General features: G+C 38.4%; 3 protein-coding genes across 5 annotated transcripts; 2 read left to right on the top strand and 1 right to left on the bottom strand.

The window, feature by feature from the left end:
- Nucleotides 1-14,606: 14,606 nt before the first annotated feature.
- LOC143737587 (uncharacterized) lies at nucleotides 14,607-19,741 on the bottom strand. Its single transcript, XM_077229269.1, has 2 exons — nucleotides 19,548-19,741; nucleotides 14,607-17,233 (listed from the first exon to the last, which is right to left on the bottom strand). The coding sequence occupies exon 2, from the start codon at nucleotides 17,225-17,227 to the stop codon at nucleotides 15,368-15,370; it is 1,860 nt and encodes a 619-aa protein (XP_077085384.1). The 5' UTR covers nucleotides 17,228-17,233; nucleotides 19,548-19,741; the 3' UTR covers nucleotides 14,607-15,367.
- Nucleotides 19,742-23,789: 4,048 nt separating this feature from the next.
- On the top strand, nucleotides 23,790-46,270 carry dync1li2 (dynein, cytoplasmic 1, light intermediate chain 2). Of its 2 annotated transcripts, none has more exons than XM_077229285.1 (13): nucleotides 23,790-23,940; nucleotides 24,576-24,649; nucleotides 25,204-25,320; nucleotides 25,590-25,820; nucleotides 33,394-33,560; nucleotides 35,810-35,903; nucleotides 39,116-39,251; nucleotides 39,381-39,492; nucleotides 39,587-39,646; nucleotides 41,215-41,256; nucleotides 41,509-41,626; nucleotides 42,186-42,314; nucleotides 45,100-46,270. In XM_077229285.1, the coding sequence occupies exons 1-13, from the start codon at nucleotides 23,846-23,848 to the stop codon at nucleotides 45,114-45,116; spliced, it is 1,392 nt and encodes a 463-aa protein (XP_077085400.1). In that variant the 5' UTR covers nucleotides 23,790-23,845; the 3' UTR covers nucleotides 45,117-46,270. The 2 variants fall into 2 exon arrangements, with proteins under 2 accessions (XP_077085400.1, XP_077085399.1); XM_077229284.1 differs by having other exon boundaries at nucleotides 45,095-46,270.
- Nucleotides 46,271-50,263: 3,993 nt separating this feature from the next.
- On the top strand, nucleotides 50,264-71,728 carry cmtm4 (CKLF-like MARVEL transmembrane domain containing 4). 2 transcript variants are annotated; one of them, XM_077229292.1, is made up of 4 exons: nucleotides 50,370-51,104; nucleotides 59,119-59,295; nucleotides 67,769-67,867; nucleotides 69,594-71,728. In XM_077229292.1, the coding sequence occupies exons 1-4, from the start codon at nucleotides 50,919-50,921 to the stop codon at nucleotides 69,756-69,758; spliced, it is 627 nt and encodes a 208-aa protein (XP_077085407.1). In that variant the 5' UTR covers nucleotides 50,370-50,918; the 3' UTR covers nucleotides 69,759-71,728. The 2 variants fall into 2 exon arrangements, with proteins under 2 accessions (XP_077085408.1, XP_077085407.1); XM_077229293.1 differs by lacking the exon at nucleotides 67,769-67,867 and having other exon boundaries at nucleotides 50,264-51,104.
- Nucleotides 71,729-72,089: the final 361 nt, after the last annotated feature.

Here is a 72,089-nt window from a genome sequence, read left to right as displayed (position 1 = left end):
TACAGTTGACTCTTCTCAGTCTCTCAGGTGCAGAAGGCTTGCGGCTGTGGGGGAGGCGCCGACTGGACAGCAGGTAAGTACTCCAAGTACGGCTGACTCTCTTCCCCGTATATCAGGTGCAGAAGGAATTACGGTTGCGAAGAGGGGGTCGACTGGACAGCAAGTGAGTACTCCAAGTACAGTTGGTTCTTCCCAATACGTCAGATGCAGAAGGCTTACGGCTGTGAAGGGGGACGTCGACTGAACAGCAAGTGAGTACTCCAAGTACAGTTGGTTCTTCCCAGTATAGCAGGTGCAGAAAGCTTACAGCTGTGAAGGGGGACGTCGACTGGACAGCAAGTGAGTACTCCAAGTACAGTTGGTCCTTCCCAATACATCAGGTGCAGAAGACTTACGGTGGTGAGGGAGGCGTCGACTGGACAACAGGTGGGTACTCCAGGTACAGTTGGTTCTTCCCAGTATAGCAGGTGCAGAAAGCTTAGAGGGATAGCAAGAACGTTGACCAGTTGGCAGATGGAAAAATCCAAACAGTCGACCAGCTCCTAATCTCAGCAGGCTTAAATCAACGGTCACTTAATCTCTCCCTCAGAAAGGTCCAAACTGTAACACAAGGCGAGACCGATGGGCACGTGACAGAATTCTGTACAGTAAGCAAGCAGTAACTTCACTTCAACCACACCCGGTGGAACACAGCATTAACACACGTCAATCTCATCCACTCTGTGCAATTTAAAGGAGAACTCCGGGCAATTTTTAAGTTAATCTTGATCGTTATACCTTTGTGAGTACTGTCTATAGAAAAAAAAAAACGAACCGGATGGGTGCTTGCAACACGGAGCTGCGACCGCAAATGCCCAGAGCTCCCCCTCAGCTAAAGCGGCAGTTATGAGGGGAAAATACATAGTGTCTTTGTGCCTCTTAACAGACACAACATGCAATTAAAATGTCTGTCCAACATGAACAGGGCCCTTACATGTGAACAAGATGTGTTTAGTAACAACCATTGTTTAAATTCACCTAAATAGTGTTTTAGACGGCTAGCTGTAGTCTCGTGCTGAAGTCCCGTGGGAACTCAGTTGTAGCCAAAGGTAAATAGTAGTGATGGGAAGTCCGGTTCTTTTCCGCGAACCGGTTCTTTCGGACAGTTTGTTTCAATGAACCGGTTCAAGAAATGGTTCGCATTTGTGCCGTTCCGAATTATGGCAACAGAATGCGAAAATAAAATAACTTATTTTCATCGTCTTCCTTTCCATGACCTCGAGATTCTGCAGTTGTGTCTAGTTGTACTTCAACTTGATGCACAAACTCCCATACAAGTACTACGCGCTAAAGATTACCGTATTTGCAGCGAACACTTTGACAAGGATGACTACACAGACACAACACAGCGGGGCCGGTTGAAGAAAAAAGTGATTCCATTGTAGGGTATGGACCAATCAGACACATACTAATTATTCATTATATACATGTTTATGAAGCTCCTCACACAGCCCAAATGAACAAACACAAGGGCAGAAACAGTGTCATGTTACAGGGCATGATAAGGAGATTTTACGACCTCCGAGGAATGTGGCCACATACTCAAGAGAGAGACTATGAAACAGGAACCCTCTTTAAAACAGACTTTGCTGCATTAATCATAGACTAACTGATCTATAAATGAACATGCATAAAACTGTGAAAGAAACAGTGTAAATGGTTTACTGTCTCGTGTACTATTAGGTATATATTATGGTATGTATCCTGGTATACAACCAACTAACGATCAATGTAACCTCACCTGTATCATGCCTCCTACCTAATTAATCCTCATTTAATGACTCACACTTTGATGTACATCACCTTCTTCTAGAATGCAGTGTGGATGTGTTATAGCTATCTGAGCTTATGAAGGTATAATCATGCTAGGGACAAAGATCCGTAAATCAACTAAGAGCCACTTTCCCTCTCAGACATGTCACCTTTCTGATTGGTCAAGTTCAACCCTTAGGGGAGGATCTTTTCCAGGCCTTATTAGAGACAGTCCACATGTGAACTAAGAACCTCTCTTAGTTCTTTCATCCAGCCGCAACACTGTTCTGGTGATAGTGGGGAACCCCCTCCCCCTCCACGGGGGCCCCAGGGCCCAGCAGGCCTCGATTCCAACCAGATATGGGCTCAGGCAGGAGAGAGATGACTCTCTCACAAAGAACCAAGGACAATCTCAAGAGTTTTGGAACAAAGACTCCAACCAACAACGACTCCAATCACTCATCCTTCCGACTTCCTCACTTCTCCTTGGTGCTCGGCGTGGCCTCAACAGAGTCCCAGGCCTTGACCAAACCAGCCATGCGTTCCTGGAGAAAGAGAACGCTCAACCAACTTCCACTTGACACTGCCGGAACCATCAACGACTTCAATTTTCAACAACTTCAAGAATTGTTCCCATTACAAATGCAAGTATTCAATTCAATGAAATGTGAAAATGAAATTCTGATGGTTCTTCTCATAGACCCTCTTCCGGTTTCCAATTTCATCCTATCACTAACCTATTTATGTATTCATGTGTGTATGTTGTTTAGTTTATTTATATTCATATAAATATCTATATTTAGTTAATAAAACTTGTACATAATATGTATTTGGTTCTGTTTTGTTTGCAATACAAGTCCCTTTACGATCACGGTTTTTGCTACTGGCTCAAAGTACTGTACAGGCGAAGAAATAATTATTCTTCTGTGGCCATGGAAGATACCCTTTTCTTAGAATAAATTAATCAAAAGAGTTCGTTGGAAGAACTGATTAATTGATTGTAATATTAATTCAGCCACATCAAGTTAATCCAATTAACTGACCCAAATATTTATAATTAATAATAACAAGATATTATTGATTATTAATATTTCCAAAAAGCTGAGTTCCTTACACCATGGACGAAGACGTGTGCAACCACTGTGGAGGTTATGTAAACTTTATTTATCCTTCCATTTGGGCACTGTGTTGTGTCTGTGTCGTCATCCTTGAACGACACAAACGCGAACCATTTCATCTTCACCTACACACTGCTATTTACCTTTGGCTACAACTGAGTTACCATGGGACTTCAGCGCGAGACTACAGCTAGTTGTCTAAAAAACACTATTTAGGTTAATTTAAACAATGGCTAAGTTGCTAAAAGCATCTTGTTCACATGTAAGGGCCCTGTTCATGTTGGACAGACATTTTAATTACATTTTGTGTCTGTTAAGAGGCAAAAAGACACTCTTCATGTATATGCCCCCATGACTGCCGTTTTAGCGGAGTGGGAGCTCTGGGGCCTCATGTATCAATATTGCGTACGCACAAAATCTTTGCTTACGCCAGCTTTCACGCTCACGGTCGGATGTACTAACAGTGAAATTAACGTGAGAATGTGCGTTCCTCCACGCCAAATTCATGTCTGGCGTACGAACATTTCTCATCGTTTTTGTCCGTTGGCGACTCTTACATGCAATGAAGTTAAGTTGCAAACATTACACAACGAATTGTTCTACAAGTCTATCGCACTACCACCTGTGGGGAGCATTGCTATTAATTAGCAATTTATAAAATAATTTACATATATTGTCACACCAGCCTTATGGGAATATTCTATCAATTATGCAATTAAGTAAGAACATATAAAAGCATATGCAAATTGATACAACCCTTAGTCTATGGCAATGGCAGCTTTGGCCTTATTAGAGGACATTGCTATGGCAGAATCCGAAGAGAACGAGTTTTTAGGGACCATAATGATTTTCTGGCCCAGGATGATGACTTGCTTATCAGCCGTTTTCAATTTCCAAGGGCTGTCCTCTTGGAGCTCTGTGCAGAGTTGGGTCCGAATCTAGAGAGAGAGACAGCGAGGAGCCACGCAATACCCGTTCCCTTGCAGGTGCTGACAACACTTGGTTTCCTCGCAACTGGTTCTTTCCAAAGGGAACTGACAGACGGCTCAGGAATAAGCCAGTCGTGTTTGAGCCGCGCAATGCCAGCGGTATGGGTCGGGATCATCCGCATGTCTACCAGGTATATAACGTTCCCCTATGATGCAGTTGACCAGCCAAACATTAAAACGCAATTGCAGCGATAGCCGGTTTTCCTAATGTAATCGGAGCGATCGACTGCACACTCATTGCTATAAAGGCGCCATCTGAAGAATAATTTGCATATGTGAATCGGAAACATTTCCATTCAATAAATGTGCAGATAATATTGGTTACCTTCGTGGCAGTCCTGTAGTAAATCCGAGTCTCCCACAGCAGCAGATACTACTCCAGAGAGTAAGGTGTCACTCATAACTGAGGCAACTAAGGGTGTAAGTTCATCGACCCCTTTACCACTGCCTGTTCTGCCCACACTTTGTCGGTGCGCAGCAGTTCTCCATTTAACGTCCAGCTTTATATCAGACCATTTCTTTTTAAGGTCATTTACAGTGCGACTTTCAGATCCCACCGCATTGACGGCATCAGCCAAACTCTCCCACTCATATTTTTTCCTTTTGTTATTAATTCCGGAGGACAAAGTTCCAAATATTATTTTTTAGCACCTCCGATTCACTTTCTGTAAAGTTTCGTCTCTTGCCGCTTGCTTTAGCCATTTTCTTACTCCTTTCTTTTGCCAAAGTGGACTCATTACCATATTTAAATGTATTTAATTAAGGGAGGATACTGGGTGGGGCGTTATGCTCGTGCATGTGCGCTCATTTTTACGTTAATTGGGATGTACAAAGAGAATATGCGTGGGATCCTTCGTACGCAGAGATTCATACATCTGTTTTTTTTGTGCGTACGGACAAAGTTGTAAATGTGCGTACGCACAAAAAAAAACAGATGTATGAATCTCTGCGTACGAAGGATCCCACGCATATGTTTTAGTATGAATTCAACGCAAGTCTTTGTACATGAGGCCCCTGGGCATTTGCGGGAACAGCTCCGTGTTGCAATCACCAATCCGGTTCATTTTTTTTTCTATAGACAGTACTCTAGGTATAACGATCAAGATTAACTTAAAAATTGACCGGAGTTCTCCTTTAAGGCCACAGCCCACCTCCTCGCTCTAGACAGCGGAGGCAGAAAGACGGAAGAATTTAGCGACTACAATCCCTAGTCACAACAGCTGTCTTCTCCTTCAGGCATCTGGCTCCTTTTTCTATGTCACTTCTCCTCATATATATACTATTTTTGTGTGTAAATCACATGTAATACAGCCAGTAGAAGGTTGGTACTCATCTTCACCCCGGTAAGTGGACTCGATAATATTTTATAGATGACTTCTTCCTCTGCCTCTCTGTTCTCCGCCACCCAGTTCTTCATAGCGGATCCCTTTCCACGGATCAATCTCACCAGCCGATTTGTCCCACAGAAATCTCTCAGCCTACCTCAGCAAGAAGAAGAATTAGGACGCCACAGCAATCCCACACCACCACCCACAGTCTCTCAAAGCTTTGCTTTTATCTGTTCCTAAAGGCGGCGTGTCCCAATCATCACACAGTCGCTTAATGCGCCGCACCTGCTGTCACTTTGCCATCAGCGGCTGCTGTTACTATGGTAGCGACGCATCCGAGGCTGGCTTGGTGTTCGGTTGAAACCGCTCCGGGTGGAAACATCCCTCCGCGGACTGTTTAGTTCCGTCTCTAGTTCGTCACCTTGTGACAAAAACATGATCCTGTTTTCTCTCTTGAGATACATGTGTTTGTCTGTTTATGTTGAGTGCTGCAAAGAGCGCTCTGAGCCTAGAAAGACTGTAATCATCTATGGACTGCGACAGAAGACATTACAACTCACTTTGAGTTTTGTAAACATAAATATAAGAATCATTTGCTGTCTGTTGTTGCCAGTGTGTTTGTACTTACCCTATAGGTAGGGTAGTCACATTCATTTAAAACTCTTCAGATTCAAATGCCTGCTGACGTTTCAAACACAGATTCGCTTTGAGGGGGTGAAAGCTTCAAATCAAGCATTATATCTCATCCATGGCTTGATATGTTGTTTCTATACACAATCAGGGGCGTCACTAATATTTCAGTTAAGAACATCTAGATTGGACAAAATAAGGAAAGACTGAAATCTCCCAAACTGATAACCAGGACATTTTCTAATCATAAAATGTAAAAAAAAAAAATTAAAAAAATGTCAATGGCATCATAAATGTATAGCTTCTTAAGCTTAAATCATGGTAAAATGAATGTTTTTGATTTTTCATGCAGTTCAAATTAATGCATGTGCAGGGGTGATAGTTGAAAAAATACCTGAGCCTGAACTTTTTTCCCTGGGACAGATGCATAAGGGCGAGTTTATCCTCCGCTATTTTCTGACACAAAGTGATGAGCGATTGTTCTTCTAGTCTTCTTATATTGTTGTCATATATTTTTTGTCATTATTTTTTGAGAATGCAAGACACACACAAACACATGCCTATCTTCATAATTCTTGACTTCTAAAGTTTTTTGAATTCGACCCAAATCCTAAATTTCACTTGCACTGCAATGTATTTTTTTCATGATTAATATTGCATTGCAAAATAATGTGTGCTTGTCAACTAGTCTAAAATTAAGAAACACCTAGAAAACAGTAAACAAACATTTGTACATTTAAGATAGTTCTACTTAATTTTTTATTCCAATATCCAAATATGATAGCCTACTTGATAAAAAGAAAAGAAAAAAGGGCTTTTATTTGTGGCGTGCTGTCTTTGCATTTGAACATTGCACATTTTAAACAGGACACGCATTAGCTGAATAAACCTTAGCCAATACAAACATACTTATAGAAAATAGTAGACAATGAATAGACAGGAGTCCTGTCACAGGACCAATAATAGCAAATAGCAAAACGAATCACTTATTCTAAAAAGAATATCAAGTAGCCTATATGTTAGAAGAATCTGACATAGGGCTGTGTTAATAGTAAAACGTCCGTCATTTAACGAATTTTAAAAACACTGGATGGATAATAAAAAATGCTTTCTGGCATTTTGACAGGAAAAAAACCCACAACCAAGAACAAAATAGTTCGTCAATTTTTATTTTGCAATTATCATCTCTCTCTGTGCGCGCGGTCTGTGTTTGTGAGAGAGAGAGAGAGAGAGCGCAGCACTGATACAATGGTTTCTTATCCACAAGTAACGCGCTAGTTTTCATACAAAATTATTATGTAACATAATTAGGTATTTTAGTTATTATAACACAATAACGTAACACATGCAGGCTACGTTTCTCAACACTGAGAATGAATAAATAAACGCCTGTTTGCAGACTCGCGCTTATCCGTAAATTAATCCACAAATCACAGCACTTTCATAATCAGTAAGCCATAGCGATTTTAATTTTATTAAGATTTATTGTTCATCAATACTTAAGCTTTTTATAATTTGCATGGCTGTATGATGTCTTCTTCATATCTGAGTGACATGAATGACGGAGTAGGCCTATTTTAAGATAACCCATGCGATTGCGATCAATCCGTGTGATAATAGAATCCAGATTAAGTTAACTCAATACAATACTTCAACTTTCCACATTCACCCCAGCCCGTTTACCTAAAGGAGTCAGAAGTACCGTGACTACTGTAGCGTACTGTCCTCGCTCATGAACTCAGTCAGAGGCGGCCGCGGGAGTGGAAGCAGGATCGAGCGGACTTCTTTATTGCTGTCGATTTTCAGTCTCTTTTTAATGATAGGCCTTACGCATCTTTTAATCACACCCGCTTGCTATTTGGGGAATGAACCCAGCGCTATGATTGGTCGAACTCCGCTTCTTTTGCTGTAGGTTTTTTTTTTTTTTTTTTGCAGACACGTCTGTACGCCGGAAATCCGGCGTGGCGCCGGAGCGCTATCAGGCCTGCATGTGTAGTTGGGGGAAACAAAAATGATCAAAAAGGCAATTGGCAGTTTTAACTTTAAAGGTTTGTGAAGTTGATTGTAATGTCAAATTGCTGGAGTGCAATGGTGTACAGGTTTTCAAGATCTGACCGACAGCTTTCTGTTTCACTCAGACTCTGTCAGTGATGGTGAAACTGATAGCGTTGTTGAGCTTTAACATCCCAACATTATCAGTGTCAGTTAGTGTCTGTGTGAGATTATGTATAGCTTGTTAGCATATTAGCTTAGGCCACATTTGTTCCGTCCTAAAGGCCTTTCTCTCCTACACACACACACACACACACACACACACACACACACACGCACGCACGCACACACACACACACAAAGAAACTCTGTACATTGTACTTGCATCAATGGCCTTTAGCATGTGTGTCCAGTGACAAGGTCATAATAAAGACTAACTGCATCACACACACCATACAAACAGACATGAACACTTATCTGGCATCACACCCAGCCACATATTTCTCTCTCTCTCTCTCTCTCTCTCTCTCTCTCTCTCTCTCTCTCTCTCTCTCTCTCTCTCTTTTACACACAATCACACAGACTGTTATTTTGCCTTGTCTCCCTCGACTCCCCTCAACTCTCTTCTCTCTGTCCCCGCTAACGGTCATCTAGTTGATAAATAATTCAGTGCGACAGGTTCTCTGGCAGCCCTATCTTAAGTAAGCAAAGCCTCTGATTTAGCAGTGTCACCCTCATGCTTCTAAAATCCAAGGTCATCTCTTGTATACGACAAGCGCTGCTGGACAGAGTCATACTGCTGTTGCTTTTTTTTATGGCTAAAGTCAAACTGCTAGTGCTTCATGTTCAACAAATGAGACTAGTGAGTTTGCTCAGAAATTACAGTAGGCTACAAACAGTCTTATTGGAAAAACATGCCTATACCAAAAAACAAAACAAACAAATACCACCGGTGTTTATCGACCCGGGATTTCATTCACTACCCTTCTCCTCGTTCATTTTTTTTAAAAGTTAGCCAACTATCTTCTTGGTATTCCTCAATCTATTCATTGTTTTCTGATACATTTTTTGGAAAAAGTCGCTGATGACCCGAGGTATGTATTAGTGTAAATATTTTTTTTTCTGTGCAAAAATAATTAAATCACAGGTTTTTTTTTTTTTCCTCAAGATGTCTGATACACAATGATGACATGTTTCACACATAATTCAAGTGCTTGGGTACGAGCTCAGAAAATTGTAGAAGAAAGCTAAAATAGCAAGTGCGTTTTTTTTAATCTCCCATATGCTTTTGTTTCCACTATCGGTTAGGTTTAGGATAGGGTTTATGGTAGGCTAAGTATGTTATTTTCAGATATTATTAAGCATTACCCTTTTAGCGTACCTTACTGGATATTTAATTTCCAAACTGCCCCGATACCTACAACAATTGTATCTTACTAAATGTAACAAAACGTTGCCAAAATCTGTTTTGGATAACACTGGGCATGCTTTTAGTGCCACTCTCTGGGCATTTCACTTTGAAAGTGTAGCAAAATGTCCAAATGTTATTTTCATTGGGCCAAAACAGTAACTTAAAGGTAGAGCTCACACACACAGCCTGAAATATACAATTAGGCATTTCTCTTTATCTCACTCTTTCTTGCTGCCTTCAGGCCATGTTGAAATGATCTCATATATAAGAAAAGCTCACAATGTCATATTTACCACTGGGAATAAGCCCAGACTTTTCAAGCTGTTACTGTGTCAGCGTATGAATCATGGCGGAAGTGAATTTGAATTGGGGAAAAAATTGTTTCAATTAAATGTAAATGTTGACTAAAGTTTTTGTGTACTTTTGATGTATAATAGTGATAAAGCCTGCCAAATAAACTTACTGAAACTAGGCTTGTGTGACATTTCAGTCTTTGTGGCAGCACAAACACTATAAAATTCACAGATATTGCAAAGTTATGCAGAACTCTTTATATACATTTGCTCTTTATTTTGTTGAACAAGTGGCGAAAAAAAAACTTGTCTTTATCAGTAATTGAAAAGGAAATAAATAAATATTTTTTATATATATGTTTATATGCGAGTATGTACTTTTCAAGATGACTTCACAAAAATATTTTTCATTTTAAATTCAGTTTGTCTGGAATAATCTAATCACTGGACCTGTTTACACCTGGTATTAAGATGCGTTTTGGTCTATCGGATCACAAGTAGACGAGGCAGATGCATACCTGTTTACACCTGGCATTTTAATCTGTCTTGTTCACTTACAATCACTTCTGTCCTGATTTCTTCGAAGGGAAGGGTCTATGGGTGGGTAAATGCATGTGATTTTTCAGATCTTTTGATCTAATGGACAAAATAAGCTTGTGCAATTTACATATGAATATGCACGAAGAAAACAGGAAAACATACTAACGCTTGTTAGAAATCAGGAATGGTCCGAGAACATTGTGCTTGGTACGTTTTTCGTCTGGCTAGCGCGGTTCCCATAATATTTACACGTTAGGTCAGTAGGCGGAGAGCAGGCAGTACTTTTGTGGCTGTTCGAACACATTTTGACCACATGAGCGTTTACACTTCGAAAGCAATCCAGTCAAATGCGTTTTCAACTACCTATAGAAATAGTCGAAAGTGGACAAGCTCAAAATGTTTTAGACCCCGTTTACACCTGTTTTTTGCGTCGTCCACCTGTGATCCAATCGACCAAAACTAACATCCTAATACCAGGTGTAAACGGCCATTGATAACCCAGTTTATTAGGACGTACATTTGACTAGCCAGCATGTGGATGTGGTTGTTTTGTTTTACTTGAAGAAGTAGTTTTGATGAGAGAGCACTGATACTTCCCTCCGATTACAAAATGACTGTACTGTAGGTTTCGAAAACATTGTAACCAGTAGACTGTTTTCTGCATGGAAGGGCAGGAATGTGAGATTTCAATGGCTCTCTGTTTATAACCTGCCTACATTACTGAGAGTTTTCTCAAGGTGACTGAGCTCAACATAGTTTTAATATTTAATCTTAAACACAAACACACACACACACGCACGCACGCACGCACGCACACACACACACACACACAAACATGCTTACACTGTTCACCTTGCTGTTTGGTCATCCAATCGTGTTCAGGGTGCTGATTTTAACTATGACATTGCAGGATACAGTTTGAGTGAGGGGTGTCACCCTGATAAATCCTCGTCTGAAAGGTATGATTACCATACCAGCCTGAGAATCATTTTCCCAGTTAAGAATGCAGCAATCATGTCACATGTGTATCTCTCTGCTGTTTATAATCAGAACTAGCCATAACAAATTTGTTAATTGGGTCTGTGCCCTAATACTGACAAAAGGCTAGAAACACTCCATGTGTGTGTTTGCATCTACACCTAAACATGTCATTTAAACATATAGCAACTGGCAAATTTTGTGATTTTACAATCTATAATGACTGGAAAGAGGAGTTTAACATCAAACACAATCAGTTTGACTGGATTGTTGTGCTGTTCAGGGGAAAATGAGCTCTGCTTAGCATGTGGCTTCTGGTTCCTCCTTCCTCTGTTTAATGGTCTAGAATGATTGAGTGTTAGGGTATAAAATTCTCTCTCCTAATGGCTGAGGGTAGAGGGAATAGAAGAAGGGGGTTGGGCGGCAAGACAAAGACACATCTTCCCCCATAAAGGCTCCATGCTGGGGCTGTCACCAGCTCACACACATACACACAAACTCCACTATCACACTGTCTTCCCTTTTCTCACCTCTCAAATGTGCATTTGGCTGGGTCTGTTACAGAAGTGTGCTGGCCAGGCCGGGGAACTGTGCAATCTATATAGGCAGGGGGAGGGAGAGAGAGCGATAGAGGGGAAAGGGTAAAGAGACAGACCCAGCCCTCTCGGTGGCCATTACGCCAACTAGACTTGGATCAATACTGGTTGTAAGTATGACTGAGCTCACGCTGAAAGTCTTCTGCAGACCGGCATATAATGACAGCTGCATTGTACAGAGCATTGCCAGCCCATGAATCACAAAGGGAGTGAGAGAATAAGAGAGGAGTAGTAAAAACAATGGGAATCCCCCTTGAAGATTTGGTAGCATTTTTTAACACTTTGGTTTTTCTTTTTCTCCTGCATCTACTGCTGCAATACTGATGTGACTGGACCACAGTCATCCATTGACTTTCATCTGTAGGGATCAAAAGGTCTTCCTGTAGTCGTGTGATATGGATTTAGAAAGAAACCACACCTTCTTTGTCTATGTCAGGGCGTTGATTTTTGTTCGCATTTCTCTCTCTCGCTTTTTTTTCTCTCCCTTTCACCACTTTATCGCCATTCAAATCAAGACAAATGACACTTCCACCAGAATAACGTTGCAAAAATCTAACAATAAAAAGTAAATATAAAAAAAAGAAATTAAAGTAAATATTTGGTATTGTAGTATATTAATTTCTCTGAAACACTCCAGCCAGAACACAAGAATATCAAATTATCACACAACATTTTTATCAACACATTTTAGCACACTGTGTGAAATGCTGAAATGCTCCCACTTTGTCTATTTGCGTGCTTTCCAATTTTAATTTTTTTTTAGAAAATGTAGGGCTGGGACTTTGGTTGTTGACTTTGGTCCATTAAATTTTGATTTGGATGGAGGCAGATCATAATTCGAGTTGCAGTTGATTGAAAGGGGCAGTGTTTAAGCAATTGGACTAAATTATTGGGAAAGTCTTGCATACATCACCAGAGAGTCTTTCATTTCACCGGAAGATTGAGTTATGACATATTGATTAAACATTACAAGATAAATAAAAAAGAAACATGCATGGCTGGATCATTAACAATAAGATCAAATAGATAAAGTGAATATCCATTTCATGGCAACTTTAAATATTTTTAAATAACACAATACTTTCAATACATGTGCCAGATTTGGCGTTAATTTATACCAATGAAGGGAATTTTATATTATGGGGAGACAGGGAAGTGAAAGATCAAATGTCCTAATGTGTCAGGAAAAGGAAAACACGTTGAGTTTTGTGCCAAGGCTCCAGTATAGAACACATAGTGCTGGTGTATCCAAGCACTGCAGCTGTGGCTGCACAACTATGCACTGTGTAGAGAGCCTTTAAATCAAGATGCAAGCAGGGCCTCTCATCTCTTGTGCATGAAAGCTAAGGAAAAGAGAGGGGGAAAAAGGGAGGAAGGGAGCGAGAGAAAGTTGAAGGAAGGCAGGAACCTTGCTCCCCAAGCACAGTAAGATGGGCTGAGGAAACAGGACACCTTGTACTGAAAATTCCTCACACTGGACCTCTCCCCTCCATTCTGCAAACCAGAGTTTCTTTTTGATGACAAACAGCAGTTTGTGTAAAAAACCTTAAGAACTTATAGTGCAAGATATTATAGAGTTTGAATAATAATAAGTAAAATATTTTGAAAAATGTGTATAACGAACTTTCTTCAAAATATCTATATATTCTTTTTTTTTTGTTCTGCAATATAAAGGAAGTTATACTGGACAGGTTTGGATTGACGAGAGTGAGTAAATTAGGACAGATTTTCATTTTTGGGTGAACTACCCCTTTAAATGGCCAATGCCGCTGTACAATATTTGTTTAAATAGCGTTTGTTCCCCACATATAATACTATCCATTCTCATTTCACAAATGGGAAAGAGAATAAGTTTTTCAATGACTCTAAAAAACAGTGAAGCCAGTGAGTTCATTCACCCATCCCATCCCCACCCACCCCCCTCAGCTTTAGAGAACATTCCTTTCATAAATCTGTACGCCTGTGTGTTTTTTTCTTTTTAAGAAACCCGAGAATTCGTGCTTGGTATGTGGAGGAGCTCATTATGGTGCCTGCACAGGGCACTTGGGAACCTTCAGATATTTTCAGCATCTTCTCTCGCAAAGCCTTTCTCATGCTTCTCACAGACACACACACACAGTGGTACAAACATACCCAGCAATCAGTTCTGTGCATTAGCACTTTTTATGTGCAAAAGGCCCTCTTTTCGTTTAGATAGTAGGTGAGAGTAGCATGTTTACAGTTCTTGTTTTTTTGAGCTCTTCGTATTCCATGTTGTTCATTTGTCCGTGTGTTTTCCTTTCTATGTAGAGGCCATTATTTGTGTGTATGTGTACGTGCACATGTAAAAATGTCTGAAGGTATTATCTTGTTTGTCATGGCCACTCTCTCCCTTTCTACACTGTGTCAGAGCTCCTCCTATCAAGAAGAGACCTTTCCCAGTCCTGTTCCCCCAACTGCAGTCTTCTGCATTGTGCGACATCACCCTCCTATTATCCTGAAACCTCTTTCCTCCTGTAAAGAATAAAAATCAGTTTCCCTGTTCTACCACAGCCTGATTGCTGAGTTAAGCCTGTGAACAGACATTTGCTTTCATTGACATGTTCCATGTTACTCAAAACAACACGTGCCTGAGGCCCAGCCCCACAGAACAAATTTACAAAGTCAATGACTCTTGGGACATTGTTGAAACGGTGACCTGCCATTTAGATCTCTACTGTCACACAAAATGGTGGAAAACAGGCCTTGAACGTAACTGTTGCAGCTGTCTACAGAACACCACTTTTGTATCAATTTTAGAGTCAACGCTGGACATGCTGAGCACATGCTACTGAAACAAAATGTGTTTGCTCAATGCAATAGATTGCATCATAAATTTAATTGAAATACTCTTTTTATATTGAAAAACAGGTTCCAGCCATTCAGCACAACATTCACTAAAGTGCAAAAAAGAAAAAACAGTTTTTTTAAGGTATAACAGAGTGTTTTATTTTCTAAGCCAAGCCATTAAGTTAAAATGAACATTACCCACTGATTCTCCCAACATGAAAATTTCAAAATGCTTCATCCTCAAATCTCCGTATTACATGGTGACAGAAATGTGGTCTAAATTAGATTATATACTTTTAAATGCTAATCCAATAAACCATTTTAATATGCATCAGGCTCAAACAAAAAAGATGATTCTGTTCATTCAAATCATTTTTACCATTGTTACTGTCGTGCATTTCTGTTCTGCCATCTTGTATTTTATTTTATTTTCTGTTCATATGTAATCCTCATCTCCCTGATTTATATATTCAGCCAGGCCTGCAAGCTCACTGTCTGCAATGACAGCAGGACACCGGCCACAAAGACTTCAAAGACCATCCGCTCTCTCTCTCTCTCTCTCTCTCTCTCTCTCTCTCTCTCTCTCTCCGTCTCTCTCTCTCTCTCTCTCTCTCTCTCTCTCTCTCTCTCTCTCTCTCTCTCTCTCTCTCTCCCTCCCATTTCCTTTTAGGCTTTCACCCTCACCGTTTCATTCTTATTTTGTTTCTCACACTTAGCTCTTGGGTGGTTGTATTTCTTTTTGGTTAACCAGAAATTCCTTTGCCTGAGAGAACACAACAGGCATTTTTCACATTTATTTTCAGAAAGCCTGTGTTGTCAGACGATTGTTTCATTTGTTTGTTTGCATCAATATGGGATTCACATTTAAGGTTTGTTTCTCAGATTAAATCGAATCACTGTGGCACCTCTACCATGTCGCCAATCATAGCTGGAACCTGAAAGTCAGCATCCAAACTCAAGTCCTTTTTCATTTCACAGTCACTCAGCACTTGAGGAGGTTCTTTGTCCTTCACACCATTTACACATGCCTCAACCGGGGACTCAAGGACATCCAACGAGCCTATGTCTGGTGCCTGCTCATGGCACTCCCCATTTACCTCAGAGGGAGCTGACACAGATTCCTCTACTGAGCCAGCGTTCTCACAGTCTCCATTATTCAGCTTCTCTTCTATGACATTTAGGGTAGTTTCCTCAAGGCAGAGTTCATTGGTCGAGGTTGATTCCAAGATGACAATTGTGGGAATAGACTCCTCTGCAATCTTTTGCTCTGTCGTAGGTTCGGGTTGTGTCGGCTCTGCGGGTGGCTCGGGATCTGCGTCTGTTAGTGTGACCTCAGGAAGTGCAGCAGTTTCAGATTCAGCCTCTGTGACTGTTAGGGTTTCTTCAGGGGAAGGCACAGACTTCTCGACCTCTGCTGCACTCAATGCCTCAGAAACAGGTCCAGGCACTGGGGTAGATTCGGCGACTGGCTCTGGAGGTACTGCCTCAGTGACTGCCTCTTGTTCTGGTGTGACCTCTGTGGTTTCATTGACATTTGTAACCTCCTCAACCACCTTCTCTACTGCCTCCTCTGTGATAGGTTCTACTGGCGAAGCTGCAAGTTGAGGAGATGATACAGGCTCCTCTTGCACAGGGGCATGATCCTCAGGTGCAGCTGCAGATTCTTCAGCTTTGGGGACAGTTGCATGTTCCTCAGGTGCAGCTGCATGTGGCTCGGCCACAGCTGTTGGTTTCTCAGATAGTGTTATCGGTTCCTCTGTCACTGGTGCATTTGGCACATTCTCAAGTTCTTCATGTGTTGTTGGAGGTTCCTCTTTCACTGGTGTCTTCACTGGTTCTTCTGTTGCAGTCACAGGTTTCTCTGTCACTGGTGCCTCTGGTGCAGCAGCCGGTTCCTGGAGTGTAGCTGCAGATTCTTCTGCTGCTGGTGCAGTTGTTGGTTCCTCAGGTGCAGCAGCAGGTTCTTTTGTCACTGGTTGCTCTGGTGCAACTCTCGGTTCCTCAGCTGCTGGTTCCTCAGTTGCAGCTGCAGGTTCTTTTGTCACTGGTTTCTCTGGAGCAGCTGTCGGTTCCTCAGCTGCTGGTTCCTCAGGTGCAGCTGCAGGTTCTTTTGTCACTGGTTGCTCTGGTGCAGCTGTCGGTTCCTCAGCTGCTGGTTCCTCAGGTGCAGCTGCAGGTTCTTTTGTCACTGGTTGCTCTGGTGCAGCTGTCGGTTCCTCAGCTGCTGGTTCCTCAGGTGCAGCTGTCGGTTCCTCAGCTGCTGGTTCCTCTGGTGCAGCTGATGGTGTCTCTACTGCAGCTGCTGGTATCTCTGCTGCTGGAGCCTTTTGTGTAGCAGCTGTTGTCTCTGCTGCTGTTGCCGCTAATGCAGAGGCTGGTACCTCTGTAGCTTGTGACTCTAACACAGCTGCTGGCTTTACAGCTGTCGGTTCCTCTGGAGCACTTGCTGGTTCCTTAGGCACAGCAGTAGATGCCTCTGTTGTAGCCACTGTTTTTTCTGGTGCTACATCATCCTTCTTCTCCTCTGCTTGTGCTGTTGAAGGAGATGCGGTTTTCTCAGCTGGTGCTTCAGACTCCAGCACTGGCGCTGCTGCACTCACTGCTGCAGCCTCCTGTGGTGCAGCCTCCGCCTCAGTCACAGGGCTCTCTGCCTTCTCAGATGGTTCAACTGCTGCTACAGCACTCTCCTCTTTCTTCTCTTTAGGGTCACTGACATCGTATCCCTTCTTCCGTTTGCTTAACTTGCCTCCCATGATGTCCTGTGGGAGCAGAAGAACATCTTATGTAAGCTATATATACACATCACTGTGTTTCAATATATGCACATATTTGGCAGATAATTTTATCCAAAGCAATATCAATTGCATTCATTCAATGAATACATTTGATCAAAAAACTCCTCGGGCAAATAACCAACCTTCTTAGAAGCTCATTATAGATACGAAATTGTAAAATGCAAAACTGCAAACATGACCCAGCCCATTTCTTCTTTTAAAAATACCTCACTCATTAATTTCAAGCAAATGTAACCTCTGCCAAGGACTTTGAATGCAGTCCAGCTCTGTGAACGAGGAGTATGTGACTTATGGACAAAGAGTGACTGAATGGGAATGTCACTTAGTTCAATAATATTATTGAATATTGAATATTATTATTGGTTACTGAATAATAATCACTTAATATTATTCAAATACGCAGTCTTTCAGTGTTACGGCAGCATGTGATTAATGTATATAATGGGGTAGAAGGATTTTAATTAATTCAACTAAGAATTTACTACACAAGAATTTATTGGAGAGCAGACGGCTTGGTATGCTTTTGAAATGCTCTCGCTGTACTTTGATATCATACACCGACCGGTCTGTGCAGCGCTGCTTCAAGTCATACACACCTACGATGAATGGGCCTTGTTTCTCCCAATTGATTCGCTCAAAACGTTGATAATTTTAGTAACGAAACACTGCTGTGTGTTGCTCAGAGAAGCAAAACTTAATATGGCTTTATAGGTAATTTTCGTTGGTAAAATTTAGCAAAAAACAGACATTATTTGCTCTAAAATATAACACAATATAAAATCAATGTCACACTTACACTCATGCTATTCGGAACAAGAACAGCACTTGTGTGATCTTGCTTTACTAGCCGAGTGCTACTGTATATCATATGAAATAAATATGAGACAAAAACTTTGATTTATAATAACATTATAATATTTTGCCCAGAGATCTTGATTTTTAGGGGCATTTTGCGCTAAACTGGCCAGCATCATGTTCATCACCAATCAACGGTATGAAATGTAAGACTTCTGGGGCGGGGCAGGTGCGTTGAATCATTTCAAAGGGTTATTTTTCCATAGCTAATTAATTAAGTTAACTTGTTAAATCGACAGCCCTAGATATGGAATTGGTTTTAAATATGTGGAATTATGACAGTGTGAGATAGATTAAAAATGTTTTTCTTGCAACTGATATGGTAGGCTACCAATTGCAACCTTTTAAAAATCTGCAGTTATTGCAACTTAGTTGACTAAATATCACTTAAGCAGCAGCATGGTGGGGTTACAATAGGAGCTGTCCGTAGTACTGTACTGGGGCAAACAAAGACCGGATACGCAGTCATGCCCCAGTCCAACCAGCAAATGAGTCCAGTTGCTGAGATGTGCTGCCTAGTGCCTAGTCAGCGCTCACTAAAGACATTTTTTATTAGAGCCTCTTACAGCGCTCTGTGCCAGTATGCTTCACAGCCTCCATTATTCCTGCAAATCTAGCTTGATGAAGTTACTCATTAATATGTAAATAAATCGGTATTAAAGTTATGCTCTTGAAGTCGTGGTGAAATAGTACACTTAAGTCAAATTAAGCCTATCCAATTGCTGCGGGTTATAGTATAACAACCAATCATCAATGTGTAATGATCAGTCGAAAAAATGAAAAACATATAACACGAAAAGGGAATATATAGTCTATATATGATATGCTATATATTTTTAAGGCACATACCGCGCACCCACACGGTAGCACCCAACCCCCCCCCCCCCCCCCTTCATATCGATTAGCTCCTCCTTACGTCTGAATAAGCATTTCTTATTAGTGTAAATTAACGCTATTTCCTTAAAACACTGATACAATAGCAAGAAGAAATACAAGGGACATCGAAATACAAGGGGTTAAACTGGGTAAGAACTACCTGTAGGCTAACCCACAGCTCAATTTAAAGATAAATAAAATAAAAGCTTACTTATATTTACTTTAACTCATATTTTGATCTCTCTGTATACATTTAGAAAACCAGCCACACATTCCCATGGTAATTTAGAAATATTGAATGTGACGTAAAGTGACATTCAGATATTTATAGGAAATAAGCATTTTTTTCTTCACGTTGGCTACTTAATAATCTAAATATGGTAGCATATTGTGCATTTTTAGTTTCCATAAGTGACACATGAGAATAACGAGAACAAAGAACGGGTCGTGCTGGCTGCATTGTTCAACTATCTCCTGCACCAATAAAACGCTTTGTTTTATAAGTGATTTTTAAAGAGACTAAAATCGCAACAAACATTTTACTAACCTGTTTCTCAGTTTCTGATGAAATCCACGTGAAAGAGCGCGTTGAATGTACTTTATTTTCTGCTGTAGTAGTGAATTTGATTCAGTCAGAGCCAGTCCTACTCTCCCTGAGGTCCAAACTGCGACTGGGCGTTTTTTCCTCTTTCACCCCTCCTGTTAAAACCACGGTTTGTGAGACATCTGTCGCTATCACAGCCTCTCCTGCCCACTGCCCACAATCCATATACCCTCCCTCTCCTCCCCCCTTCCCTTCCCCCCTCACGTTGGGTGCATATTTTAGCAAGATTAGATGGGCTTTATAATGGGTTTTGGGAATAATGCCCCCTTTTCTTTCACTTTTTGAAGTGATCACTATAGCAACCGTATTCCTTTGACTTGAAGTTGCTGCCTTTTTTCCACCTGCTTGATTGGTTTAAGCATGCATTCTCTCTCTCTCTCTCTCTCTCTCTCTCTCTCTCTCTCTCTCTCTCTCTCTCTCTCTCTCTCTCTCTCTCTCTGTGTGTGTGTGTAAAGATGGGGGTTACAGCAATTCTCCACCCCCATGGCTGAAGGAGAGGAGAATGAAGTGAATTGTAAGCAGGGCCTTTGAATTCAGACGTCCACAGACTGATCCTGTCCTAAGCAGTTATTCTGTAAAAGGAAGAACAACTTAATGTAACCATTGCTTCAAGACATAAACAGCAAGGCATTTCAGTTGTTCTTATCTTGACGACGCAGAATGAGTTAAATTCTCTGCGTGTTTGTAAACCACCAGAATTTTGTTTTCTGATTGACATGTGTGTCACAAGGCAGAGAAGTCAAGAAAAGTGTAAGAGAGCCATGAGGTCATTCCTAATTATACATTCCACTTTAAGCGGTCTAATACATGGCACTCTTGTGTAATTTGGCTGCTTGGTGTTAATAGTAAAGGGAGAGGTGCAATGAAATTCTACTAGGCCCGTTCATGTGTACCCTATGTAAATAAAACACAGAATACATAATTTTTCTTCTTCTCCTTTTATAATAAGCTTCATATTCAACAATCTATTCAAAATAATGGTTCTCTATGAGCTCTAATGTCTTATGTGCACTCCAACCATCTGTGTTTGAAAGGACCATTCAATCTGAGACAGAAATCACAGTAGTTGCAGTAATTTTTGTGATTTTTAACATTATGCTACAATAAACTTAGAATCTTAATTTTGAAGAGCAATGAATTATGAAGACCTGTATTGTAAAAATAGAAAAATACTAAATTATGAATTAGACCTGTTGTTGTGCACAGGTGTACAACAAAGGCAATGATAATTGATCCTTATGTAGACAAGCCAATTATATATATATATTTTATATACAGTTTTTTTCCCTCGTCCCTGGCTCATGATTAAATCACACTGAGGGGAGGAATGAACCAGCGCCGGCCTTTCCTCACTGTAGAAACATGGAATGCTATGAAACATGGTCGTGAGAAACCAGTTTCCCCTCTGTAGTTCTGCGTGTTTTACATTACAGCTTGCATTTTTTCTCAAGATTAGAAATTCAACAATCTAACATAGGATTTTACTGTCAGATACTAAAAATATGAGCTTGTGGTGTCAAGTGAAAAGTGTAAATGTTTTTTTCTTTTTTTTCTTGACAGTTTCAATTATCTACATTCATGTCTAAAAACTGCACAGTGTTTTGATTTCGGTCACACAGTTGGTTTGTTGGTAATTTGTTAAAATGCCCAACTATTCCAGGCAGAGAGTTCAAGGTTACAGAGTTCCCAGACTCTGTGAAACGCTGAAAGGTTTATGATCTGTGAGCTTCATGCCCTATAGAATGTTTGGCAAGCATTACATATCTGTGATTAATCATAAGCCTCATGTCAATGAAACAACAAAAATGTTTGCTTGTGATGCAGCTTTCTTTTGGGGGGGAAAAAGAAGACAGCAGCATCTAGTGTCTGAAGAATGATGGTGCATATGGCCAGATCTCAAAGCCTGACAAGAGGATGCGAATATTGATAAGAATAACATTTTAAAATAATAAGTCATTCTGTTGCACAACTTCAAGTGGAAGCCTTATGAAAGCTATAAAAAAGATGAATCTTGAAGATCTGAGTTTAAGATTCACTGCCGTTATTATCATGGTTATTAACTAGACAATAGCTAATAAAAATGACAAAAACACAAAACAAAAGGCATACAATAGTTCATTCAAATGTGATGTTTACAGTTGAGAGTTTGGTGCTTTGACTTTCACGTCAGTAAAAGGACATGTTTTCTTGACAGCAGGGTGTTAATGGCTAAAGAATAAAAGGAAGAAGATCAAATTACAGGCCTCTATGAGTCAGGGTTTTAGCATGCTAATTCTCCCAGGAGACCCCCAGTCTTACCCCTCCGCTCTTCCCAGTGAAGCACAGTTTCAGTTTGCAGGGCCATATGGAGCAGCCTGAGGGAATGGCCTCTAGATGTAGGCCTAATTGTGGCAGTGCCTCAGCTGTCATCCCTTCACCCCAACACTTCATTTTGGGCCTGAATGTTGTGGACCTTCATTATCTCAGCACCTATTAGCACACAAACATTAGTTGTGGTCTTTATTTTCTATGCTTTCCATATTTGCCTATTGTTGTTTTAGTTTACTAGTTTCTTCTTTGTATGTTTAAATACCTGTTTAACCAGCTCATAGTTTGATCATTTCTTTAATGGTGTGATGCTTGACATGTGTTCAAGTAGCTATCTGCTAATGGCACTTTTGTCTTAAAAGTGACTTAAACTTTTATTACTGCATTTCTTTGTCCATAAATTATATTTTTTTTCCATTTAGGCTACTACTTTTACATTATATTAATTATTTTCGAATGTTTTTTTTACATACCAAAGTTATTGATAAAAACGATGTAGGTGAGATTAATCTTAATTGTCTGTTGGAAAAATTATGGGTCTAAACCTTTTTATAGTCTGTGGTCTACAGTACTCTAAACGTTGTCTTGTCATGTGATCGTTCCACCGGCAGATGTCGTCACTGCACTTTATCGATAAAGAACCTTTTCTCGCAAAAAAAAAAAAAGAAACTTAACCTACACTAACGATTAAAACTCAGTTCTTGAGAAAAACGTGTTTTATTATTTTAAAAAAACGTATAGTATTTATTTATGTATTATTCAATTTGTTACGCTATTTAAGTGTTTTTAAGATAGAGTTGCCTATACTTTTCCAGAGTTGCAATTACAAAGGGTAAAAATTAATTGATAGATTAAAACAAAACAAAAGATTAAAATCTGCATAAAATAACATGTAGGCTAACGTTACATCCAAAGTGTAAAGACCACAACTTGTAGGCCTATAAATAGAGGGGGAGAACACGTGACCTCTAAAAATATCAGATTAACACTTATTAAACAGTTATTTTTTCATAAATCTTATTATAGGCTATATGATTTTATTGTTTCTGTATTACGTCTGGTAGGCTACCAATACCCAAAACGATTTGTTATTTAGAGTAACGTTAGCCTTCTACCCATTCTTTGAAGACAGGTCCAAAATAACTAGACGAGGGTTTAGAGTAAATCGTACTTTATTAGCCTACTCATAACAGGTCTATATTCTATAATAAATTGTGCATTTAATATAACGAATACATCCGATTCATACAGTCTATGATTCAGACGGGTTCGCAAACCATCGTCTCCGACTCTAGTTCTCTCCATATGAAGTGGACCAGTTTCCTCTCCTACATTTAGATCATAAGAAAAAGCAAGCCGCTCAACTGACCTCAGATCTGCGCGCTAATCACGTTTACGCGCGCGGCAAAGTCTGAAATGACATCATTCAAGCCAACGCGGACAGTGCTGCCTTTTCAATGCCTGATCATAATTAAAAACATCAGGGCAAAAAGTATTTTATGATTTCATGTTTTCTGCATAGTATTTTAAACAAGCAAAGAAAAACGTATGAGGTCTGAGGAACCATTCGGTGACATGTCCTGTTCTTCTTTCGGATTTTTAAGTTGTGTATCTGTTTTTTTTTTATATTTCTAAGAGCACTGTGCGATAATTTATGACTCTTACTACGGCGAAGTCGTTCTTCATGAATATAAAATTTGGTCACGCTGTTTTTGCTTTTGTATGCTTTTTGTACAACCCGAACCTGTCATGTGCCTAATTAATATTCATGAACCCACTTACAATCGCCTGCTTTTACTGGGAGGGCGACAAGGTACGTAGTTAATATTCATGAGCTAGTCCTTCGCCGTAGTAGGATAGGTAGTTCGCGGAGCTTCTCATGTGAGGTCCTCAGGCGCTCAGTGTGCGCCTCCCTTTGTGCCTCTACACTCAAGATGGCTCCCGTTTTAGAGAAGAAGCTACTGGGCGCAGCTGGGACAGGCGACACTATGGAAAACAGTAACGAGGATGATGAAGGACAAAACCTCTGGTACGCTCGTACCCTCAAATTGTCCAGAAGTGTAGCGGTTTATGCAAGGAGTCCGTTTATTTGACAGTGTGAAGTGCTGCTTTGTCACCAGCCGGGTGCTGCCCAGTTCAGACGCCGGTCCCGGATGAGCCCCAAACACTTCACATAAACTTACACCAAAGTCTGGATTAGGCTAGATTAGACCTTTGCAGCGGGCTGAATAATAAAGAACGTCTTTTGGGATGTTATGACGCAGATGGTCTCGGTTTATAATGTTCATGTCATACTCACTGGTGTATGTTGTGTGCTATTGGCTAGCATTTAAACTCAACGGTTTTCATATTTGTAACGTTAGTGTTCAAGTCGTTTCTCATGAAGCTTTGCTTGGCTAATTAAATTGAAATGCGGGTGATGATGATTGTCAGGAAACTTTTTGCGTTTCTGGTGGGATCTAACGGTTGATTGATATCCATCTCTTGTGAGAGAGGTTCATTCTTGTAACGGCCTTTTTGTGGATGTTTTGGTAACATTATATTACCTAGTTGCAGGTATCTGCTGACGAAACTAAACATCCAACTACTTTCTACGCTTTAAAGCCCCAGTCTGCTAATGTCACGAATGGCAAGTGATCGGCGGTCATTTGTTTTGTTTTTCAGGTCTTCAATCCTCAGTGAAGTTTCCACACGCTCAAGCTCTAAATTGCCCTCTGGGAAAAATATATTGCTTTTCGGTATGTGACAATTTGTTGTTTTTTTTTGAATATTGTTTTAAATTAAATTTCATAGTTTATTAAAAGCGCAATTATATTTTGCGTACAATATCGACGTACGCTGCTTCATTTAAATGTGCAACCTTCAGCACATTTCTTTGAATACAGTGTATGAAGCTTATAAATGGGATAGTTCACCCAAAAATGATACTTCTGTTATTTTTCTCGTCGTCACGTTGTTCCAATCCTGTATGGCTTACTGTTTTTCTGTAGAAGACAAATTAAGATATTTTAAAGAATGCTGGTACTAATCAAACTTTTTTTGGATATTGAATTCCATTTGTATGGGACACAAAACATCAAAATATAATTTAATGTGTTCTACATAAGAAAGTTATACAGGTTTGGAATGACAAGAGTGAGTGAATAATGACACTTTTTTTTGGGTGAACTATCCCTTTAACTTTGTCCCAGGCATAAAGCTGAAATAATTTTCTTTGTCTTAACAATTAGGATTTTATTATTATACACCGATGTGTCATGATTTATAAGTGATATGATTTCTGGTGTTTTAGGGGAGGATGGTTCAGGAAAGACGACACTCATGGCAAAACTTCAAGGAGCTGAGCACAGTAAGAAAGGCAGAGGGCTGGAATACTTGTACCTGAACGTCCAGGATGAAGACAGAGAGGGTAAGTGATGTAAACTGGGTCAAAGAAGGTGATCAAAGGATGTACAAAATAATATTTGAAGATTATCAAAGCTTTGGCTCGTTTAACTGCCTGTTTTGTGCTAATAGGCCGCACTATGAAATTGTATTGTTTTGCAAACAAATTACATAAAGTTTAGAATGACGTGAAAAATATAAATGTTTTATTTTATTTTGGGTACATTTACTCTGTATGTAGAAAATGCTGTTTATTCAGTTAAAAAAAAATGTATTTACAATAAACTCTTCCAGATTTAACTCGCTGCAGCGTGTGGATCCTGGATGGAGACCTGTACCACAAAGGCTTGCTGAAGTTTGCAGTGACCACTGAGTCGTTGAAGGACAGTCTAGTTGTGTTTGTGGTGGACATGTCACGGCCTTGGACCATCATGGAGTCGTTGCAGAAGTGGGCGAGTGTGCTGCGTGAACACGTGGACAAACTGAAGATCCCACCTGAGGAAATGAGAGAGATGGAGCAGAAGAGTAAGTGCTGTTTTGCTTTTTTACTACTAGGTTGTAGTAGTATTAACACCTTGCTGTTTGTTTGTAGAGGTCATTCAGATTCAAGGGATATTATTGGTGATTAAGTGTGCATATTGTCTGCCTTCAGCTGCTTATGCTAGACATCTTATTCTACTCAAGTGGTCATGAATAGCTGCAGGATATTTGTGCAGCACCGTAAATCAGGCAGGTGGGAATATGAATTGATACAGCTCAACATTTATGTCTCTGTTTTCAAATGTTACAATGTTTCTTGTCTTGTATATTTTGATCATATGTTTAGATTGTGATACTGGTTGCTACATTTACATATTGACAGTACAGTCAATGACAGATTGTGCAGAAAGTTGCGGTGCAGTAATAAATACACTAATAAATCCCTCGTAACAAAGCAGGTGCAGAGGTTGATTTTGGTTGTTTGTTTTTGATATAGTGAAGAATGTAGCTTGAACATTAAATGACTTTTTATGTTGAGAATTTGGTAGGTAATGTATACAGTTATCTGATGTGAATATAAGGTAACATATGCTTTTATTAAAATGGTTTTGTTCATGAGTCCTAATCTAGTTTCATCATGAGGGTTATGAGAGCAGGAACGCCTGCACTGTAGGATAGTTTAATGACAGTCTGGATATGAAGCAGTCTTTGTGCTTTACATTTGCATGACCCATGTTGTCAGACTCTTGCTGTTAGAATCAAAGTGGTGGTCACAAATACTGCCTCACGAGTAAGTGTTAGTTAAAATTAAATATTTGCTAAGAATCAACCTTTTTTTTAACCTTGGTAAGTTGGATGAAACACAGCAGTTCAAAAGTTTGGGGTCAGTAAGATTTTCTGTTTTTGAGTTCAGCCTCTTACCAAAGCTGCATTTATTTGATCAAAAATACAGTTAAAAATGTAATTTGTTAAATATTATTCCAATTCATTTTAAATCTGCAGTCCATAACTCTAGTGGTTAATAAACAGAACTGCACGTGTTTGTCTTTTAAATGGAAATGTTTATCAGGGCTTGAAGTGAATATTTTGGATTTTAAAAGTCTAAAATCTTTGACTGACCATGCATTTGATGGCTTAAGGTGTTTTGCTTTTTGAAAACATTAAGCCCAATAGCGTTTGAGAGGTGTGACTGTGAAGAGAGAGGCAGACATGAAGACATGAGTGCTCAGACATGAAGTGAGAGGCTATTTCTGAGGATGACTGTTTCTGCATGTGCTCTATAAAACAGGGCTGTGACAGCAGAATGGGGAAGTGGTTTGTCAATGGTATTGTTTTTTTAGCTTGCATATGAAATACAAAGCCCAGTGGTTTTACAACACATTTGAATGGCATTTTGAGTCTCTAGCTCTGTTTGTCCCAGACAGTATGACCACCTTATTGTGTGGCATTCATCCTTCTAATATTTTTTCATCATACAGAACATGCTTTTTGTGATGGCTTTAAATGTTTTACTTTTACAGTTAAAACATGTGATTTTAAATGTTTCATGGAAACATCATTCATATCATCCCCATGTTTTGCAAATACTTTCCCAATTTTAATGTATTATCTTGGCTGAAATAGGATCCAATGACGTTGCTATTTTGATTATTGGTGACCTATCCACTGTTTCTCAGGTGCTAATTTCTGCTGTCAGAAAATAATTGTATTATACGCTACCATTCAAAAATTTGCGGTCAGGTTTTTTTTTTTTTTTTGTGGACACATTTAATTTACCAGAAATGACAGTAAAGACATTTATAATGTTACAAAAGAGATCTATTTCAAGCAAATGATGTTCAATTGAACTGTCTATTCATCAACGATTTCTGAAAAAAGTACCAGGGCTACAATATTTTCAACATTTCACATGTTTTTACTGTTTTTTGATCAAATAAATGCAGCCTTGGTGAGCATAAGATACTTCTTTCAAAAATATAAAAAAAATTCTGTCTAAACTGACCCACCCAGAAAAAGGGCCGTTGTTTCCTTAAGGAAGCACAAGCAGCCTCTGCTCACTCGTCACATCTGACCGGATTCAGTGACGTCAGCACTCGAGTGGGAAGGACAGTTCAGCCTCTCTTACAAGGCGTTGCATCATGGTCTGCTCACTCAGACCTTCCTGACATTCAACTCATTGTTTTAAGCAGGGCATGAGCACCAAAGCCAAACCACTGTGCTAAAACATACCGTCTCACAGCTCTTAGTCAGCTAACACATTGACTGAACTTTTTTTTTTAATGTAGAGAGAGACATCTAGATGTACTTTGGAAATCCTTTTTTTGTGTTGTGGAAATGTGGGCTTTGTAACTTTTTTTATTTTTTACAAAAACAACGCTACTTAATTGGTATTTTTTATATTTACTTTTTTGTTTTCTGTTATCATGATATTTAGATGCACTCTAATGGCTTCATGCCTGCAAATGCGGACTGGACGTGTGTATTCTGTTGACCGTCCCCACCCTTGTTTGTGGAAGCTGGTCAAAGTCGACAGTAGAAAGTGATTGTAAACTGGTGCTTCTTTTGATTGAGACTATTACATTACATAGTCATATTGATTAAGAAAGTTGCAGATTAAAATCTTTACCACAACTTCAGTGTTGATTTTGTGGTGAAAACAGGCTGATCAAGTTATTATTAAAAAAAACCTTTCAACAGAAGGTGCCATATGGTATTGAACTCTTGCCTATTGGCTATTATCATTTATGAAGAATCACTAGATGGTTAACTTCGGCTTGCCTTCTGGGAATAATTGAAAATTTGTCCAAAAAGAACACTATATTTTATTGGTTTGCAACCAATTATCTTGATCTCTGGCTCCTACGGAAACATGTACATACACTTCTCATCGCTGGGTGTGGGTAACTGAGTGTTATATAACTAGTAAATAAAGAGATTCATGAGTGATGAATCCAGTTTATACACTACCGTTCAAAAGTTTGGCGTCGGTAAGGCTGCATTTATCTAATAAAAAATACAGTAATATTGTGTCATACTATTACTATTTAAAGTAACTGTTCTATTTGAATATATTGCAAATGATTTATTCCTGTGATGGCAAAGCAAAATTGAGCAGCCGTTACTCTTCAATGTCACATGACTTTATTATTAACCATGTTACACTTCTTTTTTTTAGGATTCTTTGAATAGAAAGTTATTTGAAATATATATTTGTGATATTATAAATGTTTTTACTGTCACTGCTGATCATTTGAATATGTTCTTGGCTTGCTGAATAAAATGATTAATTTCTTAAACAAAACAAATTGTAGTGACCCCAAACTTTTAAACGATAGTATGTTAAATCTGCTTTTGGTACTGGCGTGTCTGTTATTCCAGCAGCTTGTTGTTCCATTAACAGTACGCTAAAGGAAGTTGTGCAGCTTGCCTGGTTTCTGGGTCGTCTGGAGCTGCATTTTTAAGGTTCCTGAGGAAGTTCCTCCCCCTTTCCCTCCCTCACCACCTCCTCAATCTACCACAAATAAAAGACCATTCCAGCACCTACTTCCGCACATCACCATCTTGCCCTCCTCATATACTCCTGTGTATTTAACATTGTTTTGGGTTGCTGCCCCTGTGTTCTGTAATGTAGAGCTCAGACAGAGTCTTGAGAATGTGCTGTCAGCTCTGTTCTCATCTGGGCTGCTCTTTTACAGGCATCGGCCACTCAAATTTGTCCATAACAAGTCATGATTTTAGGCAGTTTGAGTTACACAGATAATGAACTGTTTGGGCAAAAAAACATGCTACAAAGATGTATTTATTTATATTTTTCTTTTTTTAAATGTAATATTTTTTTGGGACAGACTGTCTGTTTGGGTCTTATGTTAACCTGACCGGAATGTCCCAAATCTGTGAATGTTCTCTATATTATGGCTTTTTATTGGTTGAGGCTATTTAATACTTAAAGTGATAGTTCACCCAAAAGTTACAATTCTGTTCATTTACTGAGTCATTATACGAAAACGTGCCATTTCCCAATTTTAATGTTTGATTTTCAAAGTATTGTTTTGAAAGTCTTTAAGCCCCTTTTTGGATGAAGTTGATCCTTACCTCTCAGGAAAATGTGCCGTGCCATCTCAGGCTATATTATTATTATTATTATTATTATTATTATTATTATTATTAGTAGTATTTCATTTAACCAACGTAAATGTGTGTTTTGTCAACCCTGTTTTTGACATAGTAATTACTTTATGAAAAGGTTTTAAATACAGATATAGAACAAATCTGATATACTATGAAAGATAAACCCCTCCTTGTTACATTAAGAGTGTTTGTGAATTGAGAATCTTGAAAGTTTTTTTTTTCTGTGGATGAATACGTTCATTTGCAAATGACACTCTCCCAGCATCTTCTGTTTTAAGAAAAATGTATGGAAACAAAAATAAAACGCCTCAATTCAACTTTGAGTGGATTATTAGCCTCTCTTACTAAAAATATACAATTAGTTGATTACATTTTTATTTTTTAAATGATATTAGAATATTATACAAGTAACAGGGTTGACACATCAGTAACAGGGTTGACAACAGTTACCGTATTGGTTACACTGCTTGTTTGAGTTACAGTTATGGGTGTAATGGAGTCTTAATTGGACATTCATAAACCTTTAATTCAACATGACTAATCAGCCTATTTTGGAGACAGCTCTATTGAGATATTTTAGCATAAAAATTATGAAAAATGATGATGATTCTGCAGATGTAAATGTAAACCAATTATTTTGTTAAAACACCAAAATTACATTGCAATTAAATGATCAATTGAACATGTTTGGCCTTAACAGAATAAACAAAAGCCACTAATGATCACTTAATGTAACATTCCTGTCTGCCTACCCAACAAGTTTTGACCAGATGTCTTTCCGTATTTCTACGTGCCGTGCTGTCACATTAAGAGGAGCAGGAATCATTCTTAAAATGTCATCAAGTATGTACCAGATGCTGTCCTCACGGGCTGGCCAGAAATATCTATTCGGGCCAACACAGTGCATGCACTTCACTTGGGCATATCCTTCATCTTTTGCCACAATGATTCCTGGGTAGATCTCCTTGTCATATGTCAGGACACACCATTTTCCGATAATATGGTCGTCATTCCAGTCGATCTCCTGGGATCCCTGAAGTTCTTCTGTCAGGTGCTCCTCTGACTGGATTGGTTGAGGTCTGACTGGTGTGCTTGAGGTAGCTGACAGTGGAGGGAAGGTGAAGTGGTGAGTGTTGAAACATGTGCAGGACAGGTTATTCAGTGTAGCACACAGACAGCTGGCGTCCCTGGAGATCAAGTGTCCTTTTCTGTTGGTGACCACTTGGTGTATTCGCATTGTCCCAGGGACCGATGGGATGTTTGCTGTAATGTTACGGTATGCATCCACAATATTCTCGGTTTCCTCATAAAAGTACTAACCCTTGTGTATTTTTAAATTTCGCTTGATTTAAATTTCCGTTGAGTTCACACAATCAATTTCCAAACACAATACACAAACAAAGGTATCGAAATATTGTAAAATGTAATATAGTAAATGGCAGCTCAAACGTGCTTGCTTGATGCACAAGAACAAACCTCATTGGTTCTTGCATGTTAAAGGTACAATATGCAAGGATTTTTCGCCACCAGGGGTCGCTAACCTCTTACAATAACAAAGGCGTATATTGATGACGTATATTCCGCATTAAGTGTAATTATAGATCTTGTCGTCAAGCTGATGGATCTTTTATGGATGAGTGAATACATTGATGTTTTTAACATGACTGGTGTGAAGCAGGGTGCGATTGCTAGATGTAGGCTATACCAGCTCCACACACAACGTGAGTCCCACGGATATAAAGGAATAAGGACATTTCATTGTACCGAACTACACGCAAGTGCTGAATTAATACTCACACAGGTCAGTTTATTAGACGAATTAAACTTGAGGTAACGAAGCGCTGTTTCACTTGCTCTAACAGTTACACTATCATACTAAACTGCATTTCAGTGTGTTGAATGTTGCTAGTTAGGTTGTGTGTTGGCTGTATGAGACTAACTAAGCTAGATCAACATTTGAATAACATACAGATCATATTCTAACATTTCATCATGTTGAACTATATAACATTGATTAGTTTTATGTACATTTGCTCACCTGTCTAATAAAGTACATGCAACACTCGAGTCTCTGTCAAGTTGAAGCTAGTCGCAGACGTGGAGCTCTTGGCATCCTGAAAGATGCTGGTCCATAATGTTTGAACAGAACAACAACAGCATGAGCGTCCTGCTAGGCATAACGGGCATAACCCAGTTGTCCACGTCTGTCGCCATGGTTACTTTGGCAGTATGAGGTCAAACCTGGCGGAAACCAAGGGTAACGCGGATATGACGTCATTGACTGGCGACTCCTCACCCCTGCTCACGCTAAATTCTCATGATTTACAAATAGTTGGAAATATTTGGGATATTGTAAGTAATCAACTAAACAAAATATATAATATTGGCCTAGTGGTTTTTGGATATTTTACTGCAAAATTCTTACATATTGTACCTTTAAGCACGTTTGAGCTTCCATGTTTATAAAGTTATCTGTGACATTTTCAAACATCGGTAATTTGATTTTGAAGTACTCATACCTCTTCAAGAGCAGCAACATTAATGCATTATTGCTAGTAGGCAAACATTAGCTTGGATGCAGTCTTTTAAGCCCTTTTTACACCTGGTATTAAGTTTTGGTCGATCGGATCACAAGGAAGAAAAAGGAAGTCTCTTTTGTCCACTTTCAACCACTTCTGTCCTGATTTCTTCGAAGAGAGGGTCTGTGGGTGGGCAGGTGTATGGGCTTTTTCAGATTTTTCGATCTAATGGACAAAATAAACTTGTGCAATTTACATATGAAGGCACTCGGAGAAAACAGCAGCAGCTTTCATTTCTGTTTTAACAGCCGCAAGACCACAGTGTGTGTGTGTGTGTGTTAGAAATCAGGAATGGTGAAAGAAAATAATTTATACGTTTTTCCTTTTAAAATCATACTTGGGTCTTTAGCCCGAAAAAGTTTAAATCCAGTCTGGCTTCTGATCTTCCCATGTCTTTTGCGGTCGAAATGCGTTTCAACTACCTCTGGAAGTGGTCGAGAGTGGAGAAGCTCAATGTTTTAGAGCCCGTTTATACCTGTTTTAAGTGACGTACACTTGTGATCCGATCGACCAAAACGCATCTTAGTAAACGGCCTTATATAATAACTTTTAAAGGTCCACTAGAAATGCATTTTTGTGCCATTTAAAGAAATAGAGTCAAACTTGATGGAGGTTGATGATGGATGGATACATTATTTTCATCGTCATCAATCTAATACATTGTTTAAACCCCATTGTCGTCTTATTGCTAGAAATCTATCTCTACATAATATGTAGCCTTTGCTTATTTAAATGTTGATATGAATTTGTTGTAAAATAATGTTTTAAATTGCAAAGTGATGTAAATAGTAATGTGCAATGTGATGCTTCTGTTATTTTCGACTGATGATGTACATACTGACAGTGTTTATTTACTGTAAATAAACGTGTAAAGGTTTGACCCTGCTTGTGTGTTGCTCTCTTCTCTGCAGTGGTTAAGGCCTTCCAGGAATATGTAGAACCAGAGGAAGCCACTCCGAGCTCGCCCCAGAGACGAGGCCCAGCAGCTGCGGGAGAAGATGAGAGTGTGCTGCTGCCCCTGGGAGACAACGTCCTCACACACAACCTGGGCATTCCAGTGCTCATAGTTTGCACAAAGGTAGGTGAAAGTGATCAGATCATTTGACCCGTCACATTGGGTCCTGCATTTTATTATCTTAACATATTAGTTTAATAAATACTTCAAAATTAATCGCATTATTAAAGCACACTTTTTAATTTCGTTTTGTGTGTGTGTGAACTGTCACTTTTGATCAATGTAATTTGTTCTTGCTGAATAAAAGTCAAGACGGGTTCTTTCAAGAAAGAAAAAAGAAACGTCTTATTGACCCCAAATTTTTGAACGTGTGTATTACATCCTGTGTATAAATAGGTATTTGTAGGTATACTGTTTTGGACATTTGAGTGGGACTTTTGAGTTATTTTGCTCAGTGTTAAGGGAATTTTGCTTCTGATCTTATCCAGATGAAAAGCTCTCTTTATGGAGTCTCAGTAGCCTGCAGGTCCAGAGCTGCAGACTGACCATGCTCCCCTCACATGCTTTCTCGGATCAGAACATGCTCAATGTTCTTTACTATTGTTAGCCTCCCTCCAGCCCTGGGTGCATGCAAGACAACCTGTTTTAAATGAGGGGGTTTAGGTCTGAGAGTAAAATGTTCGCTCTTTGTTCTCTTCAACGTCAAGAGGAAAAGTGATTGTGGTAAGGTTCAGTGTGTGGGTGGAAGGAAGAAGACAGGGACCGGCGTGACTGGGACTCTCGTTTATTTATAAATGAAATAAATGAAAGATAAAGTGGCGCACAGTAGCGCATTCACTTAGCCACAGACGTGACACAGCACAAGAGAAATAAAATACACAATGCAAACAGTTTGGCAGACTTTTTAGGCAGGCAGCAGTCCTCGAGGTCCCAGACCAGCTTTCTCTCCCGCGCTCTCGTTCCCGCCGGCTTATATGCGGTCTCTCCACGCCAATTACTGCAATCAGACACAGGTGTTCATCATCTGCACTTACCCTACTTACTCACCGCGCGGCTCCCTCCTTTCTCTCCCGCTACAGACTTCGCAAAACCACGCCCCCCTCGCCACAGTGATCAAACTACCACACCCTGGAATAGAGGAGAATAGAGCCGGATTGAATTTCAGAATTGCAGTTCTTTCCAATTTACTTGAAAGCACAAAATTCATTCTAATCAATATGAATTAGCATCATCGTTCCAGATCTGCGGAAACGGCAGCATTTCACTGGCCATCTGCAACACCTCTAAGGGGATAGTTCACCCAAAAATTAAAATGAGCATTTACTCACTCCTGTGTTGTTCCAAACCTGTATGACTTTCTTTCTTCTTTGAACACAAAAGATATTTTGAAGAATGCTGAGGTCCGAACAACATTGGATGCCATTGATGTTCATTGTTTGAAGAAAACATTTTTTTAAATGATTTTTTTCAAGATGTCAGGAGTAGGTTTAGCTTCTCTATTTATGAATTGCATTGCTTCATTGTCACATGTGTAACTTTTTAAAGTATTATAGACAGGATATTTTTATTATTGAGTGAGAGAGTATGTCTTGTGGTTCAGTATATGGTCAGGGGTGTCCGACATGCAGAGATGTGTTTGCATTTCCAGTGATGCTCATGGAAGCCTCCTGGATTTTTAAGCAGCCTAGTCGGCACCTCCTTTTCCTGCCAAAACTATTATGGCTGGCAATCGGCCACAACCTGAGTCATTCACAAATATGGCTTCTGCATCGTAATGAGTCCCATTGCCCATGTGTGTGCTTGTCTACTATTTTTAGGATGGGATGTCTGTTACGCCCCGTGGCTCAAAAGGGACACCCGAGAAAGCCAAACTGTTAAAGCAAGTTATTTATTAACAAAAGAAAAAAATATACAAAAACTGTGTAATGTAGTAGTCAGGTGTCAGTAGTGTCATGCTAGATGAATGCATGGGAATGTAATGTGCTGTGGCGTCATGATGCATGTAAAAAAGAAACCACACCAAACAAATATCAAAAGCAATCAAATCAAATAGGCCGTGCACATCTGCCAGCCGTCTTCTTTTAAAGGTGAAAAGGGAAGTTGGCAGCAGGTGTCACCGATGTAATCATATGGGAGGGCGGAGTAATCAGGTCAACGTTAGGGAAAACCCCATTAAAGACACAGGTCGTCACAGTCTGTCTTTTAAATACAAGCAGTAGAGTAAACATCTTAGAGCTTCAATACATTTAAAAAAGGATGGTTCACTCAAAAATGACAATTTTCACTATGGTTGTTCAGTTCAAGTACTATGTTTTAAGACACTGCACCTAAGACACCCCCTCAAATGATTTATCTCTGTCTCTATCTTTTAGTGTGATGCAGTCAGTGTACTGGAGAAGGAGCACGACTACAAGGAGGAGCATTTTGACTTCATTCAGTCTCACATCCGGCGGTTCTGTCTACAGTGTATCCTATACAAAATCAGTCTCAATATATTTGCTTTTGTAATATTACTCTTTCCCTATACAATACACTTTAAAAAATCCATGTAAATGTTCAGCAAAAAACTGGCAGATGTGGTTCCCAGAAATTCATCGTATTATTTCAGGTATTACTGTGTGGCATATTGGTCCTGTACATTTTCCAAGTTATTTAATGTTAGTATGCCAATCTACATTAAGTACCAAAGACTATGCCTGGGTGCCGTGGGCAGTATATCAAGTTTGTACGATATATTATGTTTTTTATAAAGATTTTGAAGGAGGCAATAACGTTCATATCGATATATATATACATCCGATATTTGTCTTGAACATGAGAAGCTTTATTTTAAGGCCTTTTAAAACAGATATAGTTAAAGTGATAGTTCACCAAAAATGTTTTATTTAATCATTTCCTCCCCCTTAAAGGTATTGTAGGTAGAAATCCACAAAAATACTTTTTGTCAAAATTTGTTTAAACTGTCTTTATATATCAATGCATAATTAAAATGTAAGTACTCTGGAAAAGAAATTATAAAAATCGAGTGTCTGTAGTCCTTTTAGGACTACAATAAACACAGCTCATTATTCCATTAACTCCCACTCCCTCCCTACTCGGCTCCTTCCAAAGCCACGCCCCCAAAACAAATGAACGCGCGATCCCGGCCATTCGCTCAGCTGGAAGAGTCGGACGTGTTTACCAGCTTTACCAGATGTAGTGACATCATGTCAGAATCACAAGTAATAAAATAACTAACTTTATCAGTATGAATATAAACAATTAACATGGCTGTTAGTACTCACTATCCAGCTCGCATAACGATACTTGTAAAGTTTAAAATATTTTACTAGCTCGTAACGGAATCAAACTCAATATAAGGCAAAGCTATAAATAGCTTCATTGATACACGTTTGCCGTTACTATCAGTTACACTGTGATCTAGGTGAATTTGTAAGATTCATAACATAAGATTGTTTACAGATAAACTGAATTACATACACTCAAACACCTTCTCACAACTGCATTGCAGACCCAAGATAATATAACACACACACACACAACATATATTGTATAGCACATACAGATACAACATAAAGACATATGTAAACATATGTAGAGCATATAACAACAAACCAAACGTGAAAAAACGGAGTAGGTAGAGTTCACGGTGAAAATAGGAACACAGTTTAGGCAGAGGGTAAAGCTAGGTATAAAAATAGATCCCCTAAACTTTTTAACCTAAAGTTAGATTCGGCGAAATTAAATAAAACAGCTTTCGACTGCAGATAGGCCTATTGCTTATTTATCGTCTCAACCCTGGCTCACTAACAGTAATGTTATACTAGTCGACACCAAAGTTACACTGTCATAGCTAAGCCAGTACCGTTAGTTATGCTACGTAACGTTAGGTAGCTAATATTAGGTAGTTTGGTGTGCTAGTGATACATGCTTCATGAAAAAATAAATGCCATCAAAATGAAAACAGCAAGATTACCTGTCCAGCAGAAATAAAGCCATCATGGAGTCACTTTTCAGCCCCTTGAGATCACTCAGTAGTAGCCGACGCTGGAAAGCCACGCCGACTCTCTTATGATTTCTTTATTTATCCAAAGACTTTTTGTTCATAGCCTTTTCAAATACTGTCTTCCTTTTTTTAACTCGTTTGACTTCGCTGCCTCTATATGCAGGTAACGTTACTGAGAATTGTGACTGTTCTTTCTCTGCCATAATTGTTTGTTATTACTAGCTTCCGTTCCTTTTCAAACGGGTGCGCGCATTTGGGCTCCTCCTGTATCAGCAGAGGTGGTATCCATGGTAGCGAGGGAGAGTGACAGTCGCCCCAGCCAATCATTTCTTTCGTCCCGAATGGAATAATGAGCTGTGTTTATTATAGTCCTGAGAGAACTACAGACACTCGATTTTTATAATTTATTTTCCAGAGTACTTACATTTTAATTATGCATTGATATTTAAAGAAAGTTTGAAAAAAATTGGAAAAAAGTATTTTTGGGGATTTCTACCTACAATACCTTTAAGTTGTTCCATACCTGAATGAGTTTCTTTCATATGCTGAACACAAAAAAAGATATTTTGAAGAATATGGGTAACCAAACAGTTGACTGTAGCCACATTATCTTTTTCCATACTATGGCAATCAATGGTGCCTGTCAATTGTTTGGTTACCAGCATTCTTCAACATATCTTCTTTTGTATTCAGCATATGAAAGAAATTACATTTTGCTAAAATATTTGTTGTTGGACAATGTGCCATATTTAGAATTTTAAACCTACAAGTGTATTTTTATGATGGCAGTAACTGCGAAGTGACTATTGTAATGGGGTAATGAAATAGCCTAATTAGTTTGTTCTTTTGTTATTATATTCATTTTTAGTTTAGTGAAATTAACTTTTGCTTTGAAAATCATTATTTTTGTTTTTAAAATGTAATGTAATATTAACCTTATTTTTGCACATATAGCATAGCCTACACAGTTACATTCACTATATTTGTCTTCATAGCCTTCTGTATGAACATTGTTTGTAGGACAACATTGTATAGTATGTGAAATGACATTTTATTTTAAATACTGTAAGTACAGAATTTTGTTTATTCAGATAGAAAAAAGTAGAAGACATCTAGATATACATCGTATACCGTTCAGCCCCAAAAAAAAGATATTATTTATTTATTTTTGCCATATTGCCCAGCCCTACCAAAAAATGCTCTTTACCTTAAAATGTACCGATAACCACCATAATAATAATACAGGTGGTAAAACTGAAAGCTACATGATGATGTGAGGTTTTTTTTTCTTCAAATGTGAACGTGTTGCAAACGTGGCCACTGCTCATTTATAGACATTAACTAAAAAACAGAATATGTAACACAATACTGCCCTAATGTTCTTTACTGATAACAATTAGAAGAAACCAAATTATATACAGAAAATATTATAAATTATGTATAGTGCAGGTACTTCTGGGAATGTTTTTCATTGTAAATTATATGGGAAATTATTGTTTTTACTTGCAAAAAGATTTTTTACATTAAAAATTACATGTAATGCAATATTCGGCCATTTAGTTTTTTACCATACATGGTGAGGTGAACTTACCATAGCATTTTTAGAGTATTTTTTATTCCTGTTAAAAAAAAAAAAAAAAAAAGTGTACTCCTCCTTAACGAAGTCTCACAGATGGAGCTGGCTTGATTTACACTTCGGTCAAAGAGGAGAAGAACATGGACCTTCTCTACAAATACATGGTGCACAAAATATACGACTTCCAGTTTACAATGCCTGCCTTAGTGGTTGAGAAGGACACTGTGTTCATGTGAGATCTCTGAAATCCCCTAAAAACATTGCATTTATCTTTTTATTATCTTATTTATCTTTTTTATGCAAGAAAACCATGTCTAATTCAATTTGGTTTCTATTAAAACAATTTTAAATCTCTGCATAGTCCATCCGGATGGGACAATGACAAGAAAATTGCCATCCTGCATGAAAACTTCACAACAGTTCGACCTGAAGATCCCTTTGAGGACTTTATAACGAAACCTCCTGTACGAAAGGTGAGAAGAGAGAAAACCTAGGAATGAGAATTTCAACTTAAGTTGTTCTGCTTGTGTAAAATTTTCCTTTTTGTCTCCTTTTTTGTCTCTAAAGTTGGTACATGACAAGGAAATTAGTGCAGAGGATGAGCAAGTCTTCCTCATGAAACAGCAGGTAGGAGAACAGACTTCAGTTTTAAGATCAGGTTTTCTTCATTCAGTGCTGAAGTTACATATTAGAAAGGTAGCTAGAACATACCTCCACCATTCAAGTGATCTCTTCTCTGACGTCAACATGCATTTCTCACTGTGCCCTCCTGCTGTTTCTCATTAGTTTGATTAGATGCAGTGAAACCCATTTGACTCTTCAATGTTTTCATTGGCTGACCCAGTGTCAGCTGTGCAGCATACTGTTTAATTACACAATATTTGGTCATTTTAAAACAATAATTCATTTCTAATGTACATTGTACGCCAGCTTCTTGCATATTGGCACATTCTCTGGATGTTCACTGTAGGTCTTGTCAAATATCCTGAACAGCCCTGTGTGGTTTAATCAGTTGTGACCAGTGTTCATTTGAGGTTTTTTTTTATTGAGAATGATCTTTTTAAATGCATGATTGTTTCTCCAATCATTATTACATATTAGGGTATTTAGCGACCCGGATCTAAATCTAACATGCATGGATCTCTACCTGTCGCGATAATATACAACTCTCCTGATATTAGAGTAACAATTACAGAAGAATAAAATAAAGCACATTTTGTTACCTTTTGGATCTTGAAAAAGGTTCAGTTTGAGAAGATGTATTATACCATCATCACTGTCCTCGTCAGAGCTCCTACACTCACCATCTGGCTCATATTCATGATCTCAAACATAATCTCAAAACTATAATTTTCAACGTCTTTAAAATCAATATTTTGATCGCTGACAGCTTCTTCACCAAATCCACCATCCAGTGACAATGACACTAATATTTGATTGCTTTCAGTGCTTGCTCTGCTGTAAATCACTGAGCCATTTCAGGTTTTGCTGATGATTCTTCCTATTCTTTTGTTGAAGTGAAACGTCACTTCATCATTTTGTATCAGACATTGCCTACTGTTGTGCAAAAAAAAATACTTGCACTGTTACACAGACCCTGTACAATTTTTACAAAAAATGTATGTGAAAACAGGCATTTATTATTTTTTTCTGGTTATATTGTTTATAATGAATTTGAGGAATACAAAGAAGGTTGTTGTGTAACTGTGAAAAATGAAATGGGAGGAGGGTAGTAAATGACGTCCCGGGTCACTAAGGACCAGAGATATCCATTTAAGGGTTAACAATATTCAGCTGCATGTAAACACGGTCACCGCTGTTAAGCGGCTCCTTTTGATTTCACCAAGTACTTTCATTTCTTTGTCTTTGAAATGAAAAGATCACTGTCTGTGACATGGAATACAAACAAAGTGTTGTGTATCAGCTCGATAACTGTCGTTGTATAATACCAACTTCAGTACTTTTAATAAATGTCATCAAAGTGTCAGTTATAATTTAAAAAGTAGTCTACCATTCAAAAGTTTGGCATCAGTAAGAAAAGTCTATTATGCTCACCTAAGCACATTTATTTGAAAATGTCTTTATCATCAAACATCTTACTGACCCCAAATGTTTGAACGGTAGCATATGTATTTCAGAATAACGATTAAAGCTTTACTAAGGTTTTACATCTCATGTCTTTTACTTTATTACAGTCATTGTTATCTAAGCAGCCGGCCACACCCACAAGAGGAACAGTAAGTGTGACCTCAGACCGCACTCTCACCTCACACACTTAAGTGTGACACTGTTATGCTGCTTTGAGGATTTTGTGAGATAATATTTTGACACTTATGCCTTAGGATTTTACAAAAGCTACCGAAACTTTTTGTTCGTTTAAATTGCATTTTAGATCCCTCTTTAGTGATTTGTGTATTGAGAAATCTAAATCTCGTGAATTGCTTTTGCATTTTCCTGACACCTGTTTTTTGTTTGTGTTGTGTGTATAGGAGTCTCCTGTCCGGACTTCATCTGGTTCACCCCGGCCAACAGGCCGAACAGGGCCTACAAATGTGGCTAGTGTCTCACCCATGACCGCAGTGAAGAAACCAGACCCCAACATGAAAGGTAATATATCTTGATGCAGAACCTAAATGAAGCTTTGTGATCTCATGGCTCTCTGCTCATCAGTGCGGCACAAATAACACGTGATTTGCCAGTCAAGCAAAAAGAGTCAAGTATGAGCACTTTGTTCTCTTTCTTTCTCTCTCTCCCACACTCATCTCATTTTGCTGGATCATCCCTCTGCCTCTGTCTTGCAGTGTTCTTTTAACCTCTTTAAAACACTGCCTCCCTGAGGAGACCATTGGAATAATTCCCTAAATATTCTATTTCTGCTGGTTCCAGTTTGTGTGGGATACAAATGAAATGTTCCCATCATTAAGCACAGCTGGAAAGCATATCACATACCAGCAGGAATAGATTCAGTTTCTTTAATTAAATCAACTTTAGTTGATTCCTAAACCTTCCCGCCATGTAGGGTATCAGGAGTCATATTTGACATTTTTGAATTTTGTTCACCATCTTTCAGTTAATAGTCAGCTTGTGAGCATTATAGTCAATGCCATTGAAACCAAGGAACCATTGTCACTTGAGGTCATGATATTTCATTTATGTGTGTTTATAGGAGCAGCAGCAAATGAGGGAGTGCTGGCCAACTTCTTCAACAGTCTGCTAAGTAAAAAGACAGGTGCGCCGGGCAGTCCTGGGTCACCAGGAGCAGGAGCAGCTGTACAAGGTTCTGCCAAGAAAACAGGTAAATTCTTCCTTTCCCAGCCTCAAGTCTTGGAACAGGTGAATCTCACAAAGTACTGTTATGTATGGGTAATATCTTAGCCCAAAGTCTTGATTTTTATAACTACATTACTGTATTGCATTAACGAGAGTAATAATATTATTAGTATTATTTTTAGGAACATTTTTATTTCTGAAAATAATGTAAAAATGCACATAATTGTCTCAATATTGGCTTCAGTTTATTTAGTAGTCCCAAGCCATTTGTCTGAATTACATGAAATGGGGTAAAAGCACCATCTCAAGATACTCCTGACAAAAAGTGATCAAAATTAAAGGGGTCATATGATGCAATTTCTTGTTTTCCTGTGTCTTTAGTGTGTTATGTAGCTGTTAGTGCAAGTATAAGATCTGAAGAGTTACAAAGCTCAAAGTGTCAAACCTAAAGAGATATTCTTTATAAAAGTTAAATCTCAGCCACGCATTCCTAAAGCGCTTCGTTTAAACACGCCCCCACAACTCTACGTCAGTGTGTGGAGGCAGAGTTTCATAACACCGCCCAAATGTATACGCAAAGAAAGAAGGTGTTACTTTTATTCTCGCTTTATTTTTGTTGCCGCCGGCAGCATTTCGTGGAGACACTGTGTTTTTCGCTGCGAAAGCCAAACTATGTTGTTTAGCCTTCCAAAAGAGGACACAATTATACAACAGTGCTTTAGCTTTATTTACAACACTGGTCCAGAACAATACAACGGAAATGTTTGATTTTTTCGGAGGACTGTTTCCAGAACCTGGGAGAGTACAATGCCGGCTGTGCACAAAGGCTGATTCTAAAAAGTGGGGCAATTCCATCTTTGCATGTATTCAAGCGCTTCTGAATCAGACACATCCTGTAAGTGTTTTCATATTTTAAGAATTTGCTACTGACTATTAAAACGTGATTTTTGAGCAGTATAGAGTAGCGCTTGTTTGTTGTTTCTACGATCACAAATGCAGTAATGTTTAAATAGTTTTCTCTCCATCCCTGACGCGTTTCAGAAAGGCGGGGCATAGAGTAGCAACAATAATGTACGGTATGTGTAAAATAATGACTTTTTTTTACCTAAAATCGTGTAAACACATTGCATTAAACCAAATACACAAAATAATGTTATTTTTAGAACTGTCATATGACCCCTTTAATGTAATTATTGTTGAGCGATAGGTTGATATATTTGTGAGTGTGGCCCATAGTGACTGATGGGACTGTATCTTTGGAATGCAATGTCCTAAGTCTCAAAAACTTGGTAAACATGGATAACAGGACATTCTGAATATGCTTTTGATTTTGGGTTGAATTATGACTTGTACAATCCTTCATGAGGTTCACCTGGTCACCTTCTGTCATAATTTTCTTTTGTTCCCTCTGGACAATGCTGTTTTTTTGGAGTTTTACCCTTAGAGCCAGAGAGAGTAACCAGAAGGAATGGGCTGAAAAGCCTGTGTGAGTGACGCCACCATGGATGGTGATATCCCATACTCTCTGGATTTCATACTTAGAATTTGACATTGTCAAATTCATACCAACTGCACTTTTCTTTTATAATATTTTGTTACAGTTAGAGGTCGACCGATAGTGGATTTTACCGATAACAATAACTTGGTTGGCCCGCGCTGGCCAGTAACCCATTAATCAACTGATAGCTTTTTAAAATGGACACTGGATGAAAACAAACATGACACATAAAATACTTCTAAACTTTATTACAAAAATTTTAAAACAGTACTGCACCATGAAAATGTACTGTACTTTTTAAATATAAAAAATATAAATATGTTAATTATACTTTGATCATTATTTGTTAGTTCATAGTGCATTAACTAATGTTAAGAGATTTTAAAATGTAAAAATATATTAGTAAATGTTGAAATTAACAATGAACAATACTTTTAAGTGGAATCTTATTGTAAAGAGTTGCTATTTCATATAAACCCAAACAGTCATGCTTACAGATGGCCATCTTTAAATATCTACTCAAACGCTATAGCATTGAAATTAGATGCATATGTATATTGTATGTATACTCTTAACACTTTATTTGCCTCTATTTTAGAACACTTGATTATCTAATAAAAATAGCAAAATATGTTACAGACAGTGATGATAATAAAAAGAAATTAGTGTTAGTACTTTAATGCAGCATCTAATCAACAAATTAATTACTTTATAATGATATGAAAACCTGTAATGTATACATACCGCTTCGTTGTATAGGTTTTAAATCCGCATTTGATGTTTGCCTCTCTGGGCAGCGCACAACCTCACGTGTCAAAACAAACTCCACCAGGCGTCAGTGATAGTTTTTATTTCACCTCTAGAAGCAGCTCTCGTACCGTTTAACCACAGCAAACTCTTCTCAGCCGCCCCAGCAACGGACACAACCCGGAAAAACTATCTGTATGTATTTTTTGTCGATAACTAATTGTTCCAGCAATCTGCAAAACCGATCAATCGGTCGACCTCGTTACAGTGGTTTACATGAAGTTCTAATATATATTAACACTTTTCTGTTCTTTACCTGCCGTTATGGCCCCAGCATGAACATGAAATTGTGCTTTGTTTTCTTTCCCTTTTCATGTCTTTCTTAGTAAGTTTGCATTTGTGTAGCTGCACAGCATGCTCCTTTTGAATACATACCAGCATGCAGCACTCATCCAACAAACTGGTTCCCCCATAAACCAACCTATGTTATATTTATATACAACACAGAAACTACAGGAGATTACTCTGTTTTTTTTCTCTCTCTCTCTCTTTTTTCCAAGGGCAGAAGCCGGGTTTGACTGACGTCCAGGCGGAACTGGACCGATTGACTCGAAACCCCGACTCAATGGTAACGGCCAACAACACCCCAGCGACAGAGAACGAGGCATGAGCGCGTCAACAGCATTGTCCACTCTGGAAATCAACATGTAATGACATAAAGGAGAAAAAAAAATGCTATTCATGACCAAAATTCCCCCCACCTTGTGTGTCAATCAGCAAACAGACCGAAAGTGTTGGGATTCTCTCATATGTATAGGCTCTGATGTTGTGGGGGAAAGAGAGGTAGATATTTGAAAAGATGCAGCTGCTTTTCTTTGTTTTCATTTCCAGACCCCTTTCTATGTGTGTTTATTTGTGGTGATACATTTTTGATGTGGCAGGTCAGGCAATGGGTGCTCTCTCCTTAAGGAGGCAGTCAAACCTCTAAAGTGTGGGGCCTTGCTTAGCTTGGGACACCTTTAACCGCACCCATTCCCCTCCTCCTGACTAGAGCAGATGCGCACTGCTGCATTCAACGAGCAGTGTTGAAATCTGATACAACTACTGCTAAAAGCCTAAACATATTCATCGAAAACAAGTACTTGCAAAAAGTATATAGTGTGTACAAACATAATTGCATTTATGCTGATGTATTTATAAAGAAGCAAGCAAATCAAGCTGTTATTTTCTCTCTGTTTTATCAGTGAGACGTTAAGCTTCACTTAACACGGTTAACATCACTGATGTCATGACACTAATGACAAATACCCATTGGCCTTCAGCATACAGGAGTGGCAGACATAGCCACACCGCCTCTGAATTATGTAAATATGCGCTAAATATTTGCTACACAAGCTTTGATTTGATTTTTTTGTATTAAATTGAGTTATTTTAACAATTTATGGAGAACTATTTCACATGAAACAAGCATTGATGAGTATCAGGCTAAGATTTTTCTTCTGGCTATGGTTGTTTTTGGAGGAGAGGGGCAGGGCAGCATCTTTCCTAGTATAACTCCCAAGTGCCTGTGTAGTAGTGAAGGTGCTTGTCTCCAAAAGAGGAATTGCACTGTAGCATCAACAGTCAATGGTTCTTTTCTCTTTTTTTTTTTTTGGTCCAGCTTAATGTAATTTATTTTTGTTTGTCTGTTGTCATTGCTTTTTTTGCTAAAATTACACATTTTGCCTACTTCAGTGGCCTAGTTTCTTTTTCTTTTTTGCTGCCATAGTGAGCTTGCCTTTCTTTTCGTGAATTTCACCTGTCAACATAAAACGTGTTTAGCATCTTGACGGGACATTTCGTCCCACCCTCAAGTTTGAAATTGTGGCTTTAACCACTAGCACCATTCTCATGTGGCCAAGCGACCGACTGTACGTCGTGTCTTTTGTCAGTCGTGACAAATGAGATATCAGATTTGTTTGTTAGCAGTTTTTTTTAAATGTGTGTATGTATATATATATATATATATATATATATATATATATATATATATATATATATATATATATATTATATATAACTTGAGGACTGATTAATGTTAAACATTCCCGGTTTCTGCGCAGTGTAGGTGTCTCTGTAAGCGATCGACACATGTTTGTTTTGTGTGCCCTGCCTCAGTGCCCACTGGAAGTGATGACTTTGCCTTCAGTGTTGTCACTCCACATGCTCTGTCTCTTCACTCAGGGTAGGTTTGAGTCCATATAACAGCCTCGTCCGTCTTCATAGTCAATTTCTCAACATTTTCTTCCACTACTGATGCTGTATTGAATTCCTTGTTTCAAGCAAACTGTTTTCGGTTTTTCTTTTTTGGTCATTGAACATGTAACAAGTTTAGTTGGTTTAGCTTGACAAATCATCCACAGGCATGATGTAATGGTTTTGAATCTTGCTGTTGTTGTGGATAAACTGTAAATGGAGCAGCTTAAGTGGCTTTTAAGTGATCATTACATTTTCAGATGAAAAAGGAAAACGCAGAGAATTGGAATCTGGAACCAAAGATGTAGAAACCACATGTTATGTCTATGTCGAGTAGCTGCCCTGAATTTCTCCCAGGTGGCCGTTCTTGGCCGAGCCTGGAGAAGCCATCATTCCAAAACGGATCCTCTGTTTACTGTGGTGGTCTGTGTTCAATGTCCGATTTTTTTTCTTTTTTTTTTTTTTTTTTTGTCCTTTGTCCTTTCTTTTTAAGCTCTTCAAGGGAATAGACCACAAGACATGATGAGTTTACTGTTGTTTTGCATGAACTTGTGTTAGAAATATGAAAAGAAAAATCTTATACCAAACTAGGGATAAGGAACTCGAATGAAATCTACATTTATTCTGCATAATATTGCTTAACGGTTTCCATTTATGATGGGCAGGGCTATAAAGCATTTGCTGATATTCAAGCACAACATTAAGTCTGGACTATATATCTCTTGTTTTAGCGGTTAAGGATTTTCATCTATGCGGACTGTGTGAGAATTTCTTGGGCTGTCACTAATGAAGTCTCCGATCACATATAACATTATACCTGCTTTTAAAAGCGCTCATAACCTTAAATGCACTTAAGATGCACTTAAGTATTTCATTGCATTCTGCATTTGCTGTGTGACTGAAATCTCACTGTGTGTACTGAAGTATCACTGACACATTCCGTGAACATGGCTCCTTTTTTTCCACCGAAAGACGTGACGTTGTAACCGTTTTACTGGAAGCGAAGAGCTGTTATTAAATTGTCTTAGTTCAGTTTTTATTAAGCAACACATTGTTAGCATTTGAACATGTCATTGTTTTTCCTACACAAATTTAGCTGGTTACTGATTTTAATAGTAGCTTGGTTCAAATATAAACAAAAACTTAAAGGACTAAGAAATTGAAGAACTAACAAGCTGCTCCTGAGATGCCTGAAGTACTTGAAAAAGCTTCCTAACTCAGAACCCATCTGTTTTCCCAAAGGAGACACACAATGGATAAAAGATCTAAGGGTGGCCACCAAAAGAAAAAAAGTTTACTTGGCTTCAGCTTCATTGATTTCTTTCCCTCGGTTGGGGATGATTGCAATTCTATAATGAACAGCACATTTTGTATGTATTTCATTCAGACTAGGATGGAAGTTGACCGCTTTGTTCTGTATAATCCTTCTAATATGCACTTACCCCTGTAAGTAAGAAAATGTTGAGAAAATATTCTGGCTTCCAAAATTTTCTATACAGGAATTGAAAGACCTTTCTATTCACACAAATGACTGTTTGTGTGCTATACCGTAAAGTGAGTCTGATTGTATGGCTTTAACTTGATGGAGTATGTGGCCATGTGAAATCTTGCTTTTAATGCAAACAAGATAAGGAAATGTCTTTTTTTTTCCCCAGTCCTGGCTTAAATAAAATACAAATCCTGACTACAACTATCTTGTGATAGTTTTTTGTTCATCATGTCAAATCATTTTAGAAGATGCACAGTATTACAGTACTGATTAAGACCTACAAATATGTCATGTTTTGTTTGCCATTACGTCTATTGAGACTGATCATTTGAAACTGTTTAAGAGAAGTCAGATATGAGATGGTTTGGGAGCCAAACCAGTAGGGGGCAGTGCTGTTCTCCCAATATCTATCCATTGTTTGGTGTCATATTTTTGATGAAAATGTGCACATGCAAAATTTTCAAAATATAATCTTAAGGCTAAACACGTTCTATGTACAAGTTCATGAAATCATAGCCTATAACACACTTTTAAATGTAATATAAAATGTTACATGAGTCTATATTTTTAACTCTGTGCGTGTATATAAGTATACGACTACTGTCAGCATTTTCACTTTTTTGGTTAAATCAATATACAAACGACTTACTAGTTGTCTGTACAAGCTGGTAGAAAGTATTTTTAACATCATAAAAAGTAGCAACATTGCTGTCTAGGAAGGCTGCATACTAGGATTTAAAAAACAGGCAAAATGTGGCAAGCTGATTTAACATTTATTTAACTAGCTAGTTTTTTTGTTGTTACAGGTGTGCCTACTATTTTTTTTTTAATTAGTAGTAAGTAATCCTGAAACGACTACTGTCTTTTTCAATTTCAGCTACAAGCAAGGAAAAGCGGTGTACAACCTAAGACTTTTTGACTTTCTCAGTTAAATACATTTGGGTTCCAATCTTATTTTTTCCACATTCATTTCATATGTGTCTAGTACAATTATGTGGTCTTGTTTCATTATTACAAAGTATACCACTTTTCCTTATATACCCAGAAACAATGGAAGTGAAATGTGACGACGTGCCCCATAGGTGGGGCATGTTGTAACGACCTTATGACAGCTTAAAATGTCACCTTATCTAAAAAAGAAATTGATAGAAGACAAATTAAAATATGTCAGTAAAATGCAATTTATTTTTAGTAATTAAACCGAAACTAATTTTGGAGTTTGAAAATGAATACACTGCGAAACAGCCACAGTATAGTTCAAAGAATGTTGGCAAACAGATGAAGACTCTCATTCAGACAATCAGAAAAACAGCTGAAAACAACACATCCCTTCCTTCCCTCCACACAGCTCTCACAGAACAGGAGACAAATCGATAAACCAGAATACTTTACATTAAAATAATAATTTCTGAACGTGGACTCAGTCTTTATTCCAGACATCCCACCTCTCCTGAAAGTTCCAAGAGTCTCCTACTCTACCGCCCAGAAATTCATTTTTGCAGGGTGGAATGTCTGTTATTCACCTGTTTGGTATTGCAATAGAATTCAGAAAAGTTCATCAACTATGTGAATTACATGTTAATGCCATAACAGCACAGATCTAATAGTGGGGCACATTGCAACGCAGTGTTAAACGTCTGGGATTTAAACCTGGCTATGTCTTCTAGTTAAGCTAAGCATTACATAAATATCTAAGCTGCCAAATAATAGAATGGATTTTAAAATAATAGATATCTAATTTTAAATAAACTCTAAAATCTTATATTAATTAATTCAGTAAGATATTCACAATGGTTAAATGTTCAGCAATGCATTCCAAATATTTTTTTCAATTTTGTTTTGACAGTTTAGTTTTTCCTGTTTATAGTGTAGATAATGGCACAAGAAAGTAGCCTACACTATGTTTTTTTCATGCTAGCATCTGTGGAAATGTTTAAACCATGTGTTACAACTAGCCTGCTCTTCCCTATTAGGCCTAATAAGTAGCCTATTGAAAAGCTGTTACCAGCAACAGTTGGAACATAGTGGTGAACAGCATGCCTGTAAAATTCAATGTCAAATGGTTCCAATTGAAGTTGGTTTTAAGGAATAAATGTTTAACGGGCTTGCCATAGCGACACATTCATCTAGCCTACAGTACAGTCTCGCATTTGATTAATCTTATATCTTCACCTGCATAAGAGTAGACAATAACTCAAAGCTTGACGATATGAGTACGACTTTTTTGATCTTTTGTTTCTCTGACATCAGCCGTAAAGACTTTACTTGAAAGCGTCTTTCCAAGCAGGATTGTAGTTTGGGGGCGGAGACTCGCAGCAACATTACATTCTGCATCCAGAAACTGTGAAATATGGACACTGCTATGAGAACAGTCTTGATCATTCGAGCTCGTTCAGCTTTATTCATTGCAGAATCCGAGCATAGCACAAAGACAGAAATGGGATTGGAGATTGCTGAGAGGTGGATGTAGTGTTTGGGCTCTGGATCTAGGTCATAGCCTACAAACGGCTGGAGTTTACAGTGGCCGTTTTGTAACGAGGGTTGTTCTTTGTTGAGACATTGTTTTCTGCCTGGCAGTTTTCAGAGGACCAGCGTAACACTGTTTCAGACCCAAATCTGCTATTGCATCTGGGCGGGACGTGGAGGTAAAAGAGTTCAGCATGAGGAATAACGAGGAGGCAGAGGGCTTTGATGGCGAGGCCTCCAACACCTCGATGATTTCAGGAGCCAATAGTCCGTATCAGCCGACCACCGAGCCCGTGCACTCCAGAAACGTGTTCAGGGCCATCAGGTGTGACCTGGACTATCTCAAGTCACATTTCGGTATTTTAAAAGTTATCGAAGTGGTAAGTTCGAATAGTCACGGGGTTTCTCCTTTCCATGAAAAACTTATGAGCCTAGAAAGGTTTTTATTACTGAACTTCAGCAAGGTGTATTGCAACAGTGCCAGTCAGTAGTGACTTCCCGTGAGGAATGACTTCTTTCTTTCTTTCTTTCTTTCTTTCTTTCTTTCTTTCTTTCTTTCAGATTGCACATTTTTTTCCCACATATTTGATTTAATAGTTCCTCCCTGATTACATTCTTCTCATGTTAGACTTTATTAGTGTAAGAAGGACACATTTCCAATCTTTTGGATTTTATTCAGGGTAAAATATTTAAGGCAAAATATCATCCAAGCAGTGTGATTATATATATATATATATATATATATATATATATATATATATATATATATATAGGCTATATCTCATTTTTCTTCTCTCCACATATTTCAGGTAGATAATTACTCCTGATAACATTCTTCTCACATTGAATTAGTGTGAGGAGGGCAGATTTCCTCTTTTTGGGGATTTAAAATATACATATTTCCTGTTGGATACATGCATCAAAATGTCTGGAATGCATCGCTGACGGAAGGGAATGATGCCTGGAGTCTGAATGAATTAACTTTCAGATTGCAATTTAGGTTCACTTGATTGGCAAAACACCAAAAATTCTATAGAGTAATCGTGGTCAAACAAAACAGAAACTCGCATAAGAGCTTTCTGCCTGTGAACCTCTGCCAGATGTGGAAAAAGGAGTGGGAAGCGTAAGGAGAGAGAGAGAGAGAGAGAGAGAGAGAGAGAGAGAGAGAGAGAGAGAGAGAGAGAGAGAGAGAGAGAGAGAGAGAGAGAGAGAGAGAGACTGTTGTTCTGCTGGCTCAGCAAAAGCAAAGCATCTCCTGGCCCTCATGGTGATGCACAGTTAAGAAACTGCATGCAGGGGGGAAAACAGGAAGTCATTAGGTGAAACAAGGGCTTGTGCACTCTGCCAAAGGAAACTACCTGTGTGCCAAGTAAAGAAGATAGTACTGTCTGCTTAAAGATTGCTTAATGAATCAAGTTTTCTGCTTTTATGTGCGTCTCAAGGCTCAAATGACTCCACAGACAGATTTTAATCGGATTAAGTGATAATACTTGGAAGCACACATACTAGCTGACATAGTGGGCATGTGCAGTACATGTAACACTTTTATCTTCATAAACATAATGAGTGTCTTTCTATGCTGTTTTAGGTGAACCCAGAAGCTTCATTTTCCCGTGGAGACAAATTACAGGCAGGCAGGGGTCGGGTTGTATAGTAAAGCTCTAGTTATTGCTGACTTAATAACAGCTTCTTCACCCTGTTTTGACTGAAAGACTGCAACTGATCAGAGATTAGCAAAAATATTGACCAAATAGTCTACAGGGATGGAAGTTGAAGAACAAGCCTCTAGTAGTTTGTTTTGTAATGCTCAGTGAAGGTCAAACGCATCGTCTATAAGCTGATTCTTTGCTCAGGTACGATATGGTATGGGACGTTAAAATAAAAGACTGAACTAAAAGCTAAAGTTCCCACAAAACTTTTAAATTGCAAAATGTTTCATAAAAAAACATTCCAGTGATATCCCTTGGGGTGTTTTGAGATGCGACTATAATATCTCAGACTTGTTTGTTTGTTTTCAATCATTCCTCAAAACAGAGATTTAATATATTACCCATTGCATATGAGAGAGGCTGTATCGAGCTCCGCTTTAGACTTTAGTTTTATTGTGTTCTTGCTTTTGTCACATTATTATGTTTTTGTGTGTAGCGACTCCTCTGGGCCTTGGACATGTCTTCATTCATGCTATTTGGATTGTTTGGAATTTTTTTGTGTTAAAAGGAGCAGATTGAGCTGTAGCACAGGGTTTTTCACATGGCTGCATGTTTGCTGCTGCTGGCTTGCCAAGAATATTCAACCATGGCTGTTTCTCCATATAGTGGCCAATGATTTACCTAAGGCCCCTGTGGGATAAGGATAAGGAGGAGACTTTTTGACTGTTTAATCTTTGTGAAAGGTTTTGTCCATCTGCAGATGTGGTTTTCTTGGCTAATATCAGTGAATCACCCATTCCATTCACAGAAGAACAAAAATAATCATTGGACTTTTGCATTCAGATATAATCTTTTGGGCTTATATAATCCTCAGTGCGTGTTTTTTTTAGAGGTTTACATAACGCATTTTTGCTAATCTATAGACAGAAAAGATTCTATGGGGTGCAAGCTGTCTAATAGCTACAGTAGAGCAAACGCTTACTAATTAAAGCACTGCTGCTAAAAAAAAATAATTTTAATATGAAGTAAATAACTATACAATAAAATAATCGTAATATTGGTCAGTAAGGTTTTTGAAAGCCTCTAATGCTTACCAAGGCTACATTTATTTGAACAATAATACAGTAAAACATTATTGGAGTTTAAAAACTGTTTTCTATTTGAATATATTTTAAATGATTTATTCCTGTGATACAAAGCTGAATTTTCAGCATCATTACTCCAGTCTTCAGTGTTACATGATCCATCAGAAATTAGTCTAATATGTTGATTTTCTGCTCAAGAAACATTTATTATTATCAATGTTGAAAACAGTTGTTTTGCTTAATACTTTTGCAGAAACATGGATACTTTTTTTTCCCAGGATTCTTTTATGAATTGAAAGTACACAAGAAAAGCATTTATCTAAAATAGAAATCGTTATAATTGTTGCTATAAAAGTAAACATATATTTCTTTACTGTCACACCATTAATAAATACAAGTATTTAATTTATTAATACATTATTTATTTATTTTAAACTGGCCCTAAACTTTTGAATGTTAGTATATAAGAAAAAATCTAAACTAGTTAACCTCACTAATCAATTGGTCAGTTGCTACTAGAGGCTGACATTTTTTCGGGAATCCCGAGGGTCACGGGGATCCCGCGGGATGGGAAACAAAATCACTATGTATCACGGGATTGGGACGGGAAAGGAAAAAATGTCAGCGGGAGTGGGCGAGACCGGTAATCGTAATAAAACTATGATACCCAACTTTATACACAAATATACAGTTTCTATAAATAAACTCTATATTTAAATTTTGAACTAAATTCTATTTGCCCCATCTCTTTATGCTCTCCTGATTGCTTTGGTGTGGCTGGTAAAGTGAATGACGTGCTCCACAGACACACCCGTACCAGTTGGTGGCTGTAATATATGCACCAAGTTGTATACAAGGCCAACCACCAATAATATAAGAGAAGCTTCCCTCATACACTGTGTTGCCGCGAAAATTACAATCAAAATGGAGTCAGACATGAAAGACACACTGATATGACTACTGTCGGAAAACGATCAATCAGTTGTGCTCACTAGAGGGTGACATTTTTTCGGGAATCCCGCGGGATGGGAAACAAAATCACTATGTATCACGGGATTGGGACGGGATTGGATGATTTTTCGTGGGATTGGGGTTGGGACAGATTTTTTTTTGTGGGAGTGGGACGGGAGAGGTTTGAAAATCCACTCCCGTGTCACTCTCTAGTTGCTACCAGTCATTCCTAAATTAAACTCTTTTAAATGTCCTTTTGTATAGACACTCTCCTACCTTTTGTTTTTATATGGCTTCCTTTCAGTTTGACTAGGAAGGACCCTGTCAATTTAGACTGTAGTTTCAGCCCTGAGTGCGAAACTAGTTCAATGCGAGTTCTGAGAATAAAGCCACACCTATAAACTGCCAAGACTAGTCCTACCAGTTAGACATCACTTTTTTCATAAAAATGTAGATTGGCCTAATTTGATACCAAAAAAGTAAGACTGAATGCCCCTTGTTGAACTACTAGTGGGTCATACTGAATCTTTAGACACTGTCTTAACATAATGGCCATGTTTTAAATGCAACTGACCCTAGGCAGGTTTTTTCACCTTGTGTCATCCTGACATGAGTAAAATCATAGATGTTTTTGGAGCTGTCAATTAGCATCATAAATGTGTCATTTTACCTTAAATGTTTTTTTCCATTTTGATAAGGAACAGTTAAATATAATGAAAGAGCTCTCTGTAATGTCGCGAGTTGATGGACTCACCAGATGCTTTGTGCCTGTGTACTTCTCCACTCGCTCTTGTGAAAATTATGTAATGTGGAGAGTTTGCTTTTCTGTGAACATCTCCAAGGTTAAGAAGCTTTGGAATAGTGGTTTAAATGTTGTGCAAAGAGCAATTCCCTTTAGGCGAGGAAAAGACTATTGGGTTGGGTTGGAGCTGGAAGGCTCATTTCCGTTTAAGGAGGAGCTCTTGGAACACAATGCAAGCTGTCAGACCAACCCTCCCACCATTCATTTTCTGGGCACAACAGATGGCGCGTGTACAAATTGGGGATTTGACTCCATTTGGTCATTGCTACAAGGAACTTGCTGATTGCCTAAAGTAGGGGGGCTCTGAAGGACAGCAGAAGGAGGAGGAGGAGGGTAGGGAGTGACATATGAACATCACTTTCTGTGTGCCTGACACCTGCTGCCTTGTGGGACACGGTCTGTGCTGCGTTTATCTAGATCAATGACCTCATCTCCAAATACACATCTTTAGCCTGTCTTTTTGATGGTGTGTGATGCTGGATCTGCTGGCACTGTGACAGGAACGATGATATGAGCAGTCATTTATCTTTAGTACACACTTCCCTGATGTGATCAGTGCAAAAAAAAAGCCCCCAAAAAATAAAACGAAGAAGGGTTTGTGTAAGTATAGGGGGAAGTGGTCAGTAGCAGTTGACACTTTGTGATAACATTCAGCCTTCCTATGAAAGTCTGTAGAATATTTAATTACATAGACTTTTTTGAAAAATCTACTGCTGGTAGCTATTTTAACTGTGCATTATGATGTAGCAGATTAGATGTGTTGCCAACTTGGGGGTCTTAAAGTTATAGTTTACCCAAAAATGACTATCTTACTCTTACTGGGGAACATAGAGAAGATATTTTGAGAAATGTACTTTATTCTTCCATACAGTCCATGTTGATGATCACCAAACCTGTTTGGTTACCAACTTGATTCAAATTGGGTTGCACAGAAGAAAGTAAGTTATAGAGGTTTATGGCTCATTTCCACATTCAAAAGTTGTGAATGGTACCGAAAAGCCGAACCGTACCGTACCACTTTTTGGGTACCCTTCCGTTGGGGTACCTAGCACAGTGGTACGGTACTAAAGGGAGGAGCTAGACTCACTGCAGAACGCTGATTGGTTGACAGAGTATCGTCACTTGCGCGAGCTACAAGGGGAATGACAACAAAAGCAGCGCCATTTTTTTAATATACAGTTGGAATATAATACTACGGTTATTCTTTCACGAAACGTAGTTTTAAGAGTTTTTCAGACGAGAATGTTGTTGTTTAAAGCTCAAATCTGTGGTTTATTTATAATGATTTATGATAATTTGATCCAATCCAGGCGATCACCGGGCGCTCGGCGCTCATGTTCCCCACCTGGAACAGCCTTTCTTCGGCTAGTCGTTCTGACGTTTGCCGCTGACTCTGTAGTGGTAATTCGTCTTGTGTATATAACGGGTGATCTTTGGTCTCGTGAATCGATAATTCGTTCCCTGGCCAATCGTTTTGGCTGAGGGCTAAGTGAAGTTTCATATATTTAGGCTATTTAACTTAATGTTAGACCAGCGCTGAATTTGTATATTTGACTGAATTTTTTTCTTTATCTCTTATTGTATAGCTTCTTGTAACGTTACCTTTTACTTATACTTTTATAATGGCTGTTATTGCTAAAACTGGAATTTAACTGGGTTGAGTTTTGTCAATTTTTATTTTATTACAAGATTATCACTGTAATGTTGTTTATTGCAACATTTGTACAAATGCAAATATTGCCTGGAATATGTTTAATATTTTTAAAATTTAAACGAAAAGATGCAGGGTTGTGTTTTATATTTCGTTTTGTTATAAATAGGCTAACGTTAAACATGTATATAATCAGGTCTAACTTATACATTGCCTGAACCACATTTGTGTGCCTATAATGTTTAAAATGTATTTAAATGAAAACGAAAAGGGACAGAGTGGTGTTTTATAATATATTTCGTTTTATTGTTGCCTAAAATGTACATGCAGAGCGAGCTGAGTGACGCTTTCAAGAACGCGCTGTTCCATTTGGAGAATTACCGGACTCGCGTCCTCGGGAGTCATTCTGCTGAGAACTTTGCGTACTTGGTATTGAGAAATGCCTAATGTCGGCGCTTGTCTTCTTGTCACAAACATGCCGAGAAGCAAGGACAAGATCTGCTGTATGCCATCCATTAGTGTTTACTTTGTCGCTTTCTTCTTCGGGCGAAAATGACGTTGATCGCTTCTTTCCTGCAAACACCACGCCTATCAAGTAGGGTACTGTTGGCGGTGGAAACGCTAGCTGGATCATGGTTTAGTGACCCGACCCGACCCGACCCGAACCGTACTGTACCGTACCGTACTGCTCAGTGGAAACGAGCCATTAGAATGACATAATGGTGAGCAAATGATGACAGAATTTTTATTTTTAGGTAAACTGTCCCTTTAACAAGGCACCTGAAAATTGAAATTTGATTTCGTGTTTTACAAGCTGCTTTTGACATTTTTGCTCATAGATACTAGAACATTGCATATGTATAACATATGTGCTTTACCTTGTTAAATGTTTTATTTTTGGTATTTGTGTGAAGAAAAGAGGAAACTCTTTTTGTATTGTAGATCAGGTGACTGATATGTTCAGGTCTCAGACTGTAATTGCAGTCATGCTGGCTGATGCTTGACTCGATTTGCATTTCAATTGCACAACATGAGCTATGGAGAAATAATACAGAATTTAGTTTAGTCTTATTTTCTTTATTGATTGACAAGTTGATAAAGAGTCCCTGAGCATTCGATATTTTATTCCACAATATTAAAAGCAATTTTTTTGGTGCCAATCATATGGAGCCCTCAGCCCTTTGCAGTTTTCCAAAGAGTCCACACTTTGGTCATCTAAAGGCCAATTCACACCGCACAGACAAACACCAACAAACAAGTTGGCAGTTGGATTTAGAATTTTATGAAAAATAACTGTCATGTTCACACTGCCCCAACAGACACCAACAAACACTGATTGAACATGTTCAGTGAGGTGAAAACAAAAAAAATGGGTAACACACTGATCAGACAAAACCCAACAAACGTGTTTGTATGTGCGGTGTGAATTGGCCTTAATGCATAAACTGTTGAATAGCAGACCCAGCCATCAAGTTCATTCCAGTTGGATCCAATTGAATACCCTGCAGTGTCATGGTCCAGTGGATGGTTTTGCTTTTATTTGTCTGCATCAGGAGAGGCTAAAATTGTTGGCTGACTTTCACTGTCATTCCATTAGCAAGCCTTTGTCCAGTTCTTTATTCATCACAGATATCATTCATTTCATAGGGAGGTTTCCACATTGTAGATGTTTGCATCGTCTGCCGTATGACAGCGTCCAGTCCGGGCCAGCTGGAAATGGCCCCCGTCTGGATGTTGGAATGTTTGTGGCAGTGGTTCTGTCTCCTCTGTTGGAGCGAGCCAACCTGTAATCTGTCTGAGGTTTTATGCTGGAGAGTCAAGGCTGCATAACACCTAAATAGCATTTTAACCTCTGAATTCTTCCCGTGCTGTGGTCTACTGACAAATGCGGCAGGAAAACATTGGTGAACCCTCTGCGACTTCAGTAGGGTTCAACAGTCTCTACAAGGTCCTGTTATGACCATGTGGAAAACGCATTACAAAGTAAGCGCTGAATGTAGATGAGTCATTTATTCCTTGAAAAAGCCTTTTGAGAAAAATACTTTCTTGTGGTTCTTCACTGCTCTTCACAAAGGACTACATTGTATTATATTGTGGTCTTAAATCAGAGATAAATCTTTATAGTTGTATCGTTTCAGTCAACATCAGATGCTGGTGTTTATTTTCTGCTCGATAAAATGAAGTGAGTTGTTTAGTGCTGGGACAAATGCTTGTTGTGTTGTTATAAAATAATCAGGTTTCTCCTCTCTGTTGCAGGTCCTGGCTCTCATCTCTTTCATCTTTATTGAGACCGTAATGATGTGCTCGCCTTGTGCCGGCGTCTACCTCTTTGAATTTGTCAGCTGCAGTGCCTTCGTTGTCACAGGCGTACTGCTCCTCATCTTTAGCCTGAACCTGCACACCAAAGTGCCGCATGTCAACTGGAGTCTAACAGTATGTCGTTCTTATTACCTTAATGATTTGATTTCTACATACAACTTTAAAATCCCTCACAACATTAGACTTTTAAAGGGACAGTTCGCCCCCAAAATGAAAATTCTGTTGTCATTTATTCACCCTCATTTTGCTCCAAAACTGGCTTTTCATACCATAGCTTAGCGACTTAAAATTATGAAATAAAATAATGCTATTTAAATGTGTTTTCTGATGTGGAGAATTTGTTATAAAAACCAAACTAAATTTTTTTTACCGTGCAACTATTTTTCCTTCAACCCATTTTTTAATGGCATAATATAAAGGGTCTCCAATCCTGCTCCTGGAGGGCCAACGTCCTACAGATTTTAGCTTCAACCAGCTCCAACACACTTGCCAGGAAGTTTCTATCGCAGGGGTGTCCAATCTTGCTCCTGGAGGGCCACTGTCCCGCACAGTTTAACTCCAACCCCAACATCGGGTTTCAAAGTGCAAGTTTTCCATGCATAACACAGCGTTTTTAGTCGTTTTCTCGGATCCTTGTGAACAGGGATTGTTTTGACAACGTTGTCTTCTGTTTGTGAAACAAGCCAAGGAAAAACGTTTCCATTTTTAGTACATCGTTGTTGTGAAAACATACCCTTACTAGGCATACTATAAACTTCCAGGCAGGTGTGTTGAGACTAAACTTTGCAGGACAGTGGCCCTCCAGGAGCAGGATTGGACAGTGGACACCCCTGCAATAAATAATAGATTAAGAAGCGCATGTGATAATAGATAATGAGAAAGAATTAGTTATTTGTGTCATAAATGAAACAGGTTTTCTGTCGCCATGACATAGTAAAAAAAGCTGCTCTCTTGTGTCCAGTGCTGCTGAGGAGGAGCCCATACACACGGGGTTCGTATTGCTCAGAATGGGAGCTTGTGTGCTCACAGCTCTCATTAAATCCGCTTCTAGCAAACATGAATTGCTGCTCTTGGGAGATGAATTTACTGATTCACTGAAAGATTAATAAGGCATGGTTAATAAGGCCTTTGTCCCCCTGCCTATACACACACACTCACACTCACACACAAAGCTCAGCATAATTGGACCTCAGTGCTGTGGATCTATTACAGAGCTTATGATGGAAAAGGCTGTAGAGTTGTATTTCCAGAGCTGTGCATGTACCAAGAAAAGTAACAGCAACTCACATCCAACCATAACTATCTTATTGCATTATGGTATACGCAAGAATATGTGCTTAACCTCACACAGACATGAAGAAAGTACCTTTACCAATTTGAGTTCAAATTTCTGTTTTCTTTAATATTTAATTGCCCACTCAGACGTAAAGTAGATGGATAAAGTTGAACCCTTGTTTGCAAACTGGTTTCAAAAAGTCCTTTATTTATGCTTTTAACATAGCGATTTTGCTTCTCTCAAGTTAATGAGCATCATCTGCGATATTTCCCCACTGTTTATTTATCGTACTTTTTTTTTTTTTCATTTGACATTTCTTTTATCTTGCACTGGTAACAAGTCTCCACAAGCTTTCATGCTTGGGGTTGCCAGATGTCAAGAGTTTAAATCCCCCAATCCGAATTTTAACTTCTTAAATGGGTATATTTTAGTGATCTCCATTGTGATATTCTGCTCAAATGACGAAATGTAATAAAGCTAAACATGAATCTTGACTATATTGTTTGCGATTATGGTTGCTGAATAGATGCATTTACACAAACTTTGTACTACATTACAAAGTCTTTTTGTTGTTTTAATAGAAAAACTTTCACATATTTTGGAATTATTTAGAATTAATATTATGGATGAAATTGTTTTAGCTTTTGTCAGAAGCTTCTTATGGTTTTACCAGTTTTCATAATGTAGGGAGTGTGTTAATGTATATGAAAATTATGATAAATCAGGCTACAAGATGAGGTAAAATAAACTGTTGTGAGTATGAATATGAGCTGATGTTCTCTATATGTTCTTCTCGTGTTTACTCATCTAAGAACAATCATCATTAATAATCGCAATTATCATTTTTGAGCTAAATAATCAGTTTAACCATTTATTGTGGAGCCCTAATTTAACCAAGTATACAAAAAAGATTAGAGCATTACATTTTGATTTAGGACAAGAAACTTTTATATGTCTTAATTCTTTAACATTTTGCTTGTTTTGGCACTTTTCGTTTTATTTACAGTGGAGAAATAAGAGGAAATGGTGGGGGGTAAAAGATGGAATGAGATCAGGAAATGTTGAGAGCCGGATTGTGTTGGTCATGGGGGAGATATTAAGCAGGGTTTTCGAGATGTCCAGTCGATGCATGTGAGTGTGTACGCTCTTGCTTATTTTGAATACTGACGAGTTGGGGTTTTCTTGGTATTGCCATGGCTCATTGGAAGAACTGTGATATTTATGAACATTTCAGCTGTGGTGGGGCTTTGGGGGTTTTGGACTGAGAATGATCCTGCTAGGCAAACCCCATGGGCCCAGGCCTCTCATTTGTTCTGGAATGGATGCACTTGGGACAGGGGTTTGTTCAGCAACAGCCTTGCTCTCCTGCCCTCCTTTATGTTTGTATTTCTGGCTTTCGTAACTTCACCACTGCTGTGCTTCAGGAACTTTCACATAACACAGCGCTAAAAGTAAACGGTACTTTTTGGTCCTGTAATTGTGGTCTCAGAAGATTTTTTTTTTTTTTTTAGATAAAATCCTTCCAAACCCAGCAGCAATTAAACTTCTCCCTATAAAGAGCAGAACTGTGGTGGAAGTTTTAGGTCTTAAAATCTTTTTGCGCTAGATCTGTTCACGCCGACTAACGTTGATTTAGTTTAGATGGCAGCAGATCGGAGCGCACACACAAAGCTAGCTAATAGTTTCTTGTGGCAGTTGGTTCCAGAGGGGGTGGTTGTGAGGGACGGTCTGTCTATTGTACGGCACCCCCTACTCCCGCTGAGTGCTTTGATGGTGTGATTCAGTGCCATGCTCAAAGGGGGCTGGCATGGTGACTGACATTATTGAAAGTGATAGGTCAGTAGAATGAGCGCATTCAGCTCGCGGTGGTACGCTGCCACAATTGTACCAATTCAAAAACCTTCTCTAACCGCATACATACACATACACACACAGAAAAGCACAGCCAGTATTCACTTAACACAACTAGAAATAGATGGTGCATTTTAACAGGAGAGGAGGAGAGATTTTACTTTGTGAGGTGACAGGATAATGATTGGTTTTACATTGTGTGCTTTAATGGAACGGCCTCTTTGAGACTTGAGACGCATTGCAGTAAACCTATGATTATGTGTCATTACTGAACATGAGCCACAGGTCGATTGGGAGAGGGTAAAGATGCATTAAAGAGGTGTAATTTGGAAATCTGACTCATTAAGATCATCATAAATTATTATTCAACTAACCATGGCTGCACTCGAAAGCTGAAAAAGGATTCCTCCGCAGGCAGCATATAGGAGGTAGGGAGGCAACATGGCACGTCCCATGATAATAATCCCATGATCGTGTCACATCCTGTCTGCTGAGATTCCTTCATCTAATCGATTTTAGAAGGCAGCATAGATCTATCCTTCACTGCCTATGCAATCACACTATCCCGCTTCATTTAACATTTTATTTTGAATTTAACAATACTATTACAACTTTACTTTCCTGTTATCTCTGTAAAGCTGCTTTGAAACAATTTGTATTGTAAAAGCGCTATATAAATAAAGGTGACTTGACTTGACTGACTATCTGGTATATTAGATTCAGTAACAGTTCGGCTAAAAAATAAAACTGGCATCTGAAAGTTGCTGTTGTTGGTCAGCTTGTGTGTAAATGTACGTTTTTGGCAAACTTTTTTTAGTTTTGTAATAATTAAATATTTGCTTAGTTATCACCAAAGCTCTCTCTATGTAGTTGTAGATCATTAAACCATTATGCTGCCTTATGCTTGCCTTGGTGCCCGGAGATGACAGAAAAACAGACCACGCCAAACTCTGCGTGTTTGTTAGAAATCAGGAATGGTGAGATAAAATTGTTTGGTCATTTTTTTTTGTTTTCAAACCAAACTTGGATCTCCAGCCAGCAAAGTTTGAATCCCGTCTGGCTAGCGCACTTCCCATAATATTTACACGTTAGGTCAGTAGGCGGAGAGCAGGCAGTATTTTTGTGGATGTTCGAACACATTTTGACCGCATGAGCGTTTACACTTCAAAAGCAATCCGGTTGAATGCATTTTCGACTACCTCTGGAAGTGGTTGAAAGTGGACAAGCTCAAAATGTTTTAGACCCCGTTTACACCTGTTTTTAGCGTCATCCACATGTGATCCGATCGACCAAAACCCATCTTAATGCCAGGTGTAAACAGGGCCAGAGAGGTCGGGCACACCAAAGGAAGTTCAGGAAAAGCTTTTAGCAGCTTCATTTAAAGCTTAAATATCACAGATGAAGAGATATGACTGAAACTTCAGGATTCAGGTTATATTGCCCTGCAAACTTGGAATGGATTTTTTTCTTCACATTTCCAAGATCTATGGGCCTTCTGTTGCTTAAGGCAGTGTATAACTCAGTATTAACGCACCACTGAGAATATTTGGCACAGGCCGTATACGGCGCAGAAGCTCAGCTAAGACCCCGCCTAATTCTCTGTTTATTGCACACATATGTATGCATGTTCTTACATTGATTCTCTGCTTGAATATGGGTCTTGTGCATCAATAACTTTTGTTGGCAACAGTTTGCTGAATGCCCTGTCCCTCATTAACACACTGTAATGGGTATAGAAAACGTGAAGTCTTTTTTGAAGGTGATGCTGCCCAAGTGTACACTACTCTTTAAAAGTTTGGGGTCGGTTAGATTTTTTAAATGTTTTTGAAACAAGTCTTAATGCTCACTGAGGCTGTATTTATTTGATTAAAAAAAGATAATTGTTAAATATTATTACTATTTTCTAATTTAATATATTTTGATTAAATATAATTTATCCCTGTGATGGCAAGATGAATTTTCAGAATCATTACTCCAGTCTTCAGTTTCACATCATCCTTCAGAAATCGATCTAATATGCTGATTTGATGTTGTCATGAAAACTTCTTAAACCATTGTACTGCTTAATATTTTTGTGGAAACTGATACTTTTTTCGGGATTCTTTGATGAATTGAAATAGAAAACTTTTGCAACATGAAAAATCGTGAGCTTAGAATTATATGGTTCTATCTCCACTTTTGGTCGAAATTGAGTTTTTGACATAATCTTATCCATTAGGTGTTTAATGCCTGTGTGGTGTTATTTTTGTAAAAAAAATATTTGTTAGTAGTTACTAATAAAATAAAAAGGTTCCATCTCACAAAACAGCAGGGATTTAAAAACTTTGATGCTCAATCTCCCAGAACTACCCTAAACGGTGATAGAACTGTATAATTCTAAGCTCACGAAATGCATTTACTGTACATTTTGATCAATTCAATGCATCCTCGCTCAAAAGTATTTATTTCTTCTGAAAAATTCCTTTGTTAACAACTTAACAAGGCTGCAATGGCTGTTAAATACATCAGAGATGTGAACCCAGTTTGAACACTACATTTCCCAGTTTTAGACCCCTCCTGAGGCCAGTTTGCCGTCTCTACATGCAGTCCGTCAGTACACACAAATACTCACTCCTGTGAATTGCATTTGAAGGGCACTTATGACTGCTTTTGTTTGTGTACAATTTCATATTACCTGCATTAACTTAAACGTTATAAGTAAACCTCCATGATTATATTTATGATGCTATTGTACTGTATGTTAATCATTAAGTAATTCTGTGGACTTAGTACTTTAGTTTAACCTCAGGCATATGCTTTGTGTTCTTACACTTAGAATATTTTAAACGCGTCAGCAGTATTTCACATTATTTGTGTTTCAGTTTGGTTTGGCTTGCATTTGATTCATCTGTTGAAGCATGTGTGAAGGCAAAGGCTGGCTTGGCATGTGTTTGAACGATCGAGATCGTATCCTGGTTTTGACATATTGTTACTGTGCTATATTGCGTGTGAGATGGACAATGTGTGTGTGTGTGTGTGTGCGTGTGCGTGTGCGTGTGTGTGTGTGTGTGTGTGGATGAGAGAGAAGCATGTGAGACTCCCATCATGCATTTTGTCACATGGGTGGTCATGCCTAAGTCACGCTGGAGTGCTTATTTGCTGCACACAAACCATCCAGCTCCTCTCAAAGTGTGTATTAATGCATACTTTAAGGATAAAGAGAGAGAATCTGAGACTTTAATGTTCTGTAGTGTGGGAAATCTGGATGTTACCTTATTGCTTCAAGGCTCAACTTTTTTTTTCCTGCTAGCCCAGTCAAATCAGTAGTTCATATATTTACTATGAATATATGTACATGGTCACACTGTATAATAGGTGTCTTTAACTACTATGTACTTATTTTTTGATGTAAGTACAATGTACTTATTGTGTCTATGTTGTATTACACAACATTTTTGCTGCAATTGAGGTGGGATACGGGTAAGGTTAGGATAGGTTTAAGGGTGGGTTAAAATGGAAGGGAAGGCTCAACAGTGTGATTATAGTTGGAATTACAGAAATGAATGGCCGATGTAATTACATTCAGATAATTATAATAATATAAGTACAATATAAAAACATGTATGTACATAATAAGTGCATTGCATCAAATGATTACTTTAAATGTTAGTACATAGTACTTAAAGACCCCTAATCTAAATTGGGATGTTAAATATAATCAATTGTATATTAAATATAACATAATAATTGTTAACAAAATGCTAAGATTTATGTTTACATTTTTTTATATATATTATATGAAACATTTATATTTTTAACCCATTCTTATGATGCATCAAAGATTATCATAAATAATTTCTGCAATTTTAGCTTATCTGAGTGCAAAATTTTAATTCGCAACAACAGTGTTCAATACATCACAGACAACCAAATGTTTAATTTTCCTAAGGCATAAAAAATGCACAATGTCAACAAATGTAAGACAAATGTAGTGAACGCAGCACAGTTAAAACATTGAGAGATTGAACCCTAGTCAGTGATCACATAGTGCATCCCCTTCCTCATCCAGCAGATTCACTGGCCACAAGTGTCTTACTGCATGTACAACTGGAGAAGACAGTCTGTGTTCACTTGAAGACATCAAAGCCAGCGCTTCATGCTGTATCGGCCTGGGATGTGAAATTTGAGGTGCCAGCCACATTGCACCCCCACAGAGCCAAGGCTCAGAAAAAAACCCCACATCTATTCCAGACTCTGAACGCTCAGCAGACTCAATAGAGTATGATTTGGCCTCTTGTCAGAAACCTACAAATGCTTCCTCTCATTCTCACTCTCTCCTGAAAACTTTGACTCTAATTTGTGAAAGTATTAGAATTAAACTGTGACGTTATCGTTGCAAAGGGGTGGGTAGATTAATTGAGGGAAACCTGTAATAACAATAAACAAACGGGAAAGAGACTTGCATATCTCTTCCAATGCCCACCCGTCACTTCATAACTGCATGACTGTAAATTAATGACTTTATGGCCCACATGAAAGGTACTCATGTGTTTTTGTGATCTAACATAATTGTGCAGATAACAAATAGGTTGCACACAGCTATATTTACACAAGTCTTTGCTTGTGGTAGTATGGGTTTTTAGTTATCATGAAAATAACAGGTTACTCTTGATAGACCTGAACTGGTTTCTGAATGATTGGCCTAAAGGGTTAATTCACCCCAAAATGAAAATTCTGTCATTAATTGCTTGCCCTCATGTCGTTCCAAACCCGTAAGACTTTCGTTCATCTTCAGAGCACAAAATGATGATCTTTTTAATGAATTCTGAATAGTTGGTGCTTTTGGCTCCCCCTGCCTGTGAAACTGCATCACTGCAGTCAGCATGACCACGCCTCACTGCCAGCTCCTCTCTTTTCACTCTTTGGTCATAAAAGGGTTTTCTGGAGTACCATATAACTCCAAACTTGTGAATGTGTAAATGTTGATATGACCTTTATTTTTTATTATTTCATGGCCACATAAACACTGCAGATAAATATAGTTTTCCTTTACTCTACACAAATAATTTATTATTTGTATGAGATGTCTCTTTTCTCCTGGATCATAGCAATGAAAGTTTATGCCTTGTTTGTCAATTTCGACACCAGTCCCACATTTAAATGTGGTTGTCATCCTAAAACAGGCCTGTGTCCTAACAGATCAGAGATTATTTTGAATCTGAGAAGTGCGAAATTTGTTTGTTTTTCAACAGATAATATTCCAGTCTGTAGTATCAAATGATCCTTTAGAATATACTGATTTGAATCCTGTCACTCACATGAGACCACAGCAATAGCAAACCTTTTTCCTGACGGACAAAAATTAATCAAGTCCCACCCTACAATTTTTGTCTTGTCCGAGAAGCCGTTTCACCTGGATATATTTATGACACAACAGGGAAGAAAAAGTTTTTATTCACATTCTCTCTCTCTCTCTTGCAGGATCTAATCAACACTGCCACCAGCACCTTGTTCTTCTTTCTGGCTTCAGTGGTTTTGGCAGCCCTCAACCATCAATCTGGAGCAGAGATTGCAGCTGTGGTACCTATCAAGCTTACTCAGCTCTTTATTTCATGAATCCTGTCCCTGTGGTTGCGGTTGAATTCTAATGTTTAGTCATTTCTCAAGTATTTTAAGTGGACCCAAATCTGCCAGGGCTCTGCTGCCCTCATGTGGCTGAATTGGAGCTTATAGACGTTCCTGAATAGAGTCCTGGACAGGCAGACAGCGGGACGTTTTGAGAAGTCATAGTCGTGATCCATAAATTGATTCACATTGTTTGCTTTGCTTCTTTGATTTTTAACACCGAAAACCTCTTTGCTTCCTCTTCTCCCGTTTCTCCATCCCACTTCTCTTTTCAATCACAGTTTTGTTCTTCTCACATGTTGTTTCTATCTCAGACTTTAGATTGTGTCAAGTTTTGACTGCATTACTAGATCCCCAGAAGCGCAGTTTGGACACATCACTTTTGTTTATAAAATATTTGAGCTAATTTGATGTTTGATGCTGATTTAATTTGATGCTAAAGTGAAGCACTCTCGGCTCTGATTAAGTCAATTCCACAGAATTTATGGAAGCCTTTTTCCTGAAGTCAGAGAGAAAAAAAAAGAAAATAACTGTGAGATAAGGTTTAAAATAAGATACAAGAGTGACATTGAGAGATATAAAGTCACAGTTACCTTTTTCTTTTCTTTTTTACTTTGAGGCAGAAAAAGACTTCCATAAGTATTCCATTGATTTTCCTACAAAATCCCCAAAGAAAATGCAAAAAAATAAAATCCATAAGGGTTTGTACGTTACATTATCTTAGAATTGAAGCTGGCAAACTAACAAAAGTTAGTCTGTGTGTTTTGGTCGAGGCTGCTGACCTCTTGTGTCTGTGAAGAGGTTTGTAGATGCTCAGTGAAGAGTAGATGATTCCCAATATTGTAACAGGATCAGGTTATTTTACTCAGATCCTGACCTTTATGATTGTAGACACTTCATGAATGACCTGAGCTCAGCACAATATCCACCAACACCCTAGAATTTTATGATACAGATGTTCTCAGCGGGAAACCACTTTAACGCCCGGGGATTCTGAACCACAGGGCACGGCAAATTTCTTCGGCTCTCACAGCCTGAGAGAGAGAGAGAGAGAGAGAGAGAGAGAGAGAGAGAGAGAGAGAGAGAGAGAGAGAATTTAGTATTTTATGGTAGAAGTATAGATTTAATGTTATATTTACTGTGACAATTCCAAAAAATGCTTGTTCTTTGTTCCAAATCTATAAGACATTGGTTCATTTTTGAAACACAAATGAAGTTATTTTTAATGAAACATAAGTGTTTTCTGTCCCTCCGTTAAAAGTTCAGGCAAACAAAATGCAAAAGATCCAAAATGGTCATAAAGGGATCGTAAAATGTGAATGTGAATTCAGGGGTTTAATCCAAGTCTTGAGAAAAGATACAATTGCTTTATATAATGATCGGATTTAATGTAGGCTTTCATTTACATCTAAACATCAATCAACACACATACAGGACACAACACGTATGGTAAACATGGAAGATCATGCACTGTAAAAAAAAATATGATAAGTAATAAGTAATGACGACATATTTTTACATTGCTTTAACATCAAAATAAGAGCTTGGAACGACATGAGGGTCAGTAAAGGATGACAGAATTTTCATTTTTGGGTGAAATATCCCTTTAAAGCTCATAGTTTAAAGCTGAAATCATCCATCTCCAGCCCTCTTACAGTTATTTCGTGTGTGTTTTCTCCAGGTTTTTGGGTTTCTGGTGATGGGAGTGTATGGCGTGAACACGTATCTGGCAGTACGGAGATGGCGTCTCGGGGACTCACGAGACGGACCCCTGCAGACCAGCGAGTACATCCGTGCGCGCACAGCCTCGCGGGGAGAGGTGGAGTCACGGCCTGAACTACAGTAAACCACACATATGGACCAATAGAGACTGAGAAAAGCAAAGCCCCGTCTGCATTCCTGTCACAGTGTGTTCTTCTGTGTATCCTCGTGACGGCAGGCAGTTAGGATGAGCACACAAACAAACAGTTGTGTGAACAGTCTGAAGTGGAACAAACTTCTGGCATCTTCATTATCATCAAGCCTCAGGCCGTCGTCATTTGACTGTATACTTCAATCTTTCCACTAATTAAGGGCTTTACCTTACCGTGATCTGGATGAATATTGACAGAAATGTACTTCACTGTGCTCCTAAACCCAGCAGAGAACCTGACAGGTTTTAATAATGCCGGCAATAAACCACTTGAACCCCCTTCTATTTAGCTCCATTCCCAGTCGGCTAATATGAAATGATTGCAACTGTTTCTAAAATGTGTCTTATCAAAGATCAACTGATTTAAATGATCTGAAGTGGAATGGGAATTTGTGAGAGGGTTTATGAACAAAAAAAGATGGCCTTTTCTCTCTGCTATTGTGTTCCTGTATCCAAACACGTGAGAAAACTGCAGTTGGATTGGGCCGTTTTTCTGTAGAGATGAGGTTAGATGTTAGGAGCACCAGTATTTATTTCAATGTTAAATATTTTTATAATACCACAGCTTTAGTAGCTACATTGTACCAAATGTAGTATTTCACCTCGTGAATGTGACCCTTCGTTAAAACGGACAACAACAGCTGTCAAATTGTGTGTGTGGGTGAAGGGGGGTGTGAGTTTAATGAAGCTTTTTAGATACTTCCGATTTTTAGATACTAAATCTTGTGTGCATAATCTATTGTTTTTGTTCTTTGGTTGTTTCTGTACTCCACTGTGCACTCAACCCTGTCCAGTTATTTGTATATATCGATTTAAGCAAGGGTAGCGTTTTTGAAGAAGGTGTATATATTATGTATCTGTGTGTATGATCTGACATTCATGAAGGGTTCCTGTTTGTATGAATTCTTATGACTGAAACTAACAGACTGTATTTGAATGAACAAGTGTACTGCAGTACATATGAATGCATTTGTTAAACTGTGTATCTTGTTTCTGTGTGCCTTAATCGTAGAGGTTCGACTAGTCAAAACACTCAAACTCCTGGACACTAATGTTATGAAAACATTAGCAGAATAGCAGCTTAGGTGGATGTGAAATTTGATGAACTGATCCTTGGTATGAAGATCTGTGCTTTATTGATCCTCTAATGGGTCTTTTTAAGGGAGTGTCATGGAACGACATTGTGGGGGGAATAAAATGTATGGTTTACCATAAATGTTAAGGTGTAGTGCAATTGTATGATTTTTTTTTTTTTTGCCCCTAGAAAACGATTGTTCGTAGTATTCATTTATAGTCATACTTATGTCTTACTATCTGAAGTTCTTCAGTGAAGTCACTTTTATGTTTTTGGAATAAGACAATGTTGAAATGAAGTAATTTTGAGGTGCATGCTCACATTTTAGAGATAGAACAACACTGTGGACTTGAAAATGTTGAAAGACAATCACAAGAATGATTTAAGTCTTAATGGACTCTGCATTAAAGTGCTAAATTCAATTTATTTCCTATTTTGAAAGCAATACTGTCTGTGTGCTTATGCTTTAATAATGTGTAAAAGCTTTCACTGTGCTTTGACTATGCTAAACTTTTTATTGGAAGATTTTAGCATCTAAATAACTCCTGATTTTGACCATATAGTTTGGACTGTATTTTCAACTCATAAATCATTGAAGTATTCCAAAAGGAACTATGTTGACATTTTGAGGGACTCAAATTTTGATAATGATTGTACTGTTTCTTGTTGACATTTCCTGTATTCAAGAAAGCAATGTTTTAATCATTTAACAGTGCTATAAATTTGTATTTTTGTATTTATAGAGTTGTGCATAGACTTACAAAATGCTAATTGTTTGCAAATATTTGTGATTGCAATCTTTTCCTCAAATAAATGTATTTGGATGGACTGTTGATCTATAAATGGAAAAAGCCTATGGTACACTGCATGGAATTCACTGCATTTAAAGACCCCCTGTGGTGAAAATCAAGTTTTAATGTTGTTAATATGTCTGTGTGGTGTTTTTAATATGCTTTAAGACAAACCATGTGCAAATTCACAAGTCAACAGAATTGCTGAGTATTTTTCTCCTTAAAACTGCAGTTGAACCAAAAATAGTCTTAAAGGCTTGATTGTGTTTGTGGGGTGCACTGTAACATGTTCATGCTTCGTTTTTTATTGCGACGTTCGTCTGTTATTATAGGACAACTTAGTTTATGACAGTTATATTATAGGACAATTAGAGCAGACACTGATTAGCTACTTGCTCT

Source organism: Siphateles boraxobius, unplaced genomic scaffold, assembly GCF_051911475.1.
Source record: "Siphateles boraxobius isolate OS27281-9 unplaced genomic scaffold, OSU_SipBor_1 130, whole genome shotgun sequence".
Classification (NCBI taxonomy): domain Eukaryota; kingdom Metazoa; phylum Chordata; class Actinopteri; order Cypriniformes; family Leuciscidae; genus Siphateles; species Siphateles boraxobius.
This window is presented reverse-complemented; position numbering and strand designations above follow the sequence as displayed.

What these genes read in the sequence shown, in the direction of transcription:
- LOC143737587 (XM_077229269.1), bottom strand. Translation starts at nt 17,227, where the DNA reads ATGGGAGGCAAGTTAAGCAAACGGAAGAAGGGATACGATGTCAGTGAC.
- dync1li2 (XM_077229284.1), top strand. Translation starts at nt 23,846, where the DNA reads ATGGCTCCCGTTTTAGAGAAGAAGCTACTGGGCGCAGCTGGGACAGGC. An exon ending in GAGAGAGATGGAGCAGAAGA is followed by an intron (nt 25,821 to 33,393) that starts GTAAGTGCTGTT and finishes TCTTCTCTGCAG; the next exon opens with TGGTTAAGGCCTTCCAGGAA. An exon ending in AGGTTCTGCCAAGAAAACAG is followed by an intron (nt 42,315 to 45,094) that starts GTAAATTCTTCC and finishes CTTTTTTCCAAG; the next exon opens with GGCAGAAGCCGGGTTTGACT.
- cmtm4 (XM_077229292.1), top strand. Translation starts at nt 50,919, where the DNA reads ATGAGGAATAACGAGGAGGCAGAGGGCTTTGATGGCGAGGCCTCCAAC. An exon ending in ATGTCAACTGGAGTCTAACA is followed by an intron (nt 59,296 to 67,768) that starts GTATGTCGTTCT and finishes TCTCTCTTGCAG; the next exon opens with GATCTAATCAACACTGCCAC. An exon ending in GAGCAGAGATTGCAGCTGTG is followed by an intron (nt 67,868 to 69,593) that starts GTACCTATCAAG and finishes TGTTTTCTCCAG; the next exon opens with GTTTTTGGGTTTCTGGTGAT.